The sequence below is a fragment of the Lupinus angustifolius genome, chromosome LG19, assembly GCF_001865875.1.
Source record: "Lupinus angustifolius cultivar Tanjil chromosome LG19, LupAngTanjil_v1.0, whole genome shotgun sequence".
NCBI classification, from domain to species: domain Eukaryota; kingdom Viridiplantae; phylum Streptophyta; class Magnoliopsida; order Fabales; family Fabaceae; genus Lupinus; species Lupinus angustifolius.
Window position 1 is genome coordinate 13,731,441 of NC_032027.1, and position 65,202 is coordinate 13,796,642.

Consider the following 65,202-nt stretch of genomic DNA (forward strand, 5'->3'; position numbering starts at 1 on the left):
CAGGTTCGGGAGTCGGTTACAAGGTCGGGAAGGTATTAGCACCCTACCCGTCCGCCTTAAGTGGTACCCTTTATTAAAATATATGACTTTATTATTATTATTATTAAATTTTATGGTTAATTAATTAATTATTAAAAAGAAAAAATTATTGACTTTTATTATTGCGCCTGACAAGATTGACTTTGGTCCTACGTATCCCTATTAAGGGAATCAAGGCTTACATAGTTCTTTAAGTAGAAAGAAGTTTATTGGTTGAGTGTATTTTAATTAAAGAGAATATATTTTTTAGTCCAAAACATCTATTTTGCAAGTTTTGTTTATTATTGAAAAAAGTTTTTATTTGGTTAATCTTTGTTATTTATTTAATTAAGAAAATGAAACTTAATTGATTTTGAGATTTAATCGATTGAAAAGAAGCGGCGTAGCACGACCTTTCGAAGATGATACGAGAAGAAAGAGGCTTCCAGGTCGACATTCTCTCCATCTTTGATTAATTCCTAAAATACGATCATATATGAATTTTATAAACATTGATAATGATAAATATTATATGTATTTTCAATGCAAATAACATTTTGTTAACTAACATTTTAACTATTAATTAGTTATGGCCAATGTTAATAAATATTTAATTTAAAAAAGAGCTTGTTAGTTTATTGTCACACAAAAAGAATTTTGTTACCACTTTGTTATTTATTAAAAAAATTGTTAATTAGTTGCTAAAGGATTATAAAAAATGATTTTTATTGATTACTTATTAAAAAATAAGTACTACCTTATTATTTGGTATTTATTCTATCAAATACTATGAATTCTCATTGTTGTGGTTCAGCTGTGTTTATTTAATGTTATAAAAAATAAGATTTAATATAGTTACATTCTCTTTTTATTGAATAAGATTGCGGTGCCAAATTGATAATCAAAGAACACACTTAATAAATGAATACCTGATGCATAGTGAACTATGGCTTTTGAATGTTGGAGAGAAAAAGTTAATGTGTGGGATTGCATGGCATTCGTTGACACGTGATAGAGGATGATTGGTTGGGCATGAAGGCTTGATGTGTTTGAACACGTGACACATCTTAGTTGGATGAGAGGGAGGTTGCATGAGTTCGAAGTTGTTCTCTCCCATGTGCGATCACTTGCTTTCATGGGTGTAGCGATTATGTGTGGTGTGACTCACTAAAACCATGTTGCGTTTCGCAGTGTGATTGATTATTCTGTGAGTCAACGAAAGACTAGAAAAATTACTGAGATCTGAATGTCGTGAATCAGTGTGAAAATGGGAGCACGGAACAGATATGAGCTCGTTCATACTGGATCTCCTTCCCTAATACATTTTCTCTCTCCTACACTTTACTTTTTGCATAGGCTTTAAACGTGTTATTCAATATGTTTCCTGTGTTCTAGTGTTTTCACTGTATTATAGTGTGTGTTTTCAGCTTTTTTCAAAATCCTCTTTCATTAAATCCAAATGTCCATATTTATAGATTAATTCCTTAACTTTGGCTAACTGACACAATCAGATAACATATTTTTAGGGACTGCAAACAACCAAATCCTGACCCGATCAAACTTGACTACTCTTTGATTTTTTTTTAATTTAAATACTAAAGAAGCTTCTAACTATTTTTATTTTTGTTCTTTTGGTGATTAAATTAATTCCAAAAATTACTAAAACTCAACAGTAAATAATTCCATTTATTTAAATTTATAAAATAGTTTTTTTCTTTTTTTTATTTGATAGTTTTAAATTTAAATAAGCTTAATGTATTTATTAAAATTACTTTAATAAATTCGAAATTACATAAAAAATAATTGAAGAAAGTTTTAACTATCCTTCATTTATCTAAAAATAATTTCGAAAAAATTTAAATAATTAATTAATAGAATATTTTTTTCTATTTTTGTTTTAGTAAATGACATGTAGGCTTATGAAAGCCCATAAATTTTTGTCTAAATTTTTTTTGACAAGAATTATATACGTTTCTAGACCCTCTTCTTTTTTTTTTTTACATTTTTTACAAATTTATTTTTTTGGAAATTAAATTATTTTATCTTTAAACTTTGGTTAACTTAATATAGATGTAGGAACCTTAATCTAACCAGCTTAATTATCTCTAAATTCCTAGTTGAGTTGGATATAGCAAACTTAATCTGTATAATTTAAAAAAAAATTATAATGCGATTTAGTTAAAAGCTTTGGGCTTTTTCCTGGTCGGACAAAAATGAGTGTTCACAGATGTCCCTCTTTACTTGTTACTTACCTGATAACAAGCGAACCAATGTTTGAGAGATGTCATGGTAAGTAACCAGTAAAGAAGTGAACGCTATTTTTGTTAAGGCTTAGAAAAAGGCCATTGGAAAATACAGAATGTTGATGAAGCAGATCGATGCTCTGCCGATGGAGCAAGGATTTGTTGAGGCAGTTCCTGCGTTTGTCATGATGGACCAGGGATTTGTTGAGGCAATTCCCGTGTTTGTCGTGATGGACCAGAGATTTGTTGAGGCAGTTCCCGCGTTTACCGTGATGGACCAGGGATTTGTTGAAGCAGTTCCCGTGTTTGCCGTGATGATTCAGGGATTTGTTGATACACCCATGTTTCCAGAATGATTTAGGGATTTGCTGAGGCACACATGCTCCTAAAACTATTCAGGGATTTGTTGAGGTGTTGAGGCACCCATGCTGCCAAAACGATTCAGGGATTTGCTGAGGCACGCATGTTGCCAAAACGATTCAGAGATTTGCTGAGGCACCCATGTTGTCAATAGGATTCAGGGATTTGCTGAGGCACCCGTGCTGCCAAAACGATTCAGAGATTTGTCGAGGCATTCATGCTACCAAAATGATTTAGGGATTTGCTGAGGCACCCATGCTGCCAAAACGACTCAGGGATTTGCTGAGGCACCCGTGCTGCCAAAACGATTCAGAGATTTGTCGAGGCACTCATGCACCCACTTAATCTATTTAATTTAAAAAAAAAATTATAATGCTATTTATTTAAAAGTTTTGGACTTTTTCTGGGTCGCACAAAAATAGGTGTTCACATAGTATAAAGTTTTTTGTAGAGTCAATTATGACATCCTCTAGGGGGTTGCCTTAGAATTAGGATCGTTTTAGCTTGAAGTCTTGAGCTTTTTAAACTGTAATTCGTTTTTGGTGAATTGTGGGAATTTGGGGTTGTTTTGGTGAGGGAAATGGAAAAGATTAGGAGGGGGAAAGCGCCACAAGCATGAAAGCTTGATAAGCTATGGAGTTCGCCACAAGCAAGGATGCTTGATAAGAACAACAATGGTGGCCACAACCAACCTAGGTTTAGGAGAAGTGCTATCAACTAGAACAATTCAAATTTACTCAAAATTCAACTCCCCCCAAAATACATCAAATTAAATACTAAAATACTTGAATGAAAAATAAACATAAATCCTAAGACTATATGAGAATTAAATTCTCATTTATTAATAACAATGCAAATAAACTAAACTCTGCTACGAATTCTTTGCAAGAACATGACCTCCATAAATCATAAGTCGTCTCCCTTAATTTACATCACTCAACTTATAATATATGGTTTATGTTTCTATTTTTTATTTTCATGTCGTATATAAATGGTGTAAAATTACTAATAATGTAAAACACTTTACTGTGAATGTACAATCTATTTTTCAATATAATAAATCAATACTAGTATTGTATGTTGATAAACTAATTTCAATATAGAAGATTTATAAAAGTCAGAAAGAGTTAAAGGGATAATTTTTTATCAATTATTATGTTTGGCGATCAACAAGATATAAAATTATTTTTGAATTGGTATAATCCTTCCTCATTATACAAAAAAACATGTTTGGGAGCTTGTTTTGAGAGATAAGACTTTTTTTTACTTTTCAATGAGTTATAATTTTGTTTTGATTAATTAAAGCAAATGGCCAATATATGATTTAATTTTTCTTTTTTAAAAACTAGGATAATGGCACATACCCGATGGTGACTAATGAGAAAATATTGGAGAAGATTATAACTACTGACTAATGTATGTACACATTCTTAATCATGAGTACGAGTAAGAATCCTCTCTATTATTAGAGAAGCAATACCATACAATTAGAAACAAAAGACAATATGTAATAATACTTTTATTATTTTATTGACAATAAAATTACATTTCTGTCATGAGAAACATGCAATTATCTCTCTATTATTAGAGAAGATCCATTCTGATTATATATAACCTCATAAAAAAATGTGGATAGCTTTCTCTTAAAACTCCATAAGACCATTGTTGGATATTCTCTTTTTTCTTTTGCTATCACCATTACTACATTCCTTTTTTCGCTTCTAAATAATAAATGGAAATGTTCTTCCAACTAAAAATAAATATAACTAACATTAACATTAATTTTGATGCCTCTATGCATCACCAAAAAATTATATAATATTTTTCTTGTAAAAGGAATATAATAGTTACTATTAACACTAAGAGTCATTATTTTAATGGGTAATGAAAGAAATAAAAAAACAAAATTATGAACTACCAGAAGGTAGAGTGAGACTCTTATTATTGGTTTCGCTACACCATAACGATGATTAAGGATATATAGTATTGAATTATCACCCTACTTTACATATCTCAAAAATTTAATGCTATTGTAGATTTGTTGGTCACACAAATTTCTTAGAATAATATATTACCTCGTTTTAGAAACTTTTTCATTTTTGGACTATCAGACCCTTTCAACTACATAATTTTAGTAATATAAAAAACATATTAGAAATGAATTCATTTTTATTCTAAACCTCAACTAACAAATACTCATCAATTAAAAACTGAAACATTTCAACTACAAACTCTAACCCTAGAGAGTTAAGACTCATTCCATTATTATCTCATTTTTTATTTTAATTGAAAAAACTTGAAACGGGAAAGATTCGTAAATACGATAAGATACGAGGACTTCTCTGCAAAACAAAAGTCAGCACGTGAGTTTCAGCTTTACATAAACTTCAGTGTTAGAAAAAAAACGAAGATAGATACATAGATAATAGTTTGAGAGAGAAACAGAACAAAAACCCTTCTTTTCTCTCTCTCTTTAACTCGTTCACTTCAATTCAAACCAAACCAAATCTCGTAGCAACTCATGCACTCGCAACACTGAAAACGTCACCGTTTTGTTTCGTCTCAACATGGCTCTGGAACCTTACCTTCAGCTCCAGGAGCTGGGATCCAAGCTTGACACTCTTCCTTCTTCCAAAGATGCTCTCATCACGCTCCTAAAGGTTTTTTGGATTTTCATAATTTTCATTTTTCTCTGTTTTTTTAGGTTAGTTATATCCGTTAGTTTATGTTAAACGAAGTCATTTTTGATAGATTAAGTTGTTTTGTATCATGCAATAACTGAATTTAGCTCAACATGTGTTAATTAGGGTTTTTTGGACCAATGTTTTTTGTGTTTCTAAGTCTGCGTGGTTTGTAATTTGAGGATTGTTGTTGACTTGTTGTAAATGGAGAAGAGAAATTAGCTGATTTACCCTGTTTTTGAAATTAGCAGATTTACCCTGATTCTGAAATTGGCAGATTTACTCTGTGTTTGAAGCTGGCAAATTTACTCTGTTTTTGAAGCTGGCAGATTTACTCTGTTTGATGTGAAACCGTAGGTTATTTGAAACAATTTTGTGGAGAATCTTTTCAGTTAGGTTAATTTGTGAAGGGATTTGTCATGAAGGTGCTTTAGGTTTGAATATGATGTCATTGTCATGTTGGTATTATATTGTGATTTGTGCTGTAGTTGAGCTCAATAGGCTGTCTTTGTTTTTGATACGGAGAAAACTGAGCGAAAAAGGATATGCAACTTTGCATGAGAATGGAGGAAAAGAAGTGGAATTAAAATTTTCTACGGATAAATTAGCAGCTGCAGCTGCTTGCTTTTACTCTACTGTGTGATTTTTGAATGACTGAATCCCCTAATTCAATGCAACCTAGAATTTGTTGAGTGATACGTTATGGCATCATTATTATTGTGGACGGATTAGTGCCCCTTTCAATTTCAAAATGCATTTTAGGTTGAAAGGGTTGTTTACTTGAGTTGTATTATGAGATTAGTTGAGAAAGAAACCCAGTTATATTCCAAAAAATCCATTTGCATTTTAGGGATCACACATGCTGAATGCTTGGTCAGCTTTTTTGCACTGCTCTTAAAGTTCAAAAGTTTTGATGTATGCAACTGGGTAGTTGGTCGTGCCAAATAGCTGGTGATTGCAGTATCACAGTGTGTTTTGCGGGTCGCTGCAATGCTATTGACATGATCGTTGCATTTCTGCTTTGTGGGCAGTGTGGGCTGCTATTGTAGCTGCCACGGTGGGGTTCACAGCGAGATTTGTTTGTGGCAGGGACGACGACATGAAAGTGCAGCTTCTCGACGCATTAAAAAACCCTAAGTTACTGCACAACCCAACCGGGTCCCACACAACCTAACATGAAATACCCTTTCTTGTTTTTTTATATCAAATCCACTTTAACAGTGCGTTTCATATTACCGTTATTAACGGGTTGTGGTTCATTTTGTCTTCATATGTGTGTGTATTGAGTTTGTCTTGTGCATTTTACGCAGTTGGTTTTGTGTCTTGCGTTTTGCAGTGATTTTGTCTTATGTGATGCACTTTTTAAAACTTATATATTATGGGTTCTTCTGCAATTAGATATAAAGGTTCATTAGGTTTTCATCTCTTTATGTAACGCATATGTTTCTTCAACCTCCTCTAAATACTTTATCCTTAATTACTTTTAAAGAAACTGTTTTAATCATTAATTAGAGTATATCTTTAATTTTGTGCACCTTCTTCTATTAACATTTATTACGTGTTTTTATAAATTATTTAAATTGTCTTCCTAAACGTCATTGTAGCGGCCATCCCACTATAGCGTTTTGGGGTCGGCCGCTTGGTTTTGCTATCCAGGATTGACTACCTAGATATACTATACCAATCATATTACCTGGTTTCTTGGCCAAACATGATAATATAATAAATATTATCTTTCTCTTAGGGCAGCTTTTACATCTCCATTTCCTTCACTCTTAATGCTAATCCTCTTGTAAAAATTTGAGGACCTGTTGAGGGAATGCCTGGACGAACTGGCTCTATACTTGTGCTGCAAGTCTTTAATCGGACATGTAGTAACTAGTAATATAGTGGTTAAGTTTCAAAGAGTCGGTCTTTGTTGATTAAGCAACAAGCAGCACGAGGAGAGAAAATTGAGAAACATATATTGGATTGTGAATGAGGGCTTCATTTAAGGTTTACATACTACTGTTTAAGTTGGTCAAATGGACATACTAATATAGTATTATGATAGTTGTTTGCTTTATAGTCACCGTGTCTTTCAATTATGACTGAACTATCAACTATCTAATCACCACAGTAACAAAAGGTACTGATTTTGTTTAAGCTTTTGTTGAAAACTCTTTCTTTCTGCCCAAACTTACTATTAGAGTATTAGGGGTTAACAAGAATGGACTTCGCAGTGGTACATAGGATTTCCCTGCTATGGGTTTTCCATTTTCCTACTGCAAAATGAATGTGGTATGGCCAAGTAGCAAAAACCAAGTTGACAAAAGCATACAATATGCTTGAGGCCAAACGTGCGCTATAACGTTTTTTAATATTAAGCAGTAATTTTTTTTATATATTTATGCTGCTGCTTTAGAGCATAAATATTTTAATTTAAAGTGCAAGGCGATTTTTCATTGGCAACTGCTAATTTACTCACCCCACGACACACAAAATGTTTCTCTGCCTGCAGCAAGCAACAACATGCCTTGCTGAGTTGTATCAATCACCAGAAGCTTCAATATTGGTGTCAATCAAACCGTTTTTTGATGCAATTGTGAAGCCAGAATTGCTGAAGCATGAAGATAGGGATGTCAAACTTCTTGTTGCATCATCTCTTTGTGAGATTACTCGGATCACTGCACCTGAAGCGCCTTACAGTGATGATGTTCTAAAGGTGCCTTTATTTGCATAAGTTATCTTATTATATAACTTAGGTTGTCTTCTTATTTTTATCTTAATTGGTATATTTTTTTTCATTTTATTTTCAGCCAAGCCAAAAGTGAAATTTAGTTGGGAACAAAATGTGCTTCATACTGATCATTTCTATATCGCTTTGCAGGACATCTTTCAGTTGATTGTGAGCACTTTTAGTGGTCTGAATGATACCAGTGGTCCATCCTTTGACCAGAGAGTTGTTATACTGGATACTGTTGCAAAATATAGATCTTGTGTTGTAATGTTGGATCTTGAATGTGATGATCTGGTGAATGACATGTTCCGTACTTTCTTCACTGTTGCCCGGTTAGTTTATTATAAAATCTTTTAGTAAGCTGTAACGTTGTGCTCATGTTATGAGTAATATTGTTTCTCTTAAAGCTGCTGCTATTTGCTTCCAAGATTGCAAACTTTATATTTGTTAGTCTGTATTTAGTATTGGTTCCAGAGATTATTCTTTTTTCCGGTTACATAATATTACAAAATGAATTAAACATAATTAGACAAACATAAACTATACGTCTTCATGTACTTGGAATAGAGAGGCTAGTGCTGTAATTCTGTAAAAAACAGTGAAACCACTCTCTCATTCTATTGCCCCCTTTCCAACCTATTTTGTCCTTTAGTTTTTATTTGCAATAACATTTTGGATATTACGCGTGATGCTTGGCATATTATACTACATGAAACTGTGCTAGGCATAACACAATGTTGTGTGTGCTCAGGTTGATGACATCTTGATTGATTGGCCACTTTGAAATTATTTCCTTATTAATTTGTCAGTTGTTTTAGTGTCTAATTTTGATTTATCAGTCTTATGTATTGAGTAGTACTTCTGTGTGGTACCACTGTTGGGTTATTAATTATATAAGTAGTAATTCTATAGGATTCGACACTTAGTTTTTATTTTTATTTTTTTGGTAAACATTTAACTATTCGACAACAAGTTGAGAGTTAGGCAGGTATATCTCCTTGAATGTCAATTTTTATACACTCCTTTCCTCAATTGAAATTTTTCTTTGGATTATTGAGTGGTGCTTGTCTATTCTGTTTCATGCTCAGAGATGATCATCCAGAAAGTATTCTGACATCCATGCAAACTATAATGGTCGTTCTCTTAGAAGAGAGTGAGGATGTTCATGATGATCTTTTATCCATTCTATTGTCTATGCTAGGTCGTGAGAAACGAGTAAGTACTTAAATTTTTTCTTGTTATTGTTCAGTAACTGATGCTCTTGGAGAAAGAGTCTTATTATTATTATTATTATTATTATCATTTTGGTGTAACCTTACCTCTAACGTTATACAAGAAACATGATTGTCTGTAATTTTTTATTCCAGGATGTTACTGCAGCTGCGAGGAAGCTTTCTATGAATGTCATACAGCAATGCATAGGAAGACTCGAACCCGTCATTAAGCAATTCTTGTTATCATTAATGTCAGGAGATAGCAAGCCAGTGGACAGTCCATTAAAATACCATGACATTATCTGCGATCTCTATTCCTGTGCTCCTCAGATCTTATCTGGAGTTCTCCCTTATGTCACAGGAGAGCTACTGGTGATTAGTGATTTTTTGTCTTTCCTGATTCTCTATGTGGTTTCTTGTAGTATTTATTCCTAATAAATTTACCTTGTTGGTACAAAAAGATGTTTCACTGTGTAAATTTTGTGTTATGCTTTGTGGAGTTTCTGGGTTTTAGAATTTATAGTTCTAATGTCATAGTTACAAATCCTCCTAAAAGATTTTCCTTTGAGTAAATAAAGAAAATATTGAATGAAAAGTAAATGCATTCAATGCCTCCGGAATATAAAAGGCATTCAGTAATCAGTACTTTATTTAGTAATTAGGATGGTTATTAGGATAATTGGTTAGGAGGATTCATTTATTGGTTTGAAAAATAGTACCCTTGCTTATCAGTTATCATTCAATGTTGATGCCTGGATTCTTATTTATAATTTGGAACTTGCAGGCCGATCAGCTGGAAACCCGTTTGAAAGCAGTGAACTTGGTTGGCGATTTAATTGCTCTTCCTGGACCTTCCATTCCTGAATTGTTTCAGCCTATATTTTCAGAATTTTTAAAGAGGTTGACTGATGGAGATCTTCAGGTTCGCATGTCGGTCCTTGAGCATGTAAAGAGCTGTCTACTATCAAATCCTTTTAGGGCTGAAGCTCCTCAAATAATTTGTGAGTGAATTAAAGATATACACAAATTCAGTCTAAGTTTTTTGTATTTATAACATATCTGCTTATTTTGTTTGTGGAAATTATTTTAGCTGCCCTTTGTGACCGGCTGCTGGATTTTGATGAAAATTTTCAAAAGCAAATTGTGGCTGCTATCTGTGATGTTGCATGTCATTCCCTAAATGCAGTTCCTCTTGAAACTGTGAAACTTGTTGCAGAACGGCTTCATGACAAATCTGTATGTATACCTCCTAATTCTAAATTACCTTTTTTCTTAACTCTCTTATAATTTCAACTCACTGCATCTCAAGTCTGTGTTTTGCTTGGCATTTCCAGTTCCTTGTTAAAAAGTATACCATGGAGCGGTTGGCTGAGATATATAGAGTTTTTTGTGAGATTAGCTCGGACACAGTTAATCCCAATGAATATGTCTGGATTCCAGGGAAGATCCTTAGATGTTTCTTTGACAAAGATTTCAGGTGAAACACTGATGCTGCAAGAGTAGACATTCTGTTATTATATTTGCCATTATTTACATCATGGTCATTATTTTCAGGTTATGGATTTTTATTTTATTTTCCATATGTAAGATTTGAAGACAATGGAAACACATATCTTATAGTTTTGTGATGGTAAAATAAGGACTGATAATTTTTTCTCAAATTATTTTTATTATTATAATGTTGTTATCATTGTTGTAAATTTAAAGTGCTTGTGTAAGAAATTGCTTTAAACACAATCCACCTGAAGCTACATAGGGCTTCATTTTAACCCAAGATCTGAGGAGGATTACTACACTTATATATCATGGATTTTTTTGTTTGTATAATATTGATTCAAAATAGTGTGAACAATGGAATTCGATTGGCCCCTTGTTTTATAAAATCTGTTATTTTGAAAATCCTTGCTGTACTAAGCTTGCTGCCTGTTGCTTTAACTTGTTTTTATTTTTTCTTCTGCAACTCCTTCCGGTTTTCCTATACTTCACCTGTACATGATGGAAATAGTTGGACGTCTTAGAATAATGATGTCGTTTGAGTTTTATTTATTTATATTGTTTTTCTACAGGTCAGAGATAATTGAATCTGTTCTATGTGGGTCAATATTTCCATCGGAGTTTTCAATCAATTACATGGTTAAGCATTGGGTTGAGATTTTCTCTGGGTTTGATAAAGTGGAGGTCAAGGCTCTTGAAAAGATACTGGAACAAAAACAAGGGTAAGTTTGGTCGACTTCTGTGATGGCTATTACACCTCCTGGTGTATGGTGTCTCTGTTTTTCAGTTCTTATGGTACCACTTTTGTTGCAGGTTACAGCAAGAGATGCAGAAGTATCTGACTCTGAGGCAGATGAGTCAGGTATGTGATCTTGTAAGATAGAAAGATGAACTTCTAAATGTTAATTTCATGAGAAAAAGGTATTGAACTCATTTAACTGCAGGATAAAGACAATCCTGAGGTCCAGAAAAAGATCACATTCTGTTTCCGAGTAATGTCCCGTTCATTTGCTGACCCAACAAAGGCTGAGGAGAGTTTCCAGATCCTTGCTCAATTAAAAGACGACAATATCTGGAAAATTTTGACAAATCTTGTTGACCCGAATGCTTCCTTCCATCAAACTCGTGCACACTGGGTAATATATTTAGAAACTGATAGATATAGTTTTGAATATAGTTATTTGATAATCACCGTCACAAACTGCTTGGGAATTTATTTTCGGTATTAAAAATTTGAGAACTAAATTTTTGAAGTTGATACTCAAGTCAATTCCTCTAGGATGTATCACTAGTCTTAAATCTTAATAATTTATTGCTGATACATTATGCTTGTGTTTCAGAATTCTAGCGATCTGAGAAAATGTGAGAATCTGAGAGAAAGATAAAATCTGAAAATTTGGTTTGGTGACTGAATTAACTGAATGTCTGAATCACAGTAGCTACAGTGTCAACTGTCAAGTATTTATGCATAGTATCTAGACCATTTTATCTAACTAACTGAACCTAGAATATACCTTTCTAAACTACATTGGCATAATAATAATACACTGCACTCCAACAATGTGTCCCTGGATCTGCTCTGACGTTGCCTGTATTAACTTTTTCCAAAGGTATCAATAAGATGAACCAAATAGATGTTAACACTATAATTACAAATATTTGTTCTACCTTAGGATTCTATAAGCAGTATTGGAATGTGTAAGTGGTACATTCTTGTTTTGATTCAGACTAACTCCTATGTTTCTTTTATAGTAAAGAAAGAGTGGACCTATATTTCGTAGTTTGTTATTTTCTGATTTTGGTTATTTATTTACTTTTTTGCCCTCAGGATGATTTGCTTAAAATATTTGGTGAGAAACATCAGCTCTATGCGTTTCTGAATACCTTTTATGTCAAGTGTGCCTTATTGATTTTCAACAAGGAGCATGTAAAAGCTGTTCTTTCGGAGATTGTTGCTCATAAATCTGCAGAGGATTATCAGCGTATACAATCTTGCATGAATATATTGGTGGTAAGAACATGCCATATGGGATTATTGTGCTAGGCTCTTTAACATTTGTATTATGTTTTGTCTATTATTGACTATATTTACTTTTAAGTTCTTTGGAAAGAAAAAGCAGGAGGGCTGCTAATTGTTAACTCTTCTCTTATGTCTTCACTTCTGATTAATTTGTATCTTTGGGCATAGGTTGAATGTCTGTAGAATAATAATTCATCCCAAACATAAGCTATTAGGAGAAATTCAATGAATGATTATATTGATATTTCTAAGTTCTAACTCATGTTCTCATGCGAAAGCTCTTTTTAAGCTTAAGGTGTGAAGCAAGCACAGTCCCACCAGTACTTTAGGTCAAACTTGAATTTAATATAGAGTATGTGAGTGGTAAGGACTGTGCCCTTGGTTGAGGCACTGATACCATGTTATGGAATCCTTTTAATGATATCATATGCTTCTGCAATTTTATTATGTAGTTGCATGTTTTCATTCATTTTGGTCCTTTTGGACATGAAAATTACAAATATTGGATGGCCTATTCTAACTCTCTGGTTAACCCCACTTGTGATAAAATGCAGATAATTGCTCGTTTTAGTCCATTTCTTCTCAGTGGCAGTGAGGAGGAGCTGGTGAATTTACTAAAGGATAATAATGATATGATTAAAGAGGGTGTTTTGAATGTTTTAGCAAAGGCTGGTGGTACTATTCGTGAAGAACTTGCAGTTACATCAAGGTGCCACTGTTAGATTTGTTAACTTCTGAACATCCATTTCCTTGTATGGTATTCTTATGATTCCCTTGTTTATGCAGTTCTGTTGACCTTATGTTGGAGAGGTTATGTTTAGAAGGCAGTCGGACACAGGCCAAGTATGCTGTGCATGCACTGGCTGCAATAACAAAAGACGATGGCCTGAAGTCTCTCTCTGTTCTATACAAGGTTTTATACTATTAATTCATATATTATAATTTTGTCTAATATTTTTATGCTGATGTTCTCACCTTATATGCAGAGGCTTGTAGATATGCTGGAGGAGAGAACACACCTGCCTGCAGTACTGCAGTCTCTAGGATGTATTGCACAGACTGCAATGCCTGTTTTTGAAACTAGAGAAAGTGAGATTGAAGAATTTATAATAAACAAGATTCTTAAAAGTGATAGTGTAAGCCTCACAAATTCCTTTAATGGCTTGCTCGTTTTTGAGATAAATATGGAAGTAATGGTTTTTATTTACATGCTTGTTTAATTCCTCCAGAAAGAAGATCAAACAAGAGCATCTTGGGATGATAAAAGTGATCTTTGCAATTTAAAGGTAGGTAGAAAGAATAGTCTATTCTATTTGTTTAGATACTTCGGATAGCACCTGTAATCTATAATATGATACATTGGAAAATGCTTGCCAGTTAGCTGCTTTTTGACAGTTTATTTATTCTCTATTTCTGTGCCCCATCTCTTTCTTTCTCTCCTGCAGATATATGGCATTAAAACCTTGGTGAAGAGCTACTTGCCCGTTAAAGATGCTCATGTTCGTCCTGGTATTGATGGTCTTCTGGATATTCTTAGAAACATGCTTTCGTTTGGTGAAATATCAAAGGACCTACATTCAAGGTATACCGGCTGCACAGAGCTATAGTTTTTAATTAATTTATCTGAAAATTATCACCTTTTCTCTTTTTCCTGTCAAATTGGATTTGTCAGTTCAAATACTATGTACTCATCTATGCCCTCTTGCAGTTCGGTTGATAAGGCCCATTTGAGGCTTGCTTCTGCAAAGGCAGTTCTTCGTTTGTCCAGGCTCTGGGATCACAAGATACCTGCTGATATTTTCCACTTAACTTTAAGGACATCAGAGGTGGGCTCCTCCTTTTGTTTACTTAATTTCTTCTTGAGAATTTATGTTTTTTTACCACATTATTATCCAGACTACACTTTCCGTATGTATTATTAGCAGAAATTAATTTGTCAAAGTTTTCATTTCAATGTAAAAATCATGGCTTCACTTTGTCTTCTTTTGAGCCTTCTAGATTAGCTTCCCTCAAGCTAAGAAGGTTTTCTTGAGCAAAGTTCATCAGTATATAAAAGAGCACCTTTTGGATGCCAAGTATGCTTGTGCCTTTGTATTCAACATATTTGAATCCAAGCCAGAGGAGTTTGCAAAGGTAATTTATAAATTATCTGATCATTATAATCTTTTTTTGAAGTTGCAAATTTTCCTACCTTTGACATCAATTGCGTGTCTTTATAATGACTTGTCTTTGTTATCGTAGGATAAGCAGAACCTAGCTGAAATTATTCAAATGCATCAGCAAGCAAAGGAAAGGCAACTTTCTGTGCAATCAGACACAAATTCCTTGACCACTTATCCTGAATACATCCTTCCATACCTAGTTCATGCACTTGCTAACATATCATGCCCCAATATTGATGAGTGTAAGGATGTTGAAGCATACAATAATATATACAGGTACTGCTTTACCCATACAGGATTGGTGCATGCTTGTTGATTGTTTACATATTATTCTAAAATGGGTTAAAAAGAGACTTAAAAGAGAAAAAGAGTGTGTGTGGGTGGGGGCTTGGATTTGTGTATGTTGGTATTATAACTGTCAGTGCCATGTGTACTGATTTTGTAGTTTATAGTTTATATTTATTAGAAGTGAGACAAAACAGAGAGACAAGACACAGAGTAATTGAATTAGTTATTAGAGTTTTTTCATGTAGAATTAGTTATTAGAGTTAGTTGTAGAACGGTTGACTGGTTTATATTTATAGAAGACCAGAAGCCTTTCTGGTGATGTCAACTATCACCATCTAAATTAAGCACCAGCCTTACTCTATTACGAAGAAACACGGAAGATTAACTATCCTTATAATGTTAATATGCATAATACTTATCAACGGTTGTCCACGGTGTGAAGGACACAATGCGTGCCACCTGCTTTTTTTTAGTTTGCGTTTATGCATGCAGGGCTGCACTGTTAATTGATAGCTTATATAGAGTCTGAGTTTGGAATAAGGTTGAAATACACATATTTGTGCATGTGTAGTACACACAGGCTTTTGGTTGTAAGGGTTGCTTGTTAATGCTTAATTGATCTTCCCTGCCCAAGCACAGTTAGTTTTGTGCATGCATTGTTTTTTTTGCTTGACTGTAACACTTCAACGTATATGTTTTAATGATTTGTTGTACTCCACAAGTTATGTGTAGGCGATGTTTTTAAATATGAATACGGAATGCATCTTGTGCTGATAATTATAGATTTACTTCTGCTGGTAAGCTTTAAATTTGGAATATGTTCAGAACTCTCATTCTTGTGGAACTTTTATGCTGTGCTGAATAAATAGGCAGCTGCACTTGATACTATCACTGCTGCTGCAAAGAGATAAAGATGTCAACTCAGAAGTAGACACTTACAAGGAAAAGGAAGCCCTATCTACCATCACCATTATCTTTCAAAGTATCAAACACTCTGAAGATATGCTTGATGCATCAATGTCAAAGGTTGAGGATATTTTTTATTAATTTATGATATCGATAAAATTTGAAAATGTCAATGATAAGAGACTGCAATCTTATGTTTGTGATCAATGAATGGCCAGAATTCTCATGCCATATGCGACCTTGGGTTAGCAATCACCAAGCGACTAGCACAGAAGGACGTTGATTTGCAAGGGTTGTCTTCAGTTTCTCTACCTCCAATACTATACAAAGCACGTGAGAAGGACGATGACACCGTGGTATTCTCTTTTCTTGACATATATAATTCCCTTCTAGTATGCCAAGCTTCCTTTACAGTAGGGAAAATAGTCTTCCAAATAGTTTCTAATTAGGATACATTTTATTATCAAATATGTAGCATTACCATTGCCTGCATCATATCACCTTAATTGGTTTTAATTTTTTTTGATCACTTAGAATGTTTGTGTTTTAAGTTATAGATTTTGTTGTTACTTTGGCTCAACATATGGCAGTTGATATTTTTCACTGTTGAATTTTTTATGCTATAGCTCTAATATAGACATTTTGCATAATTTAGCTAGATTTTTAAATGGTGACAGCATCTTATTGTTTGACATTATGTGATTGGATTGGTTTTTAACAAGCTTTAATCTGAACATGGAATTGGGATGGATTTTATTCACCTTTGTTGACACAGATTTTTAACATCTGTAAGATTTTGGATCACTTCTAATTAGGAAATCCTTATTAATTCCATTTATTTCATCTGGCAGGTAGGCGAGGTGAAAACCTGGTTGGCTGATGAAAGTGTCTTGGCTCACTTTGAATCACTTATATTAGAAATGGTATGCCTGATGCAATGAATAAAGTCAAATAGTCACTTTTGGTGCATCTTAAATCTTGAACCATGTGATAATGTTTCTCCCATATTTCAGGTTCCATCTCAATTAGCTGAGGTTGATGCTTTAAAGGACAGTGAAAAAGACAGAAATGAAGTGCCCCTGGGAAAAACTATAAAGAACATAAAATCCCAGGGAACCAAGGGCAAAAAGGTGAAAAAGAAGAAGTCTGTACCAACTGAAACAAAAAAGACTGAAAATGATATCGACGTCTTAAATATGGTCAGAGAAATTAATTTGGATAACTTGGAGATGTCTGCTAATTTTGAATCCAGCAATGGTCATCAGCATTCTTTGAGGAAGAAGCTGCAGAAGGATCCAGTGTGTGCAACAAATAAAAAAAGAAATGGTAATGAAGAAACACCCTCTCCAGTGCCCAAACGTAAGCGTTCTTCCCTTACTCATGGAAAATTCAGATCAAGTAGTACTGCAACAGGTCCTCGGAGATTTTCTGCGGAAAAATCGCCTGGAGCAAAATCACTGGTGGATGCAGAAATTAACCCTGACACAGATATCAAAGCTATACCAAGAAAAACAGCGAAGTCACTGGGAGATGCCAAAATCAACCCTGATACAGATATCAAAGCTATACCAAGAAAAACAGTCAGAGGCAATGACCACTCATTAAAATCAAACATCAAGGTCTCTGAAAGTTATAATAAAGATGACGCTGATAAATCTGATGAGCATGATCTGCAGGTGAATCATACTGTCAAGTAGATACTATAACATGATCCTAAAGCAGAATTAATCAATGCTGTAGACTTATGCTTATTTACTGTCTCTGTTGCAGAGTCCTGATAATTTAAAGTCAACTGATAAGACTCAAAGTGGCAATTTCAAGTCGTGCACAGGGTCTTCTAAAAAGGTGAAAAGAAAAAGTATTGGAGGAATAGTTAAGGTAAATCTGTGTACAGCTTTTATAATCAGTGTTGTGGATCTTTCACCCACCCTCAAACACACAAAAACGATTTCTTTTCACCTTTTATAATCAGTGTTGTGTTCCAACAAGTCCCTCGGATAATAGTTTGATTTTGTTTATTTTTTTTATATATAGTGCACAGAAAAGGAAGGTGATACTGATGCTGAAGAACTAATTGGCTGCAGAATTAAAATTTGGTGGCCTTTGGATAAGCAGTAAGTGGCTATGATAAATCTAGAGAGATAGGTTGTAAAAGTATTGAATGGATTATCTGATGTTGATTTCTGTGTACTACTCGATTAATTGTTAGCATGTAATTCTCTAGTGTACTTTCTGTATGCCTTCTTTGAACCCGAGAGACATCGTTCTAAAAAAATCCCCAATGCATTCTCTTTTCCAGGTAGGATTACTACCTGACATTCACATATGTGTTGATGTTCTGCAGGTTTTATGAAGGCTCTGTTGAGTCTTATGATCCTTTAAAGAGGAAGCACGTGGTAAGCTCACACTCTGAATTGATGCAAAATTACTATGGCAAATAACTATTTCCATCCTAACACAATTTTACTGTGGCATGTCTCATGGAAGATATTATATTATGATGGAGAAGTTGAGACTCTACGTTTGGAAAAGGAGCGCTGGGAGCTTATTGACCATAGTCACAGACCTACTAAGGTCACTGATTTTCCATTAGTGTTCTTTTTCTGAAGTAGTTCTACCTTTTCTATATCTACTAAAATATATCGAGCATCACCATTGAAGTTTGATTTTTTAATTTTACGTTGTCTTGTCCAGAGGATAAAGCCGACAAAAACACTCTCTTCTCGTGAAGCGTAAGTATTCCCTTTACAATTTAGTTTTAATTTATTTGTTTTTGAATATATATGTGTGTGTGTGTGTGTGTGTGTGTGTGTGTGTGTGTGTTTCACTGTACATCTAAATATGAAATATTTCACATTTTTTAGAAAATTCTGATACATGTTCATTTGCCTTAAGTGGATGTGAGTCGTATTTCCACTAGCTTAATTGACATGATGTTGTATTCCATTCTGAGTGTGTCTTCTATTTGTGGGTTGATTTTCTTGTTTTATAGATCTACTGGGAAGAAACAGAAAGATTCAAGTGGTTCAGCGAGTAAAAGGACGACGAAAATGTTAGTGGAAAAATATGAGTTGCATTTGCAAATTTGTTCTATGTTCTATCATCATAACATGTATCATTTTGTGGTGTAGTGTTAACAGTAAACAATCTCCTAATAAGCATATCAAAAATGGACGAAAAGGTGCATCAAAAAGTATTTTTCATCAAGAGGAAACCAAAGAGAGTTCTGACATATCAGTCCGTGAAGAGGCCGTGATATCTGAGGCTGAGATGAACTCAGGTAATATATCTTAAAATACAATTATCAATTGTTTTTCTGACTGATAACATGTGATAATGGTTTTATGTATAAAGCAAAATTGTATAATGTATTTAATGTTTCAGGAACTGTGTAAACATGGTTATATGGTATTTTTTACGATAACTTATATTTATAGTTTAGAACCATGACTAAATCCATCCTCAACCGAAAATCTTTGCTTTTATTCCGTTCTTCATTTGCTAAATCATTTTAGTTTGGGAAATGATGGTGATTTTTCCGATTTTTTCTGCAAATTTCTTAGCTTTTATTCAGTTCTTGCATTTGCTAAATTGTGAGTATTATTCCTTGGGTCTCATCAGCTATAATTGGCTATTGATATTCTTGTTTTTCCTCATTACTTCTGCTTAATTTTTATCTACTTCATTATTATGTGAGACTGTAGTTTTTAATTGGTTTTCTATCGTAGGTGGCTCTGAAGGGGAACAGGCTGAGTCTGATGAAATCACAGTCAAGGAGAAGAAATCTAATAAGAAAGTAAAATCAGTTTCACGTGGAAAGAGGGCCAAGAAAAAGCAGAACTTGAGGTATAGGCAAGAGTCAGATAAAGAGAAGCAGGGATCAGATGAAAAGCAAGACTCAGACGAGGAGAAACAGGATTATGGTGAGAGGCATTTTGACGAAAGTGAGAGTGTCCCACAAGGAGTTCAAAGTGATGATGAAAAAAATAGTTCAAAAGAGAGAGCTGTGGATGAATCAGGTGGATCTTTGAGAGAAAATGTTAATGTAGAAGAATCAGGTTCTGAAGGGAATCAAAATAGCAGTGATGATAAAAGTAGCCCTAGAAAAGTGAAAAAATCTCTTGATGAGTTAACAAGTTCTGATGGTGCCAGAGTTGCTGAGATTTCTGATGATGAGCCGCTGGTAAATAACCAACCTTTGAAGAATTACAGCGCCTTCTTTTATTTACTTTTTTTTGTTTGAAAATAAATATTACATATTTAAGCTAATCACTGAGAATGGCTGATGCAGAGCAAATGGAAACTTCCCTCAGGAAAGAAAAGTTCAGGGAAAAAAAGGTGAACAGTTTGGCTGCTGCAGCACAAATCTTTGAAGATGGCAGCATTTTAGTCTCATTCAGTGCAAGTAAAGGTATCAGTGCCATTCATTGATACACTAATGGATGTGCTTTGCATGTTTAGGAAAACAACACCTGGCATGTTTTATTCTGTAGAATGTAAAACAACAATTGGCATGCTCATGTTTAGGAAAAACAAGTGGTTCAGGGTTTTAGGGTATTGTTATGCTAAATGACCATTAATTAGTGTAGTAATAATAGGTTTAGCATATGATTCATGAGGATGTGGTTCATCCTTACAACATAATTCATATTTGTTATCTGGATAAATTTGTACAGCCATATGTGAGGATCATTGTATTTGTGTCTGTCTGTATCTGTATCTTTAACTTCATACTTATGTAGTCTAAGCATATGTGACAAATATGAACTTACCATAAACTCCTTCATGTTGTTGTGTTGTGCATTGTAAACCTGTGGTTTTTTATTTTATGGACTGAAATGAGTTCAACAATCGTGACTACTTGGAATTCTTGACTTGTGATGCATATGTTAAGTTTGGCCAAAAATAGGAAAAACATGGTTTCTTAATTGAGAATAATTTATCTCTGTATATCCGGAGATAACTTATCTCCTTGTATACAGGATAACTTATCTCCTTATATCCGGAGATAACTTATCTCTTAATTTTACTTATTGTTTGACATGTGTATTATTTTTTCTTTTTATAATATATTTTAGAATGAAAACTTGTAGAGGGAAGAGGAAGAAGATACATGTCAAATAATGAGTGAATTTAAGGAAAGTGTAATGCAATTGATGAAATAATTGCTAGGGACGTGATTCACTTAACTAAGAGGGTTATCTCCTAGGCGTAGGGGAAATTAATCTCTCTTCTATCATATGGTTGGAATATGTTAGCAATATTTTTATTTGCGCATTATTTTTTTATGTATTTCACCGTTTTTCTTAATCAATGATGACAAATGTAGTAAAGAAACGCAATGTAGCTAAGGACTACTATCCGAGGTAATTATATCACGTCAATGAACAATTTATATTTCTCTCTCAAATTTCGCATCAAAAACTTTTTAAATCTTTTGAACTTAAAAGATTGGCACTTCAGCACTTACCTACATACATTTCCTACTAGCCAATTGTATTTTTAATTTGTTATTTTAAAAAATTATGATTGATTATATGAATAGGCAATTATAACTTATAAGTTTGAATAGCTTTTACCTTAGTTTTACATACATTATTACTAGTGAATTTGGTAATATTCCTTTTTAATTAATGGACTTTCTACTTGCCAGGAAAAACAATAATAGCTATGACTCATTATAGACTTATAGCATCATATCCAAATAATTGGTTTATATTCTCTTGGACTTATGATCAGAAAATATTTATGTTAGCTATTCAAGTTTATACTATTTTTACATTAAATAAAAGAACAGAAGAATACAATAATCAAACGAAATGATAAATAACGAGAATGAGAAAGCTTCTAAATTCAAATCCCCAATATACTAATTACTGTGTGTATGAAACAATCCAAACATATTATTAACTTGGCCATTACTAATAACTGTGAGTAGTTTACTTGCTCCACAGATTAAAACATTTAATTTTTACTTGCTTTAGATTTATCTCACTTCATTATAAATGAGTTATTGATATCATGCCAATCACAATGAATTCTAGTTGGATAACATTAATTGCTAAAACACCTTCATACTAAGAAGAATAAAACAATAGTGTTGGATCTTGATTAATATATTCGTATAAAAATATATATAAAGATTGTAAGAGTATAAAATAACCATAAATAAGTAATCTTTGTCCTATTTATAAATTAATTTATGTAGATTAGGAGAATTAGCCAACAGTACTTATTATTTTCAAATTTATTAAGAAATGTATTAATATTCCAAAAATACTAGTATTTAAACTTTATCAACTCCATTTACTTCTTTCTCCAATCCATTCTTATCCCTTTACATTAACTTTATTGAATAGTACCTAGCCAGTATGTTAAATCATTATTATGAAAAATAAAAGAGTATTAAATATAAAGTGAAAATAATAGTGATTTATTTGATACAAAATTATTTAATATTGTCCACATACTATATAATGACACTTATAAAATTCACCAAGTAAAAGAATAATGCACATCATATCAGTTTTCATGGTCTAGTTATAATTAATCTTATTTTTACACAAATTTTAGTTCTACTTATATCTAGTGTCATGTGAAGTCAATAATGTACAGTTACAAATGCGTTTAAAGCATTAATCTAAACTCTAAAGTCTAAACAAAAGCAGACAAAATAATAGGGCGTGTGAAAAGAAAGGATATGAAGTGTAGCAAAAGCAAGCTTTGGGATACACGCGGTCAAACATACACAGTAATCTGCATGACTATGTCTTCTCCAAACTATGAAACTATGATTTTTTTATGAGAGTCATCCAGTAGATAATTTATATCATTCGGTCAATAAAAATATGATATATATAATGTTTTATTTAGTTTTAAAATTATATTTATATAAAATAATTAAATATGACATATGTCAAGATTTTAGAAACCATATAAGACTTATCTTCTTATATTTAAGATATTTTATTCTTTTTTTTTTTTCATTTTAGCCGGAGAGAGAAAGCCCTTGTTGTCATAGTCAACTTGGAACCTATCTTAGATACTCATTGTTTTCCGCTTACAATATTTGAGAGTTAAATTCTAGAAGTTAAAGGAAAAGAATCATGACCTATGAAATATAGTTGTTAGATATATCTTTTATTTTCCTTATTTTCTCTATAAAATCAATTCTTAAATAGACCCTAAAACAATACTTCTTCTATAAAAAAATGTAATATTTATATATTATTATTATAAATATTTATACACAATTATTATATCATCCACATTCTATTTGGATATTTTCTTTGAAAAATCATAATTAAAATGAATAGTGAATGATAGATTAATAGTATATAACTATCACTATTAATGTGTATATTTTTTATCTTTACTAGCGTGTTGACATGCACTGTCGTGCCTGTCAACCCGCTTTCCTATCGTTTGTAATGTATAGTTTGTATTTTATAAATTCAAATATAATTTTTTGCGCTAAATTTACGGTTGAATTTATTCAATTGGTCTAATATTCAATTTTTTAAATACACTTTTAAAATAGAAAACACAAATTACACCATGATTGGTGGTTTTATTAATAGTATAGATAAAATATTTTGCTCATTTAAGCTATATTTGGTTTGAGTGAAAAATAGTGAAGGAATGAAAGCAAGGGGAATGAAAAATGAAGAAAAAAAATATTTTCATGCCTTTACATTCACCAGAATAGTAAAACAATCGCGCTGAAAATTGTCATTTAACATAGCTTTTGTGGCGTTTTCTATGTGAACACAGAAGTATATAAGGTTATATTCAACAACACTTAAACGCGGTTAAGTATCTACTTTCTAAATAAAATAATATATCTCTCAGACATTCTATCAAACACATGACCATCATGTCCAACTCCACCACATTTACAATAGATTTGTTAAATCACCAACGACTTCAACTACGTTCAACTTTAACGTATTCTAATATTATAAAACAACATATGAGTAATGAGATCTTGGGAAAATTGTTCATTTTTTTTCCTCCAATGTTCATCATAGCCAAAAACCTGGAACATCATAGTTGCGTAACTTCACAACAAACAAAGATTACACTATTAGTGAAGGGAAAAATAAATAAGCTAAAATAAGATAAGAATTTACCTTATGCTTGAAGAGAGAAACTAAAAATCAATAATTTGCTTGAAGAGAGAAACTAAAAAGAAAGTGAAAAAAAAAAAGTAAGTTATGGAGAAGAAAAAAAAAGTAAGAGAAATAACAAACTGAGTGATATGTATTATTGCGTAATTTGTTTTTGAATTTGAAAAGATTATCGTTCACTAAAACAAGCGTTAGAGGTATGACCTTTAACAACGTTTGTTTCAGTAAGTGTTGTTAAAGATATATGAAGTATGACATTTAACCGTGTTTGCTTCAATAAGAAGATAACACATTTAACAGCGTTTGCTTCAATAAACGATGTTAAAGATAACACTTTAACAGTGTTTTCTTCAATAAGTGCTGTTAATTTTCTTACACCTTATGCTTAACAACGTTCAACACATAAGTGTCGTTAAATGTGCGTCGTTAAATATCAATTTTGACCTAGTATCATGTTTTCTCTCAAATATTGGAAGGAAAACTCTAGAGAAGAACATTAGAAATGAATTTTCTAGTGCTAAAAAAAATGTATATTCCATGTTAATCAAGCTTATAAGTGTTGCTAATTTCTTAAATTTTCAAAGAAAATAAACCAACGCATAAATGCTAATATTATGACTAAGAATAATTATATTATTTTCTCTTTACTTTCATTCAAATTTCTACCATACTAAACAACTAAAAAATCATCATTTTTCTACTTATTTTTTCCTCTACACTTTTCTTTCCTCCTTCTTTTCTTTCTTCAACTTTTCTTTTTGCAAACCAATTCCACTTCACACTTCAATATTAACTAAATACACAATGAATGCCAATGGATATAATATACAGTAGTAATAAAAACACAAAGACCAAGTCTGGTCAATGTTAAAACAACATAGTAAGGCTGGTCAATGTTAAAACAACATAGTCCACAATCATGTATAATTAACAATGATTCCTTTGACTGGCACGTGTCTGTTGCATAATGTCTTTGCATTTATAAAACCATGCAACTTAGATCTCCATCACCACTTGTATGTGTAGTGGACAAGGTTGTTCCAGTGCCATTAAATCTCATGTTCATTTCTCTTTCCTCATTCACAACATAAACCACAAAACCAACTCACTTTAGTTACACACACATAAACATATCTATTGGTGAGCTTTGTTTTTTTGTTTGTTTTGTGATTTTTAGGTTCCAAAAAATTATATCCTAGCCATTTTTATTTATTTTTTCTTGAATAAAAAAAATATAACACATATTTTTATGTTTATATAATTTGTATTCAATGAGGAATATATATACTCTGCTATCACCATCTTCTTACTTCTTGCTCAGTTGATTAATAAGGACCATTTTGTGATGGTGCTATTTTTGTACTTATTTTATGATTTATTATTAAAAAAATGGGGTCAGATGAACATTTTATGTTGAATAATTTCATGGCTATACTCCTTGGGTTGTTGCTCTTCTCTTGTTTTCATAGGTCTTTCTATTTTTTTCACCAAGTTTGTAAATTTTAGTGTAGTTACTTCTAAAAAGTTCAACTTTTTTTGTGTGGGGGTTGAGGGTTCTAATCTAATTTCTTTTCTCATATCTTCTCCATTAGAATATTCATGGTTTATTTCATTATTCTATTTCCTTAGTGTTGTATTCCTCTTGCTTTGTTTATCTGGTATGAGTTTTTATCTGATTAAAAACTGATTTTTTTTACTCCATATTTGGTGTTATGATCTGCTAAGTTGATTAATAAACTTTGACATGTTATTAGGAGAATAATGAGTGAACAATTGGGATTGTTTAAAGTGATAGTTGTTCAAGGGAAGAGGTTGGTGATAAGGGATTTCAAGAGCAGTGATCCTTATGTTGTGCTCAAAGTAGGAAATCAGGTAACTAGGATTTTTACATTTCAATTCCATTTTGTAACTTGTTTCTCTTGAGATCAACATTGTATAGTATATATAGCAACATTTTTAACAACAAAATGTTGTAATGGTTCATTAAATTGTATCAGACGGCGAAAACCAAGGTCATCAATAGCTGTTTGAATCCTGTTTGGAATGAAGAGCTGAATTTCACTGTGACAGAACCTTTGGGAGTTTTGAATTTGGTGAGTTTCCTAATGTTGGCATTTGTAGATTTCAAATTTTGCAGGCACTTCAAATGTTGTGTTTGTACTTAATTCTTGAATATGTTTAAGTAATTAGGCCTTAGATTTCAGACATCTCAATAGTTTCTTCTACTTTATGTTTAGAAGTTAATTAGATGGAGAAAATCCCTTGAAATGTCCTAACAAGAAAGCAAATAATTATCCATAAGGGTACCAGTAATTCACATGTTCTATATGTTGGTAGCTGACAACTTTGTGAGTCAGGTCACATTCAGTTTATTGTCTTACCACTATCCCCACATCAATAATTCATAAATTGCTGATTCAAGCTTGTTGAGCTTCAACACACTCACTAAGTCCGGGGCGAACAAATGTATATTGAGGCCTAAAACGAATTTTAAGATGACACCTGCTATACTAATTAAAATAAGCAAATTTTCAAATTATCCGATATTTTTTAGGGCCCTAAAGAATTCAATATAATGTTCTTATTCTTCGCTACCCTTACCCTAAGTGTATGCTAATATCAGATTACCTCTCATATTCTCATTGCATTATTTTCGGACGAACTTTGTGCTTGCAAATATTCATTTTACCAAACACTTGTGCAGTTATTTTTACCTTTCTATTTTACAATATTCGGTTAAACCAAGCTCTACCAATTTGTTGTGTATCCTTTCATTTTCTTCTTTCACTCCTAAGGAAGTCTTTTTGTTATTAAGGGAGCCTGCATGCCTAGTTTGTGGATTATATAGTGTATCCACTTGAGCTTATGCAAATGAGTCCCAAATGCTATTAGTCCTTTGTGAACTTGGAAAGAAATGTTAATCTTACCATAAATTTTAGAATTCTACCAACATAAAAAATGGTAGCATCAAAAATTTTCTTGACTTCTTGAATGCTTTCGAGAAATATCTCTGGAAAATTTGTCTGAGACTTTCTGTTCTTAAGGCACAATCTCTCTCTTAGACTAAGAATGGAAGATAAGGTTACTTCACCTAAATTTAGATTTTGTGCCTTTCTTCAGTTTCCCTCATTGGCTGTAGATTCTGGCATGTTTAAATGTTTAGTATTGAATAGTATACCTCTCATTCCGTGTTTTCGTCATTCCTTTCAAGTCTGTTTTGCTTGGAAGGTACTCAAGTTCAAACATTTCACTATGGTTATGAAATATATTGATAATTTTTCTTATGAGATTCAAAATACACTTTATTAGTCTTCATGTTGTATAACTGAGTTTTTTATAGGAAGTATTTGATAAAGATCTTTTGAAGTCTGATGATAAGATGGGAAATGCTTTCCTAAACCTTCAACCATTAGTCTCAGCAGCTAGATTAAGGGATATCTTAAGAGTCTCCTCTGGCGAGACAACAATAAGGAAGGTCATACCCGAAAGTGACAATTGTCTTGTCCGCGAAAGCAGCATCAATTGCGTTAATGGCGAAGTGGTGCAAAATGTTTGGTTAAGGCTTCGCGGAGTTGAGTCCGGTGAGATAGAATTGACAGTAAAGTTGATCACACCTATTGCTCCCTCAAAGTAGTGCAGAAATTGCAAGTGTTCCTATGGTAGTATCACTAACAAGATCATAATTGTTGTAGCATCTATAAGTAGTTGAGTATTGCTATTTATTAACTCCTAAATAGATATGCATATTTCAATGTAAGTTGTGATTAATGGTTCATTTGGTCTTTATGGTGTGTTGCATTTGTTTGCCTAAAAACAAAAAAACTAGTTGAAAATTAGCATTTCAGTTTAGCAATTGAGCATTCTTGAGGTTTTGCTAAGGTTTTTTTTGTGGTAATGTTTTGATTTTGAAGCAGTCAAGCAAAAACATACATAAATGTTTGATGCTTGCTATTTTATACTTCAACATTGCTAGTTTGATGAATGCAATACCTTTTTTCAATTTTGGACTAACTTTACTTGCAACAATTCCTTTGCCTTATTTAATCTAATACTTTAGCGGTTTAGCCTTACTTTATACACAACATAATCAAATTTAAAATGTTACCATTCCCTTTCCTTTCCTTGTGTTCACACTTATTTTAAACACAACTTAATCAATTTAAAAAAGTTTAATATCAATAGATCGTTACTGTAATGTTATTTATATTATTAGTATATCATACACCTAAAATCCAACAATGATTAACATATAAGCGTTGGATTATGATGTAAATAAAATTACAGTAAATTACACGGACCTTCCCTTAGTTTTAATGAAACTACATGTACTACCCCTCTTTCTTTTATAGTTACACATACCTTCCCTTGATCTAACATTGTTAACCTAAAGTTAAAATGAATGATAAAATACTAAGCTACCCTTTATTTCAAAAAAACATCATTCTTCTTTTCTTTCAACAAAATACATCATCTTTCACAAGCTAGGGTTCAAGGAAATCAATATCAAATTTGGCAATGAGTAGAAACAACATCACATTTTTTATTCTATTCCCATGTCTTCTATTTTTCAATTTTTTCATTTTTTCTATTATATTCCCATGTTTTTTATTCCCAGATGTTCTTCATTCATTTTGCCTTTGTCCAATATAGAATGAGTGATATCTATTAGCTTCACAGGTTTAGTCTTTGAAAATTAAAGTAGTGCATCAATATTTGGCTTCTAATCATAGTTCATTTCTTTGTATATTCATATAGTTTTGTTTTTCTTGTGTATTTTGATTTTTCATTTTTTTCATTTCTTTGTACTTCATTGTGTTAAATTCTGTGAAAGTATGTGGCTCTTTTATCTTGGATTTTGTTGTATTCCAATTCTTCTATTTTAACTCTCTATTGTTTGATAAAATGCTTGAAAGAATTGTGAGTCATTTTCTTTCTCATATCAAAAACTCAAAACAACACAAATTTCTTGTCATAACAATAGTAATGGTGAAGCTTTGTTCAATCAGTATATCACTCGTTTTAGTTTAGAACTAACAGTTGCAACAACAAGGTGAGATGGATGAAAATGTGATACATTTTTTAATAGGAAGTTTTTTTATGGGGAGGGAAGAGAATTCTTAATCAACAAGGTAAACTAACTCAAGATATTGCAAGTGAGCATGATAACAAGGAATGATGGTAATAGTAGGACATATGAAAATGCATTAAAAAAGGAAGCAAACCAAAGAAGAACACATCATAGTAGTGCATGCGTGTCTTTTCAACATTTATATTTATGAAGTTTTTTGAATAGTTATATTTATGGATAGTTAAATTTATGGAATTTTTTAACAGCATCATTGCAATGTTATAGTAATATTAGTCATGATAACAAAAGAATAATATTAAAAGAAATACTACAAAAAGAATAATATTACAAATATGTTTGCATTATATATTACAAAAAGTATTATAGAAATATTTATTAATTTATATAGGTTTATGTGTGGATTAAATAATAAATTTTAGAAAAAAATCATCTTTAACAATATTTACAAAAAAAATGAAACATGTTTTAGTAATATTTATTAATTGTTATGTATATATATATTTATCTGTAGATTAATATTCACTATAATTCTTTCGCATTTCATCAAACAAGTTGTGAGCAATATATTAAAACATGTTTACATGAAGTCTAAAAGGGGTATTTTTATCATAAAATTTTATTAAATGACATGTGATATGCACATGACACCGTTATTTAACAGCCAACTAACGGCAGAGGTTATCTGTGTAATATGCATATATAAAGAATATGAGGTTTGTGTAGGTACAAAAAAAGGGAGGGTAGTTCGTGTAATCTTATTAAAACTCAGGGGAGGTCTATATAATTTATTCATAAAATTATTAAAACTTAATGCATAAATTATTTTCTAATTTTTTTGTATAACCAAGAATATTCATTACCTTATAAGAAAGATATTAATTACCTTTACAATAAAATTCAGAAGGGTTTTACAATGTATTTTTAAAATAAGGTTAAAGTATAAAATTTTACAAATTACCAAAAAAATTAGATTATCACAATATTGGATATTTGAATTTATAATAAAGCACTTGTGACAAGAAGAAAAAGCCAAATGATAAATTCATTATGAAGTAAGATAGTTTTGTTTAATCTATGGAAAACAAAGAAATACTAGAGTTCTAAATCACTTGCTTATTATTTAGTTTTCATAAAAAATGAAACTATTGAATATATAATCATTAAATAAAAGTTAATTTTAAGAATCATGTCATCAACAATGGTTTCTCCAAGAAAAAGTTATATTTGATTTTTTAAATATTTTAATTTATAGTATAAGATCACAACAAATATTAAAATAACAAAATCTAAATACGTTTTACAAATTAATTTTGCCATTTTACAAATGAAGAAAGAATTTTGAAGAGTTAAAAAACTAACTCCAACATTCTCCGACGGTGCAATATCGGCATTATGAGTGTTTTGAAGCTGAAGCCGGTGTCCGTTTCCAACGTTAACGAGACGATAAAGACTGAAACGGTGGATCTGGGAAATGGAAGCGACGTCGTTTTTATTCAGAGGTTTGCACCCTCTGATCAATCATGGAATTGGTTCAATTACCTTGATAAACATATCCCTTGGACCAGACCCAACATTCGTGTTTTCGGAAAATCTTTCCTCCAGGTCCAAATTCAACTCATAATAGAATCTGGGGTTCCTTCAAAATCTTATCTTTTCCTTTCCTCATTATTTTTTTCGTTTTTGTCTTTTAATTTGGAAATAAAGCTAATGTTGTAATTTTGTCCTTTTTTTTCTTTTGTATTATGTTTAGTAATTTATCTTAATATTATTAAATGTTTATTTATATATGACATTGGTTTAAAGGAGGGTACGACTAACAAGATGTTTGTCTATTGGTGTAAGGCCGTTAGGCCCTAGGTAGATCAAAAGGTAAACTTTAGTGATTCGATTCCTACGAGCCATAGCCATCGTGACACTTGTTGAGATGAACAGTCACGTAAACCGGAAGAGATTAGTTCCTAAGTCAAGGATTTCCTTAGTTATACCAAAAAAAGGAGGGTTACCAATCTACCATAAGGTTGTCTACCTTCTGACCTCGTGGTCAAGTACTGGAAAACGAGTAAGGCTGTACACATGAACCCTTCCCGGATCCCATTAGGTGGGAGTTTCGTGTGCTGGGTCAGTTTTTTATATGGGGGTGTTTTAAACTTGTGAAATTGTAGTTTGTAATGTTATGTAATGTAATTTATGTGCAGCCTAGAGACACATGTTATGTAGCAACTCCGGGATTGACTGAGTTGAGTTATAGTGGATATCAGCCACATGCATATTCTTGGGATGATTATCCACCTCTTCAACAAATCTTGGATGCTGTAAGACTTATTTTCAATCAAATTGTTACTCATCAATTCTATATTATTAATATAGTTGATTAATGGGTTTTTGGCCTATGTTTGTTACTCATCAAATGTTGCTTACTTACTTTTGAAGGTCCATAAAGCTCTCCCTGGTAGTAGTTTTAATAGCTTACTCTTAAATAGATATAGAGGCGGTAATGACTATGTTGGTTGGCATGCTGATGATGAGAAGCTTTATGGACCAACTCCTGAGATTGCTTCTCTATCGTTCGGATGTGAACGTGACTTCGTTTTGAAGAAGAAGCCATGTAAAAAATCTACTGGTATAATTTTTTTTTCTTCCGAGATTACTACTGCACTTCAACCATGCAATTCAATTTTGTTTGTGTCTGTGTTTCATGTTTGAATTCTTGTAAGTGTTATATTATTTCTGGTTTTTTTGTTCCTTGTGGTCTACCTTTAAAGAATAATGCATAAAATAATTTGATAGGAGTGTCAAGTGTGTATTTCTAGCAGTCTAGGTGTATGTTTTTTCCTGTTCTGCATTCTACAAAAATGGATTAGAGAGTATCTCATTCTCTTTTCATGTCTCTCTGTATGTGTAATACAAGAGTGCTCTACCTTTATATGAGCATTCATAAAAGTGACATGTTACTGTTTGATGTGAACCTCTAGATGGAAGCGATGAGCCAGCAAGGAAGCGAATAAAGAAGAGTAGTCATGCTGATCAGCATACCTTTAGACTCAAGCATGGATCCCTTTTGGTTATGAGAGGCTTTACCCAAAGGGATTGGATTCATTCCGTGCCTAAGCGAGCAAAAGCTGAAGCCACACGCATCAATCTTACCTTTAGGCGTGTGCTTTGATTTGTTTCAGAAAAAGTTGGTTTTTGGATTATGCTTGTGCATTGTTGTAAATCTGCTTCCGTCATTCTAGGTGGAATGCCTAACTTTTTTGACATCTTTTGACATATCAATATGAAAACTTTAATTTCATACGATTTTTTCCAACTTGAGTACTATGTGATGTAAACCCTCCTAGGGTAGTTTTTGATCCCAAGGGCAAGAAAAGTCATGATGGTCCTACAACTAGGGTTAATGCCAAGGCAGGGATCCTTAAGGTCTCAAAGGACACAATTGACCTAGGAGAGGGTATGTGAGAAGGACATTTATGTCCTTAGGGTATGTTCCAACTTAGGTTTATTTTATTTGCATTGATTCAAATAAATGAGATTGCATTCTCATATAGTCTTAGGTTTATTTTTATTGAAGTATTTAATTCATGTAACATGGTCTATATTTCGTGACCAAGTAGTTCACCCAGGTTCAAGGGTAAGTTTGTCACGTGGCATTTGAAGCAAGAGTCATAAAAATTCAAATGGCATAATCAAATCTTCTCCAACCAACATTGAGGATTCGGTTAGCATGAAAATAGGAGAAGATAGATTATTTATGGCCTTAGGGATGACACGGCTATAATCAAGAAAATTAGATTGTAAAGTTGTTATTCAACTTGCTTGAAGATAAATTTGGTTGCTTGAAGATAAATATAATTTGGCAAAGGACTTGATTCACTATCTTATCTTCTCCAAATTGTGGGGATTTTGAAATCAAAATAGGCTTGTAAATCTTCAAATAGATCAAGATTTGGTCAAGGCATCAACAACTCAGCCAACAAATATCTCAACTAAATTACATTATTTAAGATCTTATCTACTTGATTTAATTAGGAATTACATTATTATTTTATATTTATTTTTAGCCTAAGTTTTAATTAGGATTTTTTATTATGCAAGTTAACTAGGACTTAGTCTTTTATTCCAGTCCAAGACATTCAGATTGCCTATTTATGTAATTGAATTGTCATTAATAAAAGTTAAGTTGAATTTTTTTAGTTGAGAGTACTTCTCCTAAACCTAGGTCGGTCGTAGCCACCATTAACAAGTTCTTATCAAGCTTCCTTGCTTGTGGCGAACCTCATAGCTTATCAAGCTTCCATGCTTGTGGCGCTTCTCCCTCCTAATCTTTTCTTCACCAAAACAACCCCAAATTCCTACAATTTACCAAAAACGAATTACGGTTTAAAAAAGCTCAAGACTTCAAATTAAAATTATCCTAATTCTAAGGCAGCCTCCTAGAGGTTGTCATCACTATGATTATGTCTGTGGATTTTTTATATAAAGCTGCTTTCCAGATGCTAATGTTCATTACGGAGTCTGACTAACATTCTCCAAGGTATGTCGCTGCATGGCCTCAAAATGCGGCAAGATGAAGTTTTTTATGTTCATCAGCAGAATCATGCCAGGTTCTAAATCAGATAAGTAGCTTCATACCTTCCCGAAATAAAGCATATGGCCTATGGCTAGTGACACATCCTCTACCTCCATGAATATATACCGTTCATATGGGCGGTGCCGAAGACTTAAACACAGGCAGTTCAAGTCTAGATTCTTGAGCATATAACAATGTCCGGCCAAGTCTAGATTCTCTACCTCCCATTTAGCATTCGCTTGATCTCTTTGCTCGTCTCAAAATGAATACTGAGACTCACAGGTGCAGATCGGATAATCAAAAGGAACAAAGAAAATCATCTTCATCGTTGCATTGGCTTTTTGCATTTTAGAAGGCTCCTTGCATTACATGGTCATTTATTCTTTGAGAGATATGTCAATGTTTTCATCTTTTAAAAACATTGTGCAAATGTGAATACTCATTGTCAACAACCTGGTTTCTTGAGTTGCTTCTCTTAGGGGCCTCAACAGAGAAGTTTCTGATTTTCTACATTTGAGGGAAGTCATTTAGATATAGCAGTTGTTTAGGTTCATTGTTCAGTGCTGAAGGACTTTAAGTTATAGATATAGCACTGTATATGTACTTTAAGTTATTTGATTCCAGCTAAGAGAAAGACTTCTATAGAGAAACAACACATTGATATTTTAATTTTAATTAAATTTAATCCTAAATGATAGTATTAAAAACTATAAAATATATTTGTCTTCAAATATGACGTGTTACATGTATCTCCATACAAGTTTTTCTCTCCGGATAAACCTTTGTCACATGCTTGTCTAGGATAGACAGCAGAATTATGTAACCAACATGTATGCCATGGTTATTCAAACCCACATTATCAAAATCATATATCATATTTGGATTCTCAGAAGGTAACACCAACTTGTGTTTATCTATGACTAAATTATCTTCAACTGGATGTTGCAATAAAAAATTTGAAGTCTTTTTTTAAACAGGCCTTGTAAAACACATTACACAAAAGCCAGTAGAAAATAACATGACTCTTACAAAAATAACAACTTCAACTGTTTTTTAATAAAATGTGTCCCCAACAATAACAGTAATTAAATAAGGCATCCAATTAGTACAAATAAAGATAATTTTGTTTATTGATGTAAGATTGATATTAATATAAGCCAGTATCATCCTGCCCACAGATCCTAGCATAATATTGCATCTAATTGGAGCAAATAGAAGCAATTTCATTTACTGGTGCAGGCTTTTATTTAACATATGCCATTGTAGTTATAGCCCAACATGTGTTAAGACTGCATAAAAGTCAAGCACATTTACATCAAAAGCTAATAGGAATATAACAAATACATATTAAACTCGGGAAATGAAATAAAAAAGTAGCCTAATACACAGAGTTCTCACCTATTGGGGTTTGGGAAGGATAAATATACATAGTCATTTACCCTTATAAGCGAAGAAGTTTTTTCTAAGATTTAAATTCATGGGGCAAGAAACCTTACGATTACGTCGAGAGACTCGCCCAAGCTCCGGAAAGAAGAAATGTGAAGGTAAAATACTATATTTCAGATTTCTCTCTTGCATTTTAGCACAATGCAAAGCTAGGATTCGCTTTATGTTGTCTATTACTACAGCTACTGCCTGAATTTCTCAAGCTTAAGTAAACAAGGCTAGTAAACTAGTTCCTCAGAACCTTTGTTCTACACAGTGGTTTGGTTCAAATAGTTAAGAAGATTTACAGGACTGGCAAAATATCAGATGACTAAGTAACCATTGGCTGTTAACTAAGCAGTTCAAATCCTCAAGGAAACTACAACATAATCAATCTTCAATCACCATTGATTTAAAGGCCATGTTGTAATCTGACTCTGAGTCCCCATTGCTGCCCTTAAACTTGTTGATCTCTGACTCTATAGTCTTGGCAATCTCTTCTTCCTCGGCAGGAAGTTCGGGAAAATCTACATGGAAAGATCCCTGCTTCATGGGTTCAACAGCTTCATGGATTCTCGATTGCTGCTTGATGTAATTATAGAGCTCTTGATGAAAGGGATGATCCAAGGAATAGCAATTTTCGCTTACAGACACTGAATGTTTGGAAGATCCAGAGCTTTGTTTTTTACAGAAATGTGGCAGAGATTCGTACTCCATGATCTACATGCCAAATAAAAGCAGATAATAGGTTACACTTAACGATAGATTTAGCCATCAGTTTTTTCCTCCAAAAATATGGAAACTAATCCACGCACTTATTAATACGAACTGAAGAAAAAGTTAATCAAATCTCAGAAACTATACATGCACTTCCAGGAGAACAATCTGCGCTAGTGCTACTTTTAATAGCAAAATGCAAGCAAAATCATGCCAGAGGAACACAATTTGTAAGAGTGAAGTTCATAGTTTTTTTTAAAGCCTCAACTTGCTTCGCTACGTATCTACAGTTTATAGGGAAAGTGAAGCAAACCAAATTATCCTATGAATGTAATAAGGAAATACTCGGAAGCTGATAAATATTCAAAATAAGATTGCGAAGGTAGCTGATATTTCTCTAAGAAAAGTTGTAAATTATATAAGACTTTGTGGGGCATATGGTCTACCTTTTGGTGTCTTAAGATGAATACTGGATTTATTTTTGGAAAATTGATCATTTTCTGACACCTATTTCAAAGGCTTTGAGAAGCATTAGAACAGGAAAGATTTATGGTAATGTGCAGTGCACGCATGTGGTTGAAAGGAATGCAAGGAAACTTTTACAGATAAATATATGACACAAGGTTGTGACCAAGAGTCATGAGTTCAAGTCCTGGAAATAGCCTCTCCATTTGCAGATAAGGTTGCATATATCTACTCCCCCCAAACCCTACTAGCGGGAGCCTTGTGCATTAGGCCGTCCTAAGAATGTGACAGAAACTCATCTGGGACAAAATTGCAACTCAGCATCTCCGACAAAATATTTCAAGGATTGCCTGGCTTTTGCTTTCCTGGCGTGTTTTTTCTATGATTTTCATTCTTATTACATTTAAAAGTGAACAAGATGTTCTTTGTCTTTGCCCTTCTCAGTTCTATTTTAAAACTATTAGATTGAGCATGACTTGTCCAATAAATGAAATTAAAAATAAAAAAACTTACCTTCAACAGCTCATCTCGCCCAGAACCTGGCAAGACCTGCACTTTTCTTCTTGTCCTCTCTTGTAAAAGTGGTTTCACAACCTGCTAATGCTAAGTGTTTAATACTATGCTGAGGCTTCATTAGGGGCATAACTAAAACCAATACATTAAATAGAAACACCATATAGGAAACCAAGTCACAAGAAATAACATCTTTTCTTACCTTCCAACAAGCTGAAAATATATATGGGGCATTTACAATGTAATAAGTATTTGACTTCTCCGGGTAGTTCAGATCATCAATTGATGATATTATAGTCAATAACTGCATCGGCACAAAAGACAATTCAATGGTATAGGAAATATTCAAAGCGAAGGAAAAATGTTAACATAAGAATTTTATCTTGTATTTGTTCTTGAAGCAAATAACATTAAAGGTTTGACCTAGACTCAGAATAATGGAGTGAAACATTGAGTATCTCTACTAATATCAGATATATGCTATAGCTTACTGATATATGATTGTTAACAAAATTCTATATGAGCTGTTACTGACTGACGTATCAACTCTAAATGGCCATACAACTCGGGGTTCAAATATAAACTAGCATGCTTCTTGTATTAATATCAGAATGCATTACTAATACTATCAATCCACTGGTAATCATGATTATGCCATCCCTGTAGCTGTATGAACTCAAAAGTACCTTAATCTGATTCAGGGCTGATAGCTTCAGGCCAGTCATATCCAAAACCTTTATACATGTAGTAATAGGGCGCCCATGTTTCCTTGATGCAGAAGGCTACATACAGGTATATATGGGTCAAACTCGAAACAAAAGGACAAAACCTAAAAACAGGTCAATCAAGAAGTAACTCTTAGCAGACTCCAAAGACAAATACCCACCAAGACTACACGATCGCGATATTCATTAATTTGAATGTGAGACTGGACATAATAATGGACCTGAAATCATACAGACATACAATGTTATATGACATGAACACAAGTATTTAAGATTTTTTTTTGGCAAATGAGAGAGTAGGGTTATTTGGGCACATCAAAGACAGTGTGTCCTCTTTCAGAAAGAATTTGGCTTCACATACCCTAACAACACTACACAAGGCTTTAAGATGAAGCAATAGATAGTTTCCAAATAAAGCAATGTCACATTTTCTTTTTCTAGCAAGATAAACTTACAGATGCTTTGTCAAATGTACTGAGCCCAACACCAATTGCAAATACAGGCAGGCCCTGGAAGGGATGAGAGAACATAAGTTAAAAACAAAAAAAAAATGAAGCATTACCAGAAACGTGCACAATTTTGATCAATGTTCAGTAAATAGATGCAGATATAGCATAATCTGCACATTTTGACAAGAAAAAACTTTCAAGCACATCTAAGGAAATATTAAGTTTGAGAATGAGCACCTCCCTTGAGTACCCTGACAGCCCTATGAGTTGTGAATCACGCACTGATCTGTATAAATCAGGAGGGACAATTGGTTTCTGAAAATTAAACACCACACCACACAGACTAAACAAGTAAGAAATCTCTGTCAGCTACAATAGATATAAATATTAATAAGGTTTAGCCAATAAGTATACAAAGGAGCCACAATAGAATATAATAAAAGGGACAAAAATAACATCATTTTCTGAAGGTAAAAAATAATATGAATAGCTAAAAGAAATGCCTAAACAATAATTAAGGATCGGCAAAATATAGACTTACGGATAATATGTTATCAATCTCATTTTGTACTCTCCAGTTTAAACATTCAACTAACTGAAACATAATATAGACATTATGTTACAAATAAATCCGACGTCATAATCCATTTTAAACAATGAAGAACACATTAATGTTTAGCATGTCACTCAATAACAACAAAAATACATCCACCAAATATATATCTTACCATTTTATGTGCCTTTGAAACATTCCACTCCCTTGCTTTTAGAAACCGAGCTAAGTTTTCAGTGGCAAATCCCTGATGAACATTCTACACAATACAGCAATGTTAAATTTCCAAAAGGGAAAATAAAGTCCAAACTTATATCCTAAACTTGGAGCCTTGGTGAAAGAAAAAGAAGCATTGATACCATTAGGTCTATCAGCATAGCTAAATAAAGAAATTGATTAATGAAATAAAATTGAGGAATGCTAAATTAATCGTTCTACCATTATGCTCTTCAAATATGTTGTGAGATTAAAAAAATTACAGGTCTGATTATATCTTTGAAGCAAGTTGATGAAATTATAGTTAGAAGAAAATGCCACATTGATTGAACTTGTGATACTTGAAAATTGAAATCAGATCTAAAAATACAACATAGCAATGAGATATTTTGGTACATCAATTAAGAGAAATTCAGGGTTTTTACACCAAATTAAAGGCACCCAAAAAAGCCCTAAATTAAAAAGGGTAATTGAGAAAGGTGAGAAAAGCCAAAAATAGCAAATTGAGTTGAAAATTTGAGAATGGTTAAAACAAAACATATCCAAGTAAATAAAACAAAAAAGTGAGAACTCACCTGAAAAGTTTTCTTCAGTGGCTCCTCAACTATCAAAACCATCATTCATTAGAAGAAGAAAAACATTTCAAAAGGGTTAAGAAATTGATAATGAGGGTATGATAAAAAAAAAGATGAAAATAAAAAATGGGTATGATAAAGTTTCAACCTTGATCCATAAGAGCTTGAAGCTGATGAAGGGCATCCTGTGAAACCAACCCCATTTGTTTGAAACAGTGAAAAACACAGAAATTGTTGTACTGTTTGTTGTGTTTTTTTTAGTTTATCGTTCACTTTTGTTATCACAGCAAAGGAAATTTTGAGAAAGGGAAAGACTTTCCGTTAGTGTAAGAGAGAAGAGAGAGAGAGTGTGTGAATGAGACTGAAGAGTAAACTCAAGATTTAAGCATCGGGTCCTACTAACAAATCACATCTCTAAATTGATTTTCTCTTTTTTAAAATGCTACTATTGTTAAATCATGTGTTACACAATCCATTTTGAGTTTTTAATATCTATGATTTCTTATATTATATCTTCCATTTATTTGAAAATGGTCATAATAAATGATCTTAATAGTATAAAAATTATTATATTATTAATATATAGAATAATTATTTTTCGTTTAATAGTGTTAACTTTTTGTTGATAACATTATCCTCAATTGTGATGACAATGGCATTGACAACATCAATTGAAGCTTGTTGGTATGGTGGAAGTGATAGTTGTGACGATGATGGATAATAGTGTTGGTGATGGATGGTTATTATAAAAACTAGGTAGATGATGATGTTTATGATAATTGTTTTGTGTTCTCCTTTGATGTGTCATGTCTAGTTTTGGGATTGCTATTTTTATACTGAAAATTAGGATTTGAGAATGATTTAAGTGAGTTAAATTATAATTCAATGCAATTGATCAATAGGAAGTTGTTTTAGTGGTTAAATAAAAGTAAATCATCTCCTATTGTGTAAGATCATTGTTAAGGTTCGGTAAGTGGAATGACACTTATTTAAAATGGTAGATATAATACTATGAAAGAGATTAATCTATCATTTAAATAATAGAAATGATCAAAATAAAATTCAACGGAATAGATTCTTGTAATTATGATTCTAATGTCAAATAGACATCCAAACATGATAATATTTCTAATGCTCAATTCCAATTTACAACTTCATTTTCATGCTAGATAACTAAAGTACAATGCCATAATTTAATTTTATTGGTTAAGTTTCGGTGTTAATAATCCATGAAAGCATATCAGGACTAGGAGTCTGGTGTTCTAATATGAGTATTGGTCAAAAATATCCCTAGAATAGCTAATTATTTTCATTTTATTATTTAACAACTACAATCAAATATATAAAAAAAATAATTTAATAAATAAAAAGAGATGAAATGATATAACCTAATATAGCGCTAGAATTACATGATGACATCTTGCTTCTACTTTCATATTAGCTTGGAAATTTGAGGTACCAAACACTTTAAATGTTAGTTTTCTAAATGTTATTTTGGTAATATGTTAGTTTTAACCTTTTCATTTTGCTGCTTAATGATTAAAGAAAAAATTGTACGGACACGCATGTAATACGTCATATCTAGAGACAAATATATTTTATAATTTTTTATGTTATTATTTAAAATTTAATTTAATTATAATTAAAATATTAATGTATTATCATAATCTTATTAGTTGTTTTTTTTGCCAAGTTAATTATCGTGGTCCCACTCTCAGATCTATTTTGAATGTAGATTTAGCTTTGTTTTTTTACTTTCTAAGAAATGTGATGAGATACCGCAAATCATAAAATTGGCCTAATATCTTATTCTTTTTAGGCACCTTTTCAAGTTCTATTATTTTCACTTTACTTTTTGGTATCTTCTTTAGATACCAAAAAAAATATCCTCATATTCTATTGCACCGTCAAGTTGGTACGTTGGTTATAATGTCATAGTCTTCAAATTTTAAATGTTAACTTGCTAGATATTATATTAGCTATTAAGAAAGTGAATATGTAATATTTATATGTTAAGTTGTTATGCTAATTTTAGTGTGTAGTCTTTAATTTTACACAATGAATCGAACCAATTCGGAATTCATTCGAAACTCGATTTGTTATTTAGTTTGATAATTTTGGTCCATGAATCAAATGAGCTAAACTTGAGCTGGAAATTAAGCTCGTTGAATAAACTAGTTGAACTTGAGTTAGAAATAATTTGACTCATTACGTTTATGAGCTGACTCACTAAATTTATATATATAAATACATTATTTTCTATATTTATTATTATTATTACTAGTGTGTGCAGGCACTTCGTGCCCGTCGGTCAATATTGTATGATATTACGCATTACTAGTTAATTAATGTCTTGGTGATGATTAATTAAGATTATATAAATTTTGAAATATTTTTCAAAATTTAAATAATTATTTGAGTTGTCCAAATAAACAATTCGAACTGAACCGAACAGTTCACGAACTTTAATCGAGCCGATTTTGAGCTAAAAAAATAACTCGTATCGAACTTGAGTTGAGTTTCGAGCTAAGCTAACCCTTATCAAACTTAACCGAGCTAAGCTCTTATTCAACCTGGTTCGACTCGTTTTCAGCCATACTATATACTAAGTAGTTAGCTATCATATTAGCTATAAAAAAAAGTTCTTAATCGTTTTTCTTAACTTCCTTTAGGAGAGGAGAAAGAAAACATAAAGAGAAGTGAAAGAGAAAGATCACATTTCTCTCATTTGATTTAGAAAAAAGTTTTAAAAGAGACCCAACAAATTTCTCTTTTCTTATATTATGTGATGAGAAAATGAGAAAAATAGTAAAGTAGAAAAATATTTGTTTCTCTTCTTTTTCTTTACAACCAAACAAAAAGTTTACCATATTTTACTTTCTCATATATTTTTTTTACTTTCTCATATATTTCTTTTTTTTACTTTTTCTCTCCAACAAGTTGGGAGTTTTAAAGTTTAAAGTAATACTTAATATATTAAATATATCACAGAGTTCACATTCTTTAATTCATTAAACATCGCCCTCGAACAATTATTGCCAAACCTTAAAAATATAATACTTCTCTAGCAACAAACAATTATAACAGTTTTAAAAGAAACTTATAACATTGGATTTTATAGTGAAATTATTATTTATTGAGGATTGTAGAGATCCTTGTTCAAATCTGGTTATCATCACCACATGGTGGGTCCTAACTGGAACCTTCAAAATTAATTACCATAATAACGCGTGTCCGTACAACACGTGGTACAAACCACGTTTCCACTTGTCTTCCTTCTATAATGGGCGAAGCTTTTCAAACTCTAATATAATAATAACGACCAAATTACTTATGTTTGAGCTGTATTTTTTTGTTGCATGATTAAGAACACATATTATATATATATTTATGGTTAAATACATACATATTGCTTATACATTCTTATGGTCAAAAAACACATATGTTATCAGTGCATTTGTATTGTTAAGAATACGCATGTGACTCATGCATTCACATGATTAAAAATAAACATGTTACTCGTTCATTCGCATTGCTAAAAAAACACATGTTACATGTGCATTTGCGTAGTTAAAACACACTTGTTACTTAAACATTCACATTGTTAAAAATACATGTGTTAGCTTGTATTTGCTTGTTCAAATACATGAAGAAAATAATGACAATTTCAAATAACATTTTAAATAAAAATTTCAAATAATATTTCACCTACTCCTTGTTATATTACAAATAATAAGAAATGATTTTCTAAAACTCCACTCATTAATTTTAACCTTGTAATTTTAGATCTAAATAGAAATTAAAATAATTGTATTTCTAATTTAATCATGATGATATTGTTCAAAAGAGAATTAAGAATGTCTTATATTTTTTATAATTAATGTGTTTTTTCTTTTTTGATCGTGTGTTGGAATAACATTAGTTAATAGATTGGAGATAGGAGATTGTAAGATATTCAAATAATAAGAAATGATTTTCTTTCCATTTTTTTCTTACAATTAATGTTTTTTCTTTCAAATTGTGTGTTAGAATAATATTAGTTAATAGTTTAGAGATAGGAGATTGAAAGATAGAGAGATGAACTTGAAAAAATTATTCAACTACAATTTAATGTAATTTGTCATTGCTATTTGAATTTAAACATTTATTATAATAATGGAAAAATATAAAAGCTCTTATCCTGTGTGAAGCTTCATCATATCAAATTGAGTTGTTTTGGAGGAAAATTATTGAAGGAGAAGTTGACATGTGTAGATGGAAAAATATAGAAGCTCTTATCCTATATGTGAGGCTTCACCATAGCAAATGGAGTTGTTAATATTGAAGGAGAAGTTGACATGTGTTTATAATAATGTGGTAAGAACTTTTTTTATTATATAGGTAATCGATAGTTATATCTCTTATATCATAAAAAAAAAATATTTCATTTATAATATTACTAATTAAAGAAGAGGAATCCGTTCACCTATTTGGTCTGTTGGATCTATAAAAATCAATGGCTGAAATTGAGTGTAATTAATGTAATAACTTAAAATGATTATAAACGAATCTCTCTTCATAAATAAAATATCACTTTATAATATTTATGATATATATTAGTTTTCTTATTCGACTTGACCTATTTTCACACGTAAAAATTGAAAATATATAAAAAATAAAACATGATAAAAACAAAAACGGGATTTGACGATGGTGATGCTCTTAGAGTAATGAGGTCACATTTTCTGTCTCATAACATTGTGTCACTCTATATAATATGAGTCATGGTTGTTTAGAAAAATACTTAATAATAAAAAAATTTAACTTATACATATTTTTCAAACCAATTACAACTCGTAACACATAAAGTATCGCAATATATGAAATAGAAGATGTGCTTCTTATAGCGACAAGGGCGGGAACATCATCTTTTTGTTCATGCATTCTTATCTTAAGAGGAAAAATCACATAAAAATTGACAAAATCCATTCCAAAATTAACAAATTGTAGAACTATATAAAAAACAAAAAAGTTATAGGAAAAATTAATATATATCATAAATAAAAAACAAAAAAATTAATATATATCATAAATAAAAAACAACAGTTTTTTTCTAGTATAAAATAACTTATAGGAAAAATTGGTAGGAATTGAAAACAATTTCGTTTGTTATTGTTTTCTACAATTTTCCAACATTCCATGCTTATTCTATGGTTATGGTCCATCACCCATGACATGCATGTGTGGATTTCCTAGGTCCAAATGCCTAATGTGTGCGTCTACCCTAAATATTATAAAATACAATATAGTTGCTAGTCATATAATTTTCTAATTTTGGGTATAATATTTATGTACCATTGGAATAAAAATTCATACACAATTAATAAATCATTCCCAAACAATTTGCATATTTTTTGAAAAGTAAACAGTAATTAAATATTAATAATAAATGATACATTAACAATGTATAAAACTGTTATTAGTGTATATATTTTTATTTATTTTTTCATCTTATTTCAAATGTTTTAATGTTTTAAAATTTTAAAACATATTTATATTACTGATATTTTATTATATATTTCTTCATATCTTTATTATATATTGTATCAAACATTTTCCAATAAAAAGAAGATAGAGAAAATTATTGTTATTCATTGCATATATTATGTATTTTAAATATCCACCATGTGGGTTACATAAACTAACAAAAAATGCCCACCATGTTGGACCCTGACTTAGTCCACAAAACGATGTCAAATATAATGACTGGTTTAAGGAGGAAGCTACAAAGTAAGCCAACAAAACCGAATTATGGATTTCGTCTTCTAATTTTGGTTTTGTTGAATGATGTACAGAGAATAATGTTTATATATTATCATCTTCACAATAACTTCATCTTCTTTGTTCTTGAGTTAGTTCACTCTTTTTAGATAAAACTATTTTTTTAACATATGAGGAACATTATGGAGGAAAAATTATAAGTACTAAAACTCATAAACATTTAAGAAAAAACATATTTAAATTGATATACTTTCTGCCTTTCTGGCTACTAAGAAAATGAAGAGGATATTAACTTCACTGGGGAGTAGAAATTCATTGGCTTGAGAAAATTAGCTTTCTCATACTTTTTTACGTGATTTTTTGATTATATAGTAATATTTATTGAAATAAAACTTGGTGAAAGGGAAAATATTTATTTTTATAAGGTGACAATGATTTTGTTAACCCCCACCTCAAATGGAAATTTAAAAAATATTTATCATATTTTTGTAATTCTGATATAATATATGTCTTATTTTCCAACCATAATAACGGTATTAAAATGAAATTCTTTATCATCTAAATCACAAATATTACTTACCAATAAAAAACAATCATGCTCAAATCGGACACTCCATTTCTCAATGGGTCTACTAGAAAACAAATTAAGTGGTCAAATTAGGATTCATTTGAAGTGTATTATTTCTTCCATATCCATAAATTTAGGTATTAAACTCACGGTAAGATATTAGAGGGATTCAAAGCTTGATTATTAGATTGATACATTAACGTTCATTAGAATATGGTACACATGTTTAATCTCATCTATCATCACTAGACCATTATAATACTTTTGGAGATGTGAAAATAAGATACAATAATTTATTAGGAAAAGCATGTTGATGACAAGGGGTTAGAACCGGCTTCTCCATTACGATAGAGAAGTGCATGAAAAAATATTAGATAAAATATGCATTATGGTAACACTTTTATCCTTAAATACATATACAAAATAAATAACTTGTTTCTTTATTACGGGAGAAGATTCTTTTCAGGTGACTAGGTGGGGAAATAAAGATGAAAAGGATATAAGCAACAAAATGAGGGAAACAAGTTAGGGCTACTGCCAAGAAGATCACATAAACATAGGCCAGCTTACATAAGAAATAAAAAGAATAATGAATACACAGTAAAACAAGAGGTTCTCTATAAGAAATTATAGAAAAATAAATCTTGAGAAACTAAGAATATATTTATTTTTAGTTTGTTTAGTGTATTAAAATCATCATAGTTTTATTATATAAGCAGTAGATACATTTTTCAGTCTCACTTCAAAGATAATTTCACTACAAAGTAAACTTAGTGAAAATAGTAGTTCCAAGCCTAAGGAATCTCAATAGTGAGAATGGAAACATGTCATTATACAAGTCTATCTCATGAACGTAACATCCCTTTAGTGATGCTACTTTTCTTCACACCAAAATTTTCTCCTCACAATTTTAGGTCATTGGGCCAGCATCATGGTGTCAATTTCAGTTTTGCTACTTTTTCTTCACCTTTCCATTCTACATGTAGCATGGATCTTCTCCGATACTAGAGAGTAAAGTGATTTTTTTATTATTAGTTTCAAGAATAAAAATATCATTATAAATATAAATAAAATGTTATAATAGTTATTTTATCTTTGTTTTTTGTACTGGAGAGGAGTTTCCATCATTTAGGTGAATCAAAAGGTTACTTACCTAGTTAAGTCTTTTCAGCCCCAAGACAAGTCCACCATAGAAAGTTTACGTATTAAAAGTTTCAAAAAAATGTTGGTTAAGGGAAAATTTGTGGGTGAGATATTATTCAAACAGAATGTGTGTATATAACTTGTTTAAACTAAGCTATAAGCCTATAATATTTTTGGATGAACTTATTAGAATATATTATTTAATTATTATTATTATATAATACTTAAGCCATAATGAATGAGAAGTTAGTCAAGTGATATAAGATAATACTAAATCTATGGACCAAAGATTAAAAGTTAGATTCTCTTCATAACTAAAATACTCACTCTTGTTGGCCTAAAAGACAATAAACTTATTTCCCTTTGAGCAAGTTTTTGGTACTACTAAGGTATCTTCTCACCATTTTGGATAAGGAACTAATTCATTTTGGGGTTTGTGGTTACCCTTCCTAACAACTGTCGCTCCCAAGAATTAAATTCTTAATTTTTTAATCATGTTGAGATCTAGTAGAGTCTTACACTATTAGATCAATACATTGTCCCTTGGAGCAAGTTGCAAAAAATTAATGTTCAGTCTTGTGAATAAAAAATGTAGAGGGAGCTTATCCCCTTTATATAAGCAAGCAAGATTCATTCTCAGATGTTTTTAACAAATTAAAGCTCACAAGAAAATGGTGACTGCTAAAAATATGGCAAAACTATTAACAAGGTAGAACACTAATTTGGATATTAGCAATAGGCAGAAAGTGTTGTAACAATAAAGTTCAACATGTTGTCAACAAAGCTTGAACTTACAAAAAAAATGCATTGAAGAGGAGTATTAAAATTGATGCAAATTTCCAAGATAATTGTAGAACATTAATGTAAGACAATATTAACATTTATAATTAGTTGGAGTTAGGTGTGACTTTTAGATATTGAGAGTCTAGCACTGATAAAATATCAGCTAAACATGAAGCTTAATATGGTTATCATATTCAGTGAATAATATACTTCTCAATTCTCATATTTCCTAATAAATTAACCTTAGTTTGCAGTTCTTATATGTACAACAATAAGCACTGCCTTAAAGTTAAAAATGTTAGCAGCAGAACCAAATCATATATAAACTCCTAATGTTGTATATATATATATGTTCTAGTTTCTGACACTCATTTTCATCAGAACTCATGGTTTAAAATCATAAACCAATATATTCAATGAATGACCTATGCACTAATAGTGGTTATTTAAACTTGGGCTTAAAAGTTAAGCAGATACATGAAAATGAATTATTTTGATGATCTTCTTTCTGAGACATGGAAGAAGCATCATTAGCAATGGCATGAGGAGAGGGAGATTGTGTTGTTTGTTCATTCATCACTTCCTTTCCTTCACATACAATGCTCACCTTGCAACTTTCACATGCATTCTGAAGTATTTGATCAGCTATGCTATTCCCTTTCCTTGATCTTAATTTTCTGTGCATCCAAAATATAAGTCATTCAAATATGAAAAAAATGTTATATATGTTACTTGCCCAACAATTTGTTACACCATCTTGTGCAATTTATTTGTCTAGGAAAAAAATGATTGTCATGTTTGCATAAAATTCAACTCTACTTTTTTTTTGCATAACAAAACACAAATTATAGCACACTCCATTTATCTCTTATTTTCCTAGGAAATAATATAGCATTTTGGTAATAAGCAAATAAAATTACATATAGAAAATATGCTGAAATGCATATTTTTTGATAAATTTCTATATAAATTACTAGTTAGAGAATGTGTTAGTGTTAGGATCCTCTCCATTAATAGAGAGAGAAATATATCAAAACTAGATGAAAGAAACAATATTATGTGATATTTTTATCCCTTAAAATATACTGTATGACATTTCTGTCATTGAAACTAAGTGTAAAATCAACAACTTCTCTCTCTAGTAATGAAGATGAGTCAAATTCTTAAAGACTACATGCATAAGGATCCTCTATCCTAAGATAATTTTGTCTTCATGTACCTAGCCAACCAAACTACATAAAATAATGTGAAAATATTAATTTATGTTATTATAATATTTCTTTTTAATTAAGTTAATTTTTTTAATTAGATGGGACACCGAATGGGATGGGAATGGGAACAGGGTCCCCATCCGAGACTACATACCTAAAGATGTCATTAGGATTGGTTAGTTTTTGGACAAAAACTTGAATGATGAACTAACATCACATAAACAAAAAGTTTGATGATATGAATAAGTTAGAAAAAATTGTGTTATAAACTTCACACATGAGTAAAAGTTGAGTGAAAAAAGGTTAAGTCTATTAAAAAAGAGTAGTATAAGCCTATCAGGGTGATGTAACAAAAACAATGTGCAAAAACCAAAATGGTCATATATATATATGTAAGACATTGAACCTTAATTGAGATTTGTTGGCTCCCAGCACTAGTGTTCTTATTTGAAGAATGGGAATGAGATCAATTAGTGCTTTAGCAATCATGTCACTCTCAATCAGGATTGTGTCCACCTTAACCTGTTACATATTTTGTTACTTTATTATTTCATGGTTTTTTGTGTAAAATTTAAAAAAAAGCTTCAATTCCATTATTTGAGTTATAGAATCATTACCTTGGAAGCAGAACATGATTGGAGAAACTTTTGAAGCAGCTCTCTCCTTTTGCCTCTTTCTTGGGCCATATAATTCTCTATCTGATCAACACTCACTTGGCTCTTTGGAACCATTCCTACTCCCACTATCATCATCACACAAAACATTACATAATGCACATGGAGAAGGGATTGGTTAATAAAAAATTGCATTTAGAACAACAAGATGATGAAATTAGCATTTGTATTTAGAAATGAAAATTAATGATTATAAGAATTCAACATAAAGGGTTGACTTTTTGTCAAAATCTCACATTTTGTTACTTTAATTATTATACTGTTTTTGGCCCCATCTTTGTCCATTTTGAGAAGCATACATTTGTTGACTTTTGGATCATTTTGATCTCTCAAAAATTAATCCATGGTCAAATTTGAAGAAAGCCAAATGCTCAATGAGAAATAGAAGAAACAAAAAAGAAATAAACTTTGGTAATAGAATCAAACCTCTTTTTTTGAACCAAACTTTCAACTATTTTCTATATCCTATAGAGTACTTAGATTAAGAAAACAATAAAGATCATATTTTTATGGTCTTAAAGTAACTTAGTGGTTAAGATCTCAACCTGAACCAAAGGTAGGATTATTATCAAAAAAATGAAAAGAAGTGGACATAATTAACTACTTACATGGACTTGGAATATGTTTGATCTCAGGGTATACATGTATGAGATAAACCATAGTATATGGAGTAACCAAGTTCTTTAGAGTCCAAGACAAAGCTTCCATGCTAGTCTCACCCTTACCAACTGCTACATAAACAGTGTCTTCATTCTCTTCACTAATAGTTGACAAAGGAACATTAACATCATGGTTGTGTGTCTCATCCAAGTATAACTCTGAAGAGTTCTCTAATTCCTCTATCTCACTCACACTGTTGCTACCATACCAGTTAGACATTTGGTTATTGTTGTTGTTCATGGACACAACAACTTCATCTGAATGGTGCAACCACTGCAAGGTTGTTTCACTTATTGTTGCAGACATATATATTATTTTATTGTATGATTTTAATAGAAGGGTGGTGGTAGAGGAGAGAGGGGAGTTATTAATAAGGGAAGTAGGTGTTGAAGGTGTAATGTGTGGAAGGAAAAACAGTGTTCTTTATTTATTATAGGAAGTTTGTTCTGACCAGATTTTCCAAAAGATCATTTTATGATAACCAAAAGGGAATTATCACAATCTTCCCTCTATTCTTAAAATAATATTTATATTATTACTAGGATTTAATATTTATTCCCTCCATTACTATTATATGAGAAAAGATTATTGTTTTTTAAATGATAAATTAATGAACAAAAGTGATGTATTCATGACCATTAGAAATATGAGTGGTGGAAAAGAAGTGAATCATACTAGAAAAAATAATCGACACAATTTTTTCTCTATCCTTAAAATATAATTTATAGTTTATTATAAAATATTTCTTAATCATTTGAATTAAGATTTGTTACTCTTATTTTATTAAAAATTAACTTGATTATAATTATCATCACAAAGATTTAGTAAGTAATTATTTTGGTTATCCCTAATTAATATTTTGACTATTAGCATTAACATTAGGATTTAATATTTATCCCCTCGATTACTATCATTATAAGAAATGATTATTTAGTTTTTTAATTATAAATTTAGCCAAAAGAAGTGATGCATTGTGATAATTAGTAAGACTAGTTGAGGAAAAGAATTGAATTATAATCGGAAGATATAAAGTATGATAATCGAAAAGGGAGTTATCACAATTCTTCCTTTTTCCTTAAAAAAATGATTTATATTATAACTATCTTTAAATATTTATCCTCTGGATTATCTATACTATATATATAGTAACGGATCTTGAACTTTAGTTTAGGAGGGGCAATAATATTCAATTATAATTTATAATTAAAATTAGTTAAATAACAAAAATATAAAGAAAAATAGACAATTCTTTCAATATTTCAAAATGTACAAAAAAAAATAATAATTAAAAACATTAAATAAAAATATAGATTCATTTAAAAGTGTTGCTCTTAGTTAAAGACTCCAATTCATCGAAGAATGAACTAAGAGTAAAATTTTCAGATATTTACATTTCAATATAAATCATAATGTTATGTACAAGAAATTCATCTTCTATTTTACTACATAAGTTTATTTGATTGTGTTCGTTACTAAAAATGATCTTCCTATAGTAGTTGCACCAGAATATTTAAGATAAAACGGATAACTTAATCAAGCAAATTACATGCATTCACTTTTACTTTATCATCAAAGTTGCAATTAATTCAGATATGATCGATATTTTTTCAAGCATGAATTACTAACGACGTCAATAATAAAAGGTTGAAATTGAAATCTCAAATAAATATTTTCTTACTCGCATTAAAGTCTATAGGTATAATTTTTGCATAAAAATACATATGTTATAAATATTAAATGATTTATAAAAATACATACAATTTTAGGACTTTTGCTGTAAAAGTTTGACAAAGATAATTTGTGATCTTATAATATTTTCTTAAGTGCAAAATCATTATGAAGTAAATATTATAAACAATATATATATTTATACATGTAAAAAACTTTATCTATATCTACAATTTTTATAAGGAATGTATAATTTGTATAAGCTAAAAATATATATTAAAATAAGTAAATGATTTTTTTTTTAAATTAGAAAAAAAAATTCAGGGAGGCAGTTGCCCCCACCCGCCCTAAAGAAGCTCCACCACTGACTATATATAAAGTCAAAACTTGAAATAACTTTCCTCATGGTGTAATTTTCATTTCATATAGTATCCTTAACATTATTTAATTTTTACAAAAAAACTATATAATCTTAAGCAACTACCACCAATACATTAATTAACCACATATCTCACCTTAAATTAAACATTATCATAAACATACAAAAAATATAATATAAAGTAGACCAAACACAATAAATACATTTTAATTCAAAAAATGAAATATATAAAAATTGAATATATAATATCACACAATATTCACCGGCAGGTACGAAGTGCCTGTACACACTAGTTATTATTATGAGAAAAGTTATGTAATTTTTTAAATGATAAATTTACCAAACAAAAGCTATGTATTATGATCATTAGAAAGATAAATTGATGAAAATAAATGAATCATAATCAAAAGGATGAGTTAAAAGGGAGTCGTCACAATCATTCCTCTATATTTTATATATGATTTAGCTTTCAGTTGTACCAAAAAAATAAATATTCTTTAGTATACTCATAACTGAAAAGAATACATTAATTACTCATAAGTCTCATTTAATTACAAATTAAAAATATATTATATTTATTAGTCAAAATAAGATAAATGTATTTTAACAATGAAAACGATTTCTTCCCAAAAACTATCTATACTATATATAAAGCCAAAACTTGAAATAACTTTACTCATAGTGCAATTTTTCATTTTCTATATTGCCCTTAATATTATTTAATTTTTACAAAAAAATTATATAATCCTAAGCAACTACCAATACATTAATTACCCACATATCTCACCTTAAATTAAACATTTATATTTGTACTATATATAAAGCCAAAACTTGAAATAATTTCTCTCATGGTGTAATTTTCATTTCCTATATTGCCCTTAATATTATTTAATTTTTACAAAAAAAACTATATAATCATAAGCAACTACCACCAATACATTAATTAACCACATATCTCACCTTAAATTAAATATTATCATAAATAAAAAAATATTATATATAAAAATTGAATATGTAATATCACACATACACACTAGTCACAATAATATATGAACTACATTTTAACTATTTATTTAATCTATACTTCTATATCTATACTATATATAAAACCAAAACTTGAAATAACTACTTCATGATGTAATTTTCATTTCCTATATTGCCATTAACATTATTCAATTTTTACAAAAAAAACTATATAATCCTAAGCAACTACCACCAATACATTAATTAACCACATATCTCACCTTAAATTAAACATTATCATAAACAAAAAAAAATATAATATATAAAAATTGAATATGTAATATCACACAATATTCGTCGGCAGACACGAAGTGTCTATACACACTAGTTATTATAAAGGAAAATAATAATATTATTTATGCTAATTTAATTATTTTTTATGTTAATATAATTCTTATTTGTTATTTATGTTAATTCTATTATCTTGATATTTAGGTACGAGAAACAACAGAATGGAACTTTGTACGGTTACTTTCAAGTTTCAACTCCATCAAAATCTGAGGGGTCGATGCTAAGTGAATGAGATAAATTGTCAGAGGAACTAAGGTAATTCCTTTTATGCTTTTCCTATATCTTTTATTTTGTGCATTTTCTAATGAGGAGTTGAAACTCTTTTCATAGTTGAAATTTGAAAATATGTGTTATGGATCACAGAATATTTCTTGTATGTGTTATCAATAGTTTAGATGTAGTAACTCATTTGAATCATTGAATTTTTTACTTACTTTTAGAGTATGTGAATCCCTTCCTTTACTGAAATGTCCTTAATTTTTTTGGTTTCTCACAGGTATCATCGCACTAGAAGCAATCTTGTCCGAGCCAGGAATATCTATAAGTATATGTGCCTAACTCTCTCAACGAGTATTTTTTCCATCCCTATGACTCGAACCGAGATCTTGTTTAAGAGGAATCAAGCATGAAGTACTTTTAAAAAATTTACTATTCATAAAATCATGAAAATTACCATTTTGCCCATGTTTAGATAAAAAACATTAACTACTTTTATTAAGTCATACAAAAGTACCAAAGTGCCACTTTGGTATTAAACTTATTTTCTTGGTTTAAAAAAATACCACTTTGATTTCCACCCTTCTCTCTTTTTCTCTCTCTTGCTCTGGAATGTAAATTTTGATTCCATAAAATTAGGTGTTGATCCTAAGACAAGAAGAGAAAGAGGATGATGGACTATCCATCGTGTTGAATTTTAAGTTGTGTACTTATATTGTCGTGGAAGAGTCAACATGTCTTGGATACATATCTATTGTAACGTGTTATTAACTGTGATTAATCGGGGAAAAAATTAATTATTAATTTTTTAATTTAAATATATATTTTTCATCCAATAATAAGATAGTGATACTATTCAGAAGTTGAAACTTTGACTTTTATTTTTTGGATACATTATATAATAAAATTAAAATTTGTTATTTTGTAGAGTTAGCTTTAAATTTGATATTAAATATAATTTCCCATCCTTTTCTAGCTTACAAATAAACAGAGTGATATTTCTATTTTAATTTTTACTTCAATATATTTTTTATCCCTTAATTTTTGTTCATGTGCAAAATTCATTGTCTTATTTTTGTAAATGATTTAGATTCTCAAACCTTGTGGTTATGAAATCCATTTGTTAAGTTCTTTTACTTTCCATTCAAAAACTAATATGAAAGGGATGCGACTATGTTGGTCATTAAGCATATAAACTTTTTCTATTAGTTTTTGAAAAAAAAAGAAGCATTGATGTAACTATTTCTCACCATTAGCTATATAGACGCTTTCTTTTAAATTTTTTTATGAAAAGTTTACAATTGACTATCATCTAAAAAGTAAGACGGCATGACTATGTTGGTTATTAACCACACATATATATAAAGTTGCTTAAAAATAGGAGATGAATTTTGCACATTAGAAAAGTTTTGATAGACTAAATATATTTAATCTTAGAAGATTTTCTTCTTCTTCATCTGGCTGTGAAATCCAATGAGAAATTTTAGACGTGTAATAAGTTATGCTTAACGTCAATAAGAGCATGCACTTACTTACCTAGTGAAAGATATAATTAATGGGAGTCATATTTATATTTCACGTAACGATTTGTTGTTTCAAAGTATGTTTCGAATTATATCTCAAACTAATAAAAATATATAATGTTTATTAAAAAGTTTAAATGTTCATTGTTTTTTTCTGTTTTTCTTTTTATTATCATTAGTTGGTTTGAGACATAATTCGGAACATATTTTGGAATAGCATCCATTTCCCATGTTATAAGACTAAAGCCCGTCAAAAAGGAAGATGGAACCAGACAATGATATCAAATGAGACATGAACACGCTTAGTTATATCATTAGAATAAATATCAAACTCGCCCAATAATTTAGTTTTGTAACTCCAATAATTACATCGCCATATTTTTTTACAGAAATATTAATGTATATTTTTGTTATTATACATTTTTTTCTGGCACTTATTTCTTTATGTAGTTAATTCTTAAGGCGTAATAAATAGTATAACAGTTTTTATATCTTGATTCAAGGATTAATGTCCGTACTTGATTTGGGGATTAAGTCTCATATTTGATTTTGGAATTATATATGTGTGTAAATGTACATGGTAGACAATATATTATGCATCAGTCTTGTACAATGTCGAACCGAACAATGTATTACATTAAAACTTTCTTATCCTATTTGCCTATGAGAAAAAAGAAAAAAAAATATACACTGACAGTGTAAAAGTTTTTTACACTGTTACTACATCATCCACCATTGTTTTTTAGTTATTATTGACTTTTAAATAAAAGTATTATAAATGAATCACTATGAATAAAAGAACCTAGAGATATATGTGAATTTTTCTAGATTTACAACTTGGAGTGTGGAGGAAGATTCATATGTTATTATATTATCATAGGTATAAAACATTATTTTGGTTCTTGAGACTTACACCAATTAATATTAATCAATTTAATTTACCAGATTACAAAATGTGGTTCCTTAGTTTAATAGATTTCCAAATATCAATTTTCAAAAATCCTTAGATGAATGATTGGTTAATTTTGTTTCATTAAATCTTTTAATGACCAACATGATCCGCAATGTGCAAAGTCAATGAATAAAATGACATTTTCTAATATCATAAACCAAATTAATTGATGATGTCAAACTTATAAACCAAATCGATGTTTTACTCATTATAATAGTAATCATATTCAATGATTAATTGGAAATAAGACTATTAGTATTGAGAATGAAAATGTATGAAGTAGATATATAAACTCTAAATTTATTCACATTGGAAAGGTAAATAATAATTTTTTATACCACATGTAATCTCTATTGAGAGTTTGAGACAAATTATTTGAGTCACCTAGGATCACTATTAGTTACAAAACTCTTCCAACCAAATATCTAGTGATAAGCACATTTACTTAGACTTTAAGTTAAAACCTATATTTATTAAATTAAAACAATGTAAGCCAATTTTATCTGCACGCTTGGTGGTAAATTAAGAAATGAGTTGATCTAATTGAAGATTTTGAAGACATGATAGATCTCATTAAATTGCTTCAAGAATCAATCAAATTAATTAATACAGCAACATGAATAGTGACACACGTTTCCAAATATTGATATAGTCTCAAAACTCAAAAGGCAGAGACTTTGTATGCCTTGCCCATAGAAAAAACATTTTATTCCTCCATTATCACTTTCTTAATATAAAATTTATTTATTCTCTTCATATCTCTTTATTTTTACAAAATTGAAATTTTATTCCTACCCTTTATTTGTCCTAATCATTTCCCCCCCTCCTATCACAAGTCTTAGATCTACTAATCCATAGAATAAACCATGTTAATGTTTGGACACAACCTTAGTATATGTCAAAAACGTTAGAGGAAACATGGAATGAGTGTAATTTGCACTATGATTCTGATATAGGAGATGTAGATAAAGAAGATTTGTTTGATATCATTGTTAAGGTACATTTGGACATAATAGCATAAGACTATGAGAAAAATGTGTTATCTTTTGATATCGGCAATAACGAGGAGAGAGATATTGTTAATGTGGCAATGGGGCATGACGGAGAATCAAAGCATGGAAGCACTTCTATGGGCTTCTAAACATGCAATGATACCCACTATCACTCTATATCTTATACATATTTTTTTGTGATGATATCTTTTGTCTTTAAAATTGTGTCATTTCATGTGTTGTGATTGATCAGAAAAATACTTAATCATTAAAATTTTAAAATATTTTTTTTTAACAAATTACAAGAAATAACACATAGAGTGATACACTTGTTGAGAAATCAGATATGCTATAAATTCATGCTCATTCCATCTCCTTGTAAGCAGTGTTGTAAAAACCGGTTTGTGTTGGCCGGTTCAACCAGTAAATCGGCCTCATATCAGTACGATACAATAATTATACTGGTCATGCAATCATATCGGTCAAACTGGTCATGCTAACCGATTTTCAATTGAACCGTACCGATCATACTGGTCAATTTTTTTAAACTTCATTTTTTAATGAAAATAAAATTATTATTGATTTTTTGACATTAATGTTAATATATTATATATGTATATCTAACTTTACCGACATGTGACTTAAGTAGTAAACTACTAATGAAATCATTATACCAATACTTTAACCGATTTGATGATCAATACGGTATTAATAACACGGCTTCTAAGTGACCTTTGGTTCTTAATTTGTACCCATTTTGTCCTTCTTCACTAATTAAATTTATAACAATATTTAATACCAATTCATATATAGTTATTTTTTTTGTTTCTCACATGTATTCTCACATTGGAGGTAATCTTGTCTGAGTCAGGAACATTCATAGATACGTGAGGTTAACTCTCTCAGTGGATATTTTCTATCCACAAGACTCGAACCCAAGACCCTTCTTAAGGAAAATCAGGCACGTATCACTTGAACCAACACCCGTTGGAACCAGGTTTTAATAAACAAGATGGATAAAGATTGAAAATGTATAATAAGAGGTCTTCCTCTTTTAATTTAGACTTGGACTGAGATCCTAGGAATATGCCTATATGCTATTTGCCTTAGTCATAACTATGACAAGTGTATTATCAATTAAAATAATGTATATTTAAAAGTGTTCAATGCAAAACGTTGAGATTTTAAATCAATTATTAAAACTTGGTATGCGGGTCAAACTGATCTGATTGACCATACAAGGCAGTAATTAAAACTAAATACATAAAATGAAGAAACAATACCAACAGAGTGAAAATAATGCTAACACATCATATCAAGTGAAGATATAATCAAAGTCTCACTTTGTTAAATATGTTTTACAAGTACTAAAAAAAGTTAATTTAATGCAGCTATGTTCTTCACAATATTTAATCAATTGATTATGGTATGTTAAATGTTTAACGAAGTGGACATTAGGCATAAATTCACGCCTCAAAGTCTACTTCCAGCATGATCATTGATCAACCATTATAACATCTAGTTAAATTGCGCTCTTTCGTCTTTTATAATTAAATAAATCATGCTTGATGACATTATTCTTAAGAGTTTAATATATATTTACGGTAAACAACAGTAATCAAGCCTTAATTATAATAGGTGAGATTATTTATGTACTATAAGGGGAATTTTATTTACATGGTTAACATATCATTAACAATTTATTTATATTGTTTGTTTAAAAGTCAGAGATAATTAACATTAAGTGAACTATTGCTCAATGCATACATATCACGGTGTAACAGTTCAATTTTTTGTGCAATTGAGGGATAAAAAAGAATGACATGGTTCAATAAGTTAATGTTCATTTTTTGTGCAGAAATCGAACTAGTGATGAATAATTTGTTCAATTTGATTCCATGATTTGCATGTTTTTTTAATAAAAATCATGCAACACATCAAATGATGAAATGATGAAAACCAATCATACCCAGAAACTTGATAAAAGACCACTACCGTGAAAATGATGAAAATAATTCAAAATCAACAAAACTAAAATAATGAAAATAATTCAACATTCACCAAACTGAAAGTATGAAAATATCCACAATAACCAATATGTAAGTTCCTCCTGTCCTTTACCTAATATGAAATAATAAAATGGTTCGAATTCCATGACAGTGAATTTGGTTAGTATTTAAACCAGAACCGCCAACACTCTGCATACATGTTAAATTCTATTCTGAATGTCCACTTATTTTAAGGATCCAATGCCTTTCTGCATCACACTTGTCTCATTGTAGAGGCCAAGTCCACCACTAAGATGAGAGTCGTGCAAATCATAAAGAAATAACCAGCTTTTCAGGGTAATGCTCATGAAAAGATAAATATTATTAACCATTTTGCAAGACAAAAAAAACCATTTTTAGTTGATTTTGGACATATTATACTCTAATTTTTATGAGCATTAGTGTCATGCATGTTACCAAAGAAAGCCTACATAGGTAATTGCATATTTTAATCATGAAATGGTGACACTCATGTCATGATAAAAATACAAATATTCAAATATGTTGATTTAATTATCAAGTCCAAAGGCACTATACTTTGCTGGATGCCCATGTGCTTCAGTTTTCAAAATTTCAAACTTACCATTGAGTCCTTTTAGAGCATCATAAACACCATTAGCCACAGCTCAAATTCCAAGTGTGCATTGGAAAAATGTTCTTTTTATGCCTTTGAGATAGATTACAGAGAAGCAATGCATTAATTAAGAAATACAACAAATTTGAAAGCCAACAAAAACAACCATACAATTCCTCATCATATATGTTCCTGAAACATTGAAAAAAAGCTCCCCCTCCACTAATAGTAATAGAAACCATTTGCATTGCAATCAATACTATCTATCATTAGAAGAAATCAAACTCCAGATAATTATCAGAACCTTTCTGATTATTAGCTATTGACATATGATTAACAGGTTTTTCAACAGCTGCTGAGGCTGGTGAAGGTACCTTCTCGAACTCTACAGGCTTTGGAATCTCGGGTGGGGTAGCACAACGGATCAATGCCCAATTCACACCTTCGAAAAAGGGATGTTGCTTAATCTCAGTAGCACCTCTTTTATATGCCAATCTGTGCTGAGGTTCCTTTACAAGCAACCCCCTTATAAGATCCCTTGCTGCAAAACTCACAACAGGCGCTTCGGGAAATCGCAGCGGCTGACCTACAACATTAAACAATGTTGCTCGGTTGCCAGATCCCTTGAAAGGAGTCTTACCAAACAACAACTCATATAGAAAGATTCCGTAAGTCCACCAATCAACTGCACTCCCATGACCTTCACCCTTAATGATCTCAGGTGCCAAGTATTCATGGGTTCCAACAAATGACATGGACCGAGCATCAGTAGGCTCAGCAACGAGCTCCGGTAATGGACTCACTTGGTTACCAATTTCGTTTTTGGGCTTGCGGTCCTTCTTTGATTTGCTAGAGAAGAACCGTGGTGAAAAGCATGTGGTAGGAGCAACACATGATGGCTGGATGCAGGAAGGTGGCTGGATACATGCAGGCTGAGCACAATATGTTGGATTCTTTCTTAAAAGCTCGGAATCCATAGTTGTGCTTTTAACAAGGGTTGGACTAACAGCACAACGGAGGGAAAGGTCAAAGTCGGAGAGCATAATATGTCCATCTTCCCTAACAAGGACATTTTCGGGCTTCAGGTCACGGTAGACAATTCCAAGCATGTGGAGGTACTCCATAGCGAGTAGGACCTCTGCCACGTAAAATCTGCAAGTTAACGAGTTATTAGCAGTTGATATCATCAAATCTATTTATCATCATGGTGATGTTAGGTAAAATTCCTAAAATGAAAAACGATAAAAGAAATCATGACAAGCTTAAGGGGTATCAGACATCTCAGCTCCAGCTGACAGATTTTATCAGAAATCGAAGAGTTTAAGGAATCTGAGCATATCAAAACTCATCTGAACTGAGTAAACTATTACATAGTAAATAAAACAGCTGCTTTAGAGTTGTTTCAATAGTAATCACAACTAAGATTTACACTTAACTTGCCTTTACACAAACAAGCAGCCAGAGACATGATAAACCGATGAATAGCTAAACACACACAAATGCAAACCCACAGGTAAAAGAAATTCATAACGATCTCCACCAGTACTCTCCATGCATGGCATGGGTGGATTCCAAGCTCAAAAGCCATGTTCATTAGACATTATTATTAAGTTAATAGTTTTTTATGCCTATATTATTGTAACCAAGATCTGAATTAAGTAATCCAAGCATTATAATTCAGTACTTTCAAAAAAATGCAGCAAGGCTTACACATATAAGGATGACTACAGCCACTCTACATAAACTCTCTATATTAGAATCCCAGGATTTTTAATAAAAAAAATGCAGTCATTGTGATTTGAATATCCTGAAAATTCTCAAAACTAGTTTCCTTCCTTGTAGATCATAACAAGCCACGAAAACATTGTATATGAAATATGGTTCAGTATTTAGTTTTCACATGCATAGTAACACACTATCCATGAACCCATGACAACACCGTTTCCAATTGGATAGTTGCATCAGTTCTTATGGGTTGAAAAAATTCATAAATGTGAAAGTCAGATAAGTATGTTTTCAAACATCTATAAATCGAAGACTTCCACCAAGTATACATGAACATAGTTTTTCTCAATTATCAATATAGGATATGCAGAGAATATGTAACTTTTTTTGTTCAGGTGCTCTATTTTGAGTCATTAATTATTTAAGCAATATGTGAAGCTTAGAAAAATTAGATCATAGAATGACTTACTTTCAAGTGGCAAATTAAATTCGAGCTGATGTAAATCAAGGCAGGGGCAACTAACACTTAAATGAGCAACAAAGGAAAATCACAAAGAGAAATAAAACATGTATTATAATCAGCATGGATTAACCAAACTTGAGTTTTAACTTAAACATACTTCACTGCCTGCTCGGGAAAATGCTTCCCTGGCTGCTTCTGCCGAAGTGTATGAAGGTCTCCACCAGGGCAGAACTCCATTACCAAGCATGAGAATTTCTCTGTCTCAAAATGAGTATACAAAGTAGGAAGAAAGGGGTGGTCAAGTGACTGCAGAATTTCTCTCTCTGTCTGGGCACGAAGGAGCTTTTTACGACTAGCTAGGGACCCTTTGTCCATCACCTTCATCGCAAAGTGACATTTAGTTCCGCTCAACTCAGAGAGATATACACTGCCGATATCACCACAACCCAACCTCTTTAGCAGTCTAAAGTGACTTAAACCCAATACTCCATCTCTTGTTCGAAGAACTTGGATAGCTTCCCAACTCATGTCATTTGCCTTGTGAGGCTTGTTTATGCTGCTACTAAAGCTACTACAAGTACTCTCATCACTCACATCACTGCTTGTACTTCCTCTACAAATACTGCTCTTACCACTCTCAACAAAATCAGCACGTTCACTGGTCTTGGCACTTCCACTTGTCTTTGCAAGGCCACTGGCACCGTCGCTAACTTTAGAGGAAACACAACTGTTCTTCACACTTCCATATCCTGATTTCTTTTTGTCCTGATCAATAGCACTTTCCTGTGAGTCTATGTTCTCATTAACAGCTGGATCTACTTCTTTATCGAGGGCAGATGAGGAAGCAGACCCTGTTTCGGCTGAAATTCCTAACTTCTTGATGTCAGGAATTTCTACTGTATTCTGCCTTGATGAATTTTGCACAGACTTCAATATACTTTCCCGTGCAATGACCTCGGGTTCACCTGCCTTTGAATCTGGCAGTGAAGGAGGGCGGATATCTTTAGCCTCAAGGGTTTCAATCCCAGCCGTCTTCTGACAATGCTTTGGGTGAGCTCTAGAACTAGTTTTCGAGTCCATCGGATATGCTAAAGAGTTCCAAATGAGATCAGATTGACCGAATCCATGGCTGAGCATCCATTTATTATCTCTTCAAGAATAAGAAACAACCTATCAAATTCATCAACATCAATAAAGAACTTGTCAGCCATTTCGCTACACTATACTGCATAAAAAACATGTTTTCTTTAACAGCAATAGATCCATAATCATTGAAGCAATTCCTAACACTTATATACAACAATTAACACATGTGCATCATAACATAGCAAAAGTATACTAACAAAATTAGTTATATAACCAAGACCTCAGACTCCTATATAGTGAAACCACTGGTTATGATTCAAGAACAAAAACAGTAACATAACCTAAGACCCAGTTACTAAATGAAGAAACATGTATCCCTGAAAAGTGAAGATGCATGTAGACCATTATCAAATTAGTAAAGTTCAACAGTGATATGTAACCAGAAACATAAAAAAAACAGTTTTTTTGTTTATATCTAAGAAATAAATAAACTTCACCTAGCAACAATAAGGGGTTGGACTTGGAAGATCAATAGAGAGCAAAGGTATGAGTAAAATGCAGGTTTTGAATAGAGGCAAGGGCAATTTGGGTAATATGGAATTTTATGATGAGAAGGTACACGAAAGGGATCATGAGTGAACTGAATAAAAAATGGATCTTGATTAAGGGAACATGGTTATGAGTTGAATCTGAAGCAGATCCGAAAGAAGAGAGAGACCCAAATGCAAAAAAATAAAACTTTGAAGGTTAAAGAGCAAACCCAGCATGAGAAAAAATGAAAGAAGAAAAAAAAGCTAAAAGGGAAACTAAGAACACAAAAAAAATACCTAAGTTGAAGGATAATAAAATCCAGAAGTGAGAGAGAGAAGCAGTGTTGATAGGAACTCCTGATATGTTGTATGGTGTGGTTTAGAGTTTAAAGAAGAGTTATAAAATTACACTGACTTGGCCTCTGTTTTGTGGTGTGGACTATTAGGTACAAAGGAGTGATGGGTAAAAGCAAAGTTTTTTCTTTTTTTCTTCATTCAATAATTCCAATGCTATTTTTTTCCTAAAATAAAGGATTCAGATTCTTCGCCAGGAGTGGAACTGTTTTTTCTTGTAAGATTGTAATCTTATTCTAAAATATAAATATTAATGTATGTTATTTTCTTTTGATATTTCTAAAACTTCACTCTTAGGTCTTGTAATGCGAATATAAATCACATGTCTTACTTTCTGTGTGTTATTTATGTACCAAGTCATTAAAAAGTAAGATCTAACTAAAAAATAATTAAAACATAAAATATATATATATTTTATATGACATGGATAAATATGATTAATGTGATACATGGAGATATGAACTTTTTGAGACATGATATATATTTCTTTGTTTAGCAATACATTTGACTCTACTTGCATTTTTAATTGAGTTTATGAAATGATTCTGACATGGTAACAGTTAATAAATAGTATGTGTTTGTTTAACCCTCTTTTTTGGTAAGAAATTGTTTAACCTTCTAATTGTGTTATCAATATATTTTTAGTTTAATCCATATAATAGATAATTTAGTCCATTTGTGTGGTACACATTTTTAATTTGGTCATTTATGCAATACACATTTACTCCCTACTGATGCAAAATTAAAGAAAAAACTACTAAAATTTGTGTCATTATTATATGACTATATAACATTTTGTTGATATAATTATGTTTTTTTTATATTTTATATTTTACAATTATCATTTGCTAATATTATCAAACAACCAATAATGTATTCGTCTATTGACGTAATACCGCACTAGATCTTCAAGATATAACAAAAAGGACAAATGTTATATTTTTAAAAGTAACATTTATTGGGATAATCACGTACTATAAAATAGAGTAATTTCTTACTTTAAAAAAGTAAAATAATACTATTGATACTACACAAAAAAATATTATCAACA

The 65,202-nt window shown here is 31.2% G+C and overlaps 6 protein-coding genes across 14 annotated transcripts; 3 read left to right on the forward strand and 3 right to left on the reverse strand.

Moving 5' to 3' along the window:
• LOC109334251 (sister chromatid cohesion protein PDS5 homolog A-A-like) lies at window positions 5,034-20,956 on the forward strand. 6 transcript variants are annotated; one of them, XM_019569902.1, is made up of 33 exons: window positions 5,034-5,281; window positions 7,803-8,006; window positions 8,172-8,353; window positions 9,110-9,236; window positions 9,389-9,607; window positions 10,020-10,236; window positions 10,326-10,471; window positions 10,570-10,712; window positions 11,302-11,451; window positions 11,543-11,591; window positions 11,674-11,865; window positions 12,558-12,740; window positions 13,304-13,458; window positions 13,536-13,662; window positions 13,736-13,885; window positions 13,979-14,035; window positions 14,195-14,331; window positions 14,458-14,575; window positions 14,748-14,882; window positions 14,991-15,187; window positions 16,069-16,225; window positions 16,324-16,461; window positions 16,957-17,028; window positions 17,119-17,781; window positions 17,876-17,983; window positions 18,140-18,219; window positions 18,450-18,501; window positions 18,593-18,679; window positions 18,800-18,837; window positions 19,098-19,157; window positions 19,237-19,385; window positions 19,834-20,288; window positions 20,397-20,956. In XM_019569902.1, the coding sequence occupies exons 1-33, from the start codon at window positions 5,189-5,191 to the stop codon at window positions 20,445-20,447; spliced, it is 5,091 nt and encodes a 1,696-aa protein (XP_019425447.1). In that variant the 5' UTR covers window positions 5,034-5,188; the 3' UTR covers window positions 20,448-20,956. The 6 variants fall into 6 exon arrangements, with proteins under 6 accessions (XP_019425447.1, XP_019425448.1, XP_019425449.1 ...); XM_019569903.1 differs by having other exon boundaries at window positions 18,450-18,498; window positions 18,590-18,679; XM_019569904.1 differs by having other exon boundaries at window positions 16,324-16,458.
• Window positions 25,238-28,106, forward strand: LOC109334253 (protein C2-DOMAIN ABA-RELATED 11-like). 4 transcript variants are annotated; one of them, XM_019569909.1, is made up of 5 exons: window positions 25,238-25,330; window positions 25,361-25,374; window positions 25,989-26,106; window positions 26,232-26,327; window positions 27,575-28,106. In XM_019569909.1, the coding sequence occupies exons 1-5, from the start codon at window positions 25,253-25,255 to the stop codon at window positions 27,866-27,868; spliced, it is 600 nt and encodes a 199-aa protein (XP_019425454.1). In that variant the 5' UTR covers window positions 25,238-25,252; the 3' UTR covers window positions 27,869-28,106. The 4 variants fall into 4 exon arrangements, with proteins under 4 accessions (XP_019425454.1, XP_019425455.1, XP_019425456.1 ...); XM_019569910.1 differs by having other exon boundaries at window positions 25,285-25,374; window positions 25,990-26,106; XM_019569911.1 differs by lacking the exons at window positions 25,238-25,330; window positions 25,361-25,374 and adding an exon at window positions 25,630-25,739.
• Window positions 30,636-32,627, forward strand: LOC109333743 (DNA oxidative demethylase ALKBH2). Its single transcript, XM_019569308.1, has 4 exons — window positions 30,636-30,925; window positions 31,519-31,635; window positions 31,754-31,943; window positions 32,296-32,627. The coding sequence occupies exons 1-4, from the start codon at window positions 30,716-30,718 to the stop codon at window positions 32,484-32,486; spliced, it is 708 nt and encodes a 235-aa protein (XP_019424853.1). The 5' UTR covers window positions 30,636-30,715; the 3' UTR covers window positions 32,487-32,627.
• Window positions 35,430-39,904, reverse strand: LOC109334813 (SEC14 cytosolic factor-like). Its single transcript, XM_019570775.1, has 11 exons — window positions 39,677-39,904; window positions 39,529-39,557; window positions 38,913-38,996; window positions 38,726-38,779; window positions 38,422-38,499; window positions 38,191-38,244; window positions 37,897-37,956; window positions 37,697-37,792; window positions 37,213-37,314; window positions 37,011-37,091; window positions 35,430-36,035 (listed from the first exon to the last, which is right to left on the reverse strand). Exons 1-11 carry the CDS (start codon window positions 39,729-39,731, stop codon window positions 35,706-35,708), a joined length of 1,023 nt encoding a protein of 340 aa, XP_019426320.1. The 5' UTR covers window positions 39,732-39,904; the 3' UTR covers window positions 35,430-35,705.
• LOC109333758 (U-box domain-containing protein 35) lies at window positions 48,004-50,711 on the reverse strand. Its single transcript, XM_019569324.1, has 4 exons — window positions 50,276-50,711; window positions 49,611-49,735; window positions 49,400-49,515; window positions 48,004-48,459 (listed from the first exon to the last, which is right to left on the reverse strand). The coding sequence occupies exons 1-4, from the start codon at window positions 50,631-50,633 to the stop codon at window positions 48,225-48,227; spliced, it is 834 nt and encodes a 277-aa protein (XP_019424869.1). The 5' UTR covers window positions 50,634-50,711; the 3' UTR covers window positions 48,004-48,224.
• LOC109334423 (serine/threonine-protein kinase D6PKL1-like) lies at window positions 60,035-64,207 on the reverse strand. Its single transcript, XM_019570195.1, has 3 exons — window positions 64,095-64,207; window positions 62,339-63,351; window positions 60,035-61,145 (listed from the first exon to the last, which is right to left on the reverse strand). The coding sequence occupies exons 2-3, from the start codon at window positions 63,316-63,318 to the stop codon at window positions 60,263-60,265; spliced, it is 1,863 nt and encodes a 620-aa protein (XP_019425740.1). The 5' UTR covers window positions 63,319-63,351; window positions 64,095-64,207; the 3' UTR covers window positions 60,035-60,262.

Coding starts and splice junctions, on each gene's coding strand:
- LOC109334813 (XM_019570775.1), bottom strand. CDS start 39,731: ATGGGGTTGGTTTCACAGGATGCCCTTCATCAGCTTCAAGCTCTTATG. Junction 38,780..38,912: donor TTTCAAAGGCACATAAAATG/GTAAGATATATA, acceptor ATTATGTTTCAG/TTAGTTGAATGTTTAAACTG. Junction 36,036..37,010: donor GGCGAGATGAGCTGTTGAAG/GTAAGTTTTTTT, acceptor TTTGGCATGTAG/ATCATGGAGTACGAATCTCT.
- LOC109334251 (XM_019569902.1), top strand. CDS start 5,189: ATGGCTCTGGAACCTTACCTTCAGCTCCAGGAGCTGGGATCCAAGCTT. Junction 15,188..16,068: donor GCATACAATAATATATACAG/GTACTGCTTTAC, acceptor CTGAATAAATAG/GCAGCTGCACTTGATACTAT. Junction 17,782..17,875: donor CTGATGAGCATGATCTGCAG/GTGAATCATACT, acceptor TCTCTGTTGCAG/AGTCCTGATAATTTAAAGTC.
- LOC109334423 (XM_019570195.1), bottom strand. CDS start 63,318: ATGCTCAGCCATGGATTCGGTCAATCTGATCTCATTTGGAACTCTTTA. Junction 61,146..62,338: donor TTTCCCGAGCAGGCAGTGAA/GTATGTTTAAGT, acceptor GTTAACTTGCAG/ATTTTACGTGGCAGAGGTCC.
- LOC109333743 (XM_019569308.1), top strand. CDS start 30,716: ATGAGTGTTTTGAAGCTGAAGCCGGTGTCCGTTTCCAACGTTAACGAG. Junction 30,926..31,518: donor TCGGAAAATCTTTCCTCCAG/GTCCAAATTCAA, acceptor ATTTATGTGCAG/CCTAGAGACACATGTTATGT. Junction 31,636..31,753: donor TTCAACAAATCTTGGATGCT/GTAAGACTTATT, acceptor TTACTTTTGAAG/GTCCATAAAGCTCTCCCTGG.
- LOC109334253 (XM_019569909.1), top strand. CDS start 25,253: ATGTGTAGTGGACAAGGTTGTTCCAGTGCCATTAAATCTCATGTTCAT. Junction 26,107..26,231: donor TGCTCAAAGTAGGAAATCAG/GTAACTAGGATT, acceptor AAATTGTATCAG/ACGGCGAAAACCAAGGTCAT. Junction 26,328..27,574: donor CTTTGGGAGTTTTGAATTTG/GTGAGTTTCCTA, acceptor AGTTTTTTATAG/GAAGTATTTGATAAAGATCT.
- LOC109333758 (XM_019569324.1), bottom strand. CDS start 50,633: ATGTCTGCAACAATAAGTGAAACAACCTTGCAGTGGTTGCACCATTCA. Junction 49,736..50,275: donor CAAACATATTCCAAGTCCAT/GTAAGTAGTTAA, acceptor TGATGATGATAG/TGGGAGTAGGAATGGTTCCA. Junction 48,460..49,399: donor GCCAACAAATCTCAATTAAG/GTTCAATGTCTT, acceptor TTGGATGCACAG/AAAATTAAGATCAAGGAAAG.